Genomic DNA, 67215 nt, shown 5'->3' on the forward strand with positions numbered 1-67215 from the left:
ACCATGCTTACTTGACGAGGCGTTGCCAATTTCATTCTGGTCAAATCCTCTGCAATTTTACATGAATTACTCTCTCTCTCTCTCTCTCTATGAACGTAGACTTAATTTTATTTGAGAGACACCCTTTAGGGTCTCCTACAATTTTTTCTCAATGATCCAAATAATCTAATTTTTAAGTCTACATTCATAGATCATCCTTGCAAAAAATTAGACAAATCGGAAACTGTTACGACATCTAATTGTGTCCTACAAAATCAAGGAACACAATGAATGCTTCAAGAAATTACTAAAATTTCAATAATTTAATTGAGTAGTCAAATGATATCGGATTCAAGTGATTTTTTTGTAAATATGATCTTCGAATGAATATCTAAAAAATAGACGTGTGGATTAATGAAGTACAATGTATAGTGGGCCCTACAAAGGTGTCCCTCAAATAAACTTATTTGAGGGATCCCACAACCAAAGCTCACTTATATATATATATATATATATATATATATATTTGTATGTATTTGTTCCATTTGTTTTTGCCTTGTGGAGTTGGCTAGAAGCAAGAGGAAGCCTCTTTCCAAAGTGCCTTAATAAAAACAGCCCCAAAAGAAGCAAGAACACCCATAAATCTGATATCAAAGAAACACCAAGGAAGCTTACAAGTTAGCTCTTTCTCTGACTCAATTTTTTTATACATTCACATACATGATTAAGAAAATAGTGATATAAGCATACAATATATATATATATATATATATATATATATAATATGTATAAAAAATAGGTTCTCATATACCAGAGGCCCATATGATTAGTAGAAAGCACCCTAGCTATCCTCTGGAAAACGACGTTTGACCCACAGAAGCATAGGAGTAGTGAAGCATTTGCATTGCATAGATAACACTTTGCAAGAACTATATGACTTGGATGACAAAGAGAACCCTTGGGCGGTCCCAAATTCTTAAAGCTTTTACTTTGCCTTGAAGGTAAAGCTCAGCAGGGCTTATAGCTCTGCATTTGGGGTGGTTGGTGGTGCATATATAAAAAAAAATGTACCTTTCAAATATGAGGTTTCTGAAATCTTCTCCTTGGCCCATTTTAAAAATATGAGGTTTCTGAAATCCTGTCCTTGGTTTAGCAATCCCAGCCTTTAAGTCAGTCAAAGGCAATGCGAAGTCCTTATCAGTATTTTGCTTACAAGGTTTCATGTACAACCCCTTCACAATTCCTACCTAATTAATGAGCCACACAATCCTTGAACAAACTAAAAAGGAATGCGCATATTTGCCTCTACACATTCATATAAATATTTGGCATCTTTGTCTTCGTCCCTCATTGCCTCATTGCCTCATCACATAAGCACACCACAAGTGAAATTGTGATCACCAGGGAGAAAAAAATGGCTAGCAGTTGCCGGAACAGACTCTTCTCTGGGTTGCTGTTTCTTTGCTTTGGGTTTCTGGGCTTTATCACTTCTCCAGCAGAAGCTGCCATAAAGAAATACCAATTTGATGTGAGTTGTTTCAAATGCTCTAATATCATTTACATGTACACACAGCTTTGAAACAACAAATTGAAAATGAAAAAGGAAGAAGAAAAAAGAAAGAAAAAATTTGTACTTCGTGCATGGATTCCAGTTATAACATCCTCTGTGTTCTCACAGGTCCAAGTGAAGAATGTGAGTAGATTGTGCCATGCAAAACCCATTGTTACTATAAATGGAAGGTTTCCGGGGCCTACAATCTATGTCAGGGAAGGAGACAGAGTTCTCATCAATGTTACCAACCATGCTCAATACAACATGTCAATTCACTGGTAAGAGTTAAACTAAATTAACCAAACAAACAAGTGATCAAATCAAAATTAGGAAAATATAGCAAAATGTCATAACTTATAGCTGATTGAGTTATATATGTTCTTACAGGCATGGACTGAAGCAATATCGAAATGGTTGGGCAGACGGACCAGCTTATGTAACACAATGTCCAATTCAGACTGGAAGTAGCTACACTTATGACTTTAATGTAACAGGCCAAAGAGGAACTCTATGGTGGCATGCACACATTCTTTGGCTGAGGGCTACTGTCTATGGTGCAATTGTCATCCTGCCTAAACAAGGCACCCCGTTTCCCTTCCCACAACCATACAGGGAAGCTGAAATTATACTCGGAGAATGGTGGAATGGCAATGTGGAAGAGTTTGTCAACAAAGCAAACAACTTGGGATTGCCACCAAACTCCTCGGATGCACACACAATCAATGGGAAGCCAGGACCATTGTTTCCTTGCTATGAGAAACGTAAGCACAACATAATCACAGAAAATACAAGTATATCACATTTTGGGATTAAGTCCAAACCCGAAAGGTGGTTCATAAAGTTCTAATTTCAATTCTGTTCTGTTTTTCTTGTTTTAGATACTTTTGTTATGGAGGTTGAGCAAGGGAAGACCTATCTCCTGAGAATTATTAATGCTGCTCTCAACGATGAACTTTTCTTCGGCATTGCCGGTCACAACTTGACAGTGGTGGAGGTTGATGCAGTGTACACAAAACCATTCACTTCTGAAGCCATACTAATTGCACCTGGCCAGACCACAAATGTTTTGGTCCAAGCCAATCAAGCTTCAGGCAGATACTTCATGGCTGCTAGGCCTTTCATGGATGCTCCAATTGCCGTAGACAACAAGACAGCCACAGGAATATTCCAATACAGAGGCATCCCCAGCACAGTTCTACCAAGCCTTCCTCAACTGCCTGCCTCTAATGACACAGCCTTTGCTCTAAGCTACAACAAGAAACTCAAGAGCTTAAACACTCCAAATTTTCCAGCAAATGTTCCTCTCAAAGTTGACAGAAAGCTCTTTTACACCATTGGTTTTGGAAAAGAATCATGCCCAACTTGCCTTAATGGAACAAGATTTGTTGCTTCCTTGAACAATATCTCTTTTGAGATGCCTCAGGTTGGGCTTCTACAAGCCCATTACTTCAATCTCAAAGGGGTTTTTAAAACTGACTTCCCTGATAGGCCACACACTCCTTTCAATTACACTGGTGCACCACTTACTGCCAATCTTGGGACTTCCACAGGGACTAGGCTGAGCAAGATTGCCTTCAACTCTACAGTTGAGCTGGTGTTGCAGGACACTAATCTTCTAACGGTTGAGTCACATCCCTTCCATCTCCATGGATACAACTTCTTTGTTGTTGGAACCGGGATTGGGAATTTTGATCCTGCCAAGGACCCTGCTAAATACAACTTGGTTGATCCTGTTGAGAGAAACACAGTTGGAGTTCCCACCGGTGGTTGGACCGCCATTCGTTTTAGAGCTGATAATCCAGGTATGATAATAATTGCAACATTCATTTCGAGTAATGTTACATGTACCACATTTACTGACGATAGTGGGAAAAAAAAAACTATTATATCTATCATAGAGGTAGAAGTTAGAATTCACTCATATATAATAATGACAGGCTTGTGGGTTATTTACTTATTATAAGCTTTGCTTCCTTTGTTTGAATGTCTAGGCGTTTGGTTCATGCACTGTCATTTGGAGCTTCATACAGGGTGGGGATTGAAAACAGCATTCGTCGTAGAAGATGGACCAGGATCAGATCACTCTGTTCTGCCTCCGCCTAAGGATCTTCCGCCATGCTAATGATGCGTGGACTGTTCGTATCAATCTGCTTACTTACACTTCTTGCAAAAGTTGCAGAAGCTAGGTTTCTTGATGGTTACAAACAATTATCAAGGGGAAAAAGAATCAATTTGTATGAGACTGAAAACGTAATAAATTAAATACAAATTTATAAATTAAACCATACTATGTAACAATTGTTTTCTTTCATCATATTTCTTCTGATTAATACTGGAAATAATTTATATAACCACATCCTGTGCATTTCCACTTTTTTGAATTCTGATCATAACCTGAAAACAGTTGAAGCTTTACAAAAATCTGGAGATGGCAGACATAAGAACACTCCTAAGAGAGCAGCATCCATGTTTAAGGGAGGAGCTAACATATATATTAATATGGCTTTCCTTCACCCAGATCACATATGGAGGACAAGTTACACAGTTTAGCCAAATTAAAGGGCAACACTCGTTAAACCAAAAGATAAAAAGTCAATTACACCTTGAAAAGAAAAAAAATAATAATAATAATAAAATAATAATAATAAATAATAATAAAATAAAAGAAAGAGGGCAAGTCTATGTGTTTGTATATGGGGCTCTAAAATTGGTGGACAGAGAGCCCAACGGCAATCTTTGTTACAGAGGGATAATATGATGGCTCACGTCAATGGTAGAGGCAGAGGAATTTTGATGGAAATTGAAATGTGTCTTTAGGGAATTGCTCAAAACTGAAACTATAAGAATAAAATTGACAAAATTAAAACTACATGGATTAAAGTGGTAAAACTGACAAACTATAAGGACTAAAAGTAAACTTTTGCCAAATTAACACCAAATTTATAATCGTACAACTAAATGCTGAAAGAGGTACCAACTAACTCTTTGATCTCCTGGTATTTTCTCTTCAAAATGTTGAAAGAGGTATCAAATTCAAATTCCCAAGCCAACTGTAGTTTAACGGGAATGCAGCCGTACTAGTGTGATTTATTCAATATCATTATTTCGTAAGTATCAAGAGCTAGAATTTGTTTAAATGTTGAGTAGTCACTAACTAGCTATTGATGTAATATTATTTTCTCTCTCCTGTGTGGAAGAAGTTACCAACCTTTTTTTTTATATGAGGAAAGTTACCAACTTTGTATTCTCCATAAAACATGTATATTTAGTCACAAAACAAATAATAACGTTTAATAGGAAGAGACTAGAAAATTACTCGTCTTTAAATGAAGTTGTTAAACTATTTGTAGTTTACTCTAACAATAATGTTGTTCTTACCTCTACCAACATTTCAATTTTATCACTTCAATAATAACACGCAATTAAATACCTAAATAGCCTGCGTATTCTACTATTGGTAAATTTAATTGGTGGTTGTGTTTTTCTTTCGCCAATTTCGTCCATGTGTTTAAACTATGTTAGAAAAAGTCATAAAACATTTTTAGATTAGTAAAAAGACAATATATAATTTTCTTAAACTAAGAAATTGTATTCAAAAGAAAAAAATGGGATTGAAAATAGAAAAAACAAAAATTTTGCGGTTTCGATCTAAAACGACATGCTGACTGAAATTTGTTCTTGATTAGTAGTTTGCAGAAGCCTCGGTATTTCATGCGCTTGACTTGATGAGCTAATTAGGGTTAAGCTCCTTCCAATCTAAACACAACACTTGACGATCCAACTAATTTAAGCGCAGAGCCTGCAATTGCTCGTGAGTAAGCCCAAAAGCCATCACTATTTTAATAATGATATATCATTTGTCTCCTTACATAACCCGCAGTTCGAGATTATAAATGACAAAACAAATTCAAAGTTTTAAACGAACTCTAAAATTAACTGAGTACATCATATAATTTAGTACACTTCTAATATTTTAATCAAAATATAAAATTAATTAAGTACACTTTATTCAACTATTCAAAAATACTCATAGTACACCTTAATACACTCTATCACACAATACCAAATTCATATGATGATGACGATAGATATGTCAATTAAAGTAAGGGGAATGCTAGCAACTTTCTCTCTAACCTTCTCCTTTGGACCTTCTCCCTTCTTTACTTGGTGTTATTCTCTTTACACATAAAACAATGCCATTAATATATTATACAAGCTAAATTTTGCTTTACAAGCTTACCCTCATTAAATATATTCAATTTATCCCAAAAAAAATTCACAACTTTCTTATTATTTTATTACTATTATTTTTTTAAAGAAAATGTCTGTTTTTTTTTTTTATAAAAAGAAGTAATGTTCGGTTTTAACACAAAGGGTTTGATTGCATTTCTTATACTACTAAATAAACAAAAATATCCCCCAAATCTGAGTAGAAACAAAACAACACATTTTAATATAGCAAATTACAAAACACCAAATAGTGAAATCTTTATACAATATTAAAGTCTTCCTCAATTTCCTCTAGTAGTAGTAGAAACATATGATTATCTTCCCAGACTTCACTTCACTTCTCTTCTTCAAAGGTTCACTTCACTTCTCATCTTCCCAGACATTCATATGCAACCTAATGTATCAAATTAAATTCAATTGGTCAAACAAGCATAAACAAAGTTCTTATAAATAAATAAAAATTCTATAAATAAATAAATAAAAAGTTCTTATAACAATACCATCTAGCTTGAAGCATTCCACAATTACATATAGTAGATATCCTTAATACAAAAATATTAGTTATAAACACAAATAGGATCAAATGACAAAGTAACTACCATGTCCATATTTACTTTCATTCCATTATGCCCTTCAAAGTCTCATATTCATCCTATAACATATCAAAGAAAAACAAGAATTCATAAGTGACAAAATTCAATAAAAGGTTATGATTATTAAGTTGAAAAGGAAGAATTTGTGTAATGCACCAATGGTATACAAACTATTTGTTGCAAGTGGTGAGTGGATTGTGAAGAAGCATCATGTGTGTTGTTTGACACCTTCATATGTATATGTTATATATGCACCTACAGGTAATTCCAAAAGAAAACATTGCAGTCTTAGTACATTTTCCCATTATAAGATAGAAGATAAATAACATTAGATGAAAAGTATATTTAATTACAATGACAATATGTAGATCCAATATATGCCTTATGTGAATAAAATTCAATTATATGAAAACCTAAATATATTACAGTTTAGATTAACAAAAGAAAAGCTGAAGAAATACCCATCACCTAAGAAAATATTTTGAAGATATCAATTTTCAGCACAATAATACATCAGAAATGCATACCTTTGACCAAGACTTAAGCTGAACCTGAGTTGAAAATGCGCGTCTTCTTCTGAAAGATAAAGCAAAGAGAAGACATTTTTGCTTCAAGGGCAAATAGGAAAATATAATTTCGGTTGGTTTTTCTATAATAAATAGCATTGTTTTATGTGTAAAATGCGTGTCAACACAATAAGGTCCAAATTCATATGATGATTACGATAGATATGTCAATTAAAGTAAAGCCCCATTTTATGAAATGAACCCCACTGAAACTGAAAGATAGGTCATAAATATGACCAAGATGATGATGATTCTTCTTAAATCTTTTTCAGCACAAAAGTTTTAATGCTATCACGAGAAGACCGTGGTGGTATTGCTACTTTTTTTTTTTCTTTATGGTATGAATAGAAAAAGTCATTGAATTCAAGACGTATATGATTTGTTTCATCAAATTCCATTCAGGCTTTATATGTGTGTGTTTTTTTGTTCGAATGATGAAATTTCATTACAAAAAACTCAACTAAGAGGATGGTACAAATACAGCAATACAAGGAAGTAAAAATCTAGTTTGTAATATCATATGAACGGAAGCAATAGACTACCCTAGATAATGATATCAACAGATAAACAAAACTAAAAATTGATAAAAACTAACCAAAATTTAAAACAACATAGCAACAAAAACCACAGAAAAGCACAAGCACCACCAAACAGCCACCATAAACTATCAACACTCAAGGCAACCCCAAGGAAAAATTACATTTGTTTCCCAATTCAATATATCTTTTTTGGTCATTTTATATTATGGTAAATTAGGAATTCAATAAATACTTTGGTAGTAGGGTGTACTCACTTAATTTTAGGGTTCGTTTAGCAGCACTTTAAATTTAACATTAGTGACACCAACTTGTATATCAACTTTTTTGTACCAACTGATGTGGCATATGACATGAACTGTCTTATCATGTGGTATGTAAAAATTGGTATACAAGTTGGTGCCTGTAGTATTATTGTAAATTTAATATGTCAAATTTGACTAAAATACTTGTTTGACCTAGAACCTCATCTAATTTTCTCGGCTTGCATCGAGAGTATATAATCATTTGAAACTGTTGCTTAAATAGGAAGTGCTTATGTTTGTAAGCATTTTTTTTTATTAGAAGTATATTCTAAAAAAATAATAATAATTACGTCTCACTTTCTAAAAATAACAACTGAAAAAACTTGAAAGTAATTTACAAAAATGCGCTTCATAAAGCACTTTTATGACTCACAAACACTTTTAGCTATATTCCAATTTCTCCTTTTGGAGGCCTCCATGTCCAGGTTTATCAACTGGTAGGGGCACATAAATTGCCAACGCCAACTCCACTTTTGGATGACCCATGTTATATGCATAGAGACAAAATTCAGACACTTTATGTGAACATTGTAAGGCCATTTTTTAGGACAAAAATGGGTTGTTGGAACGAGATAGCCATGATTGCCAGTGCCACCCACTGAATATTTATCATCAGAACATGGAATTCCAAAAATAAGTCTGAAAGGTATGATTTATATTAAGATTCTAGAGCACTGAGTTTCCCCTTAATACACGATTAATAAAGATAGGTTTTTCTAAAACAATAATAAAATATTCTTCTTTTAGTGGAATAGAGATGAACACTCGAATTCGAGATATATTCTAATATTAAAAAAGTAAAATATAACTAGATTAAAAGAATTACTTATTATATGAATAAGGGAAGTAACGAACCGGGAAACTTAAGAATGTGAATTGGATCTACTCTCTCTAGTTGATTGAGTTATAATTTTGAGGGTTTTGAAATTGCAGATATTAGCATGTAAATTTTTTATTCTTTATGTACGTTAAATGCATGGGAAGTCATGAATTGAAATAATTTCAATATCCCTATATTAGAGTAGGAATAGAGAATAATTCCAATCTATTCTTTTTAAATAATAATAATAATAATAATAATAAACGATGATATATTATTGATGTGAGCAAACAAAAGTACAAAGCAAGTGAGAAACATGACCACCGCTCCACATCTTCTGGGCAACCCGAAGAAAATCATAGCACCATATCGACTAAACTCATAGTTCCGCATTGGCTAAACCCAAACTTAACGCAACCAGACATCTTCCCCTCTTTAAAGATCCAAACCATGTTGAAAGGAGTCAACTCCTTGTTTATGTGGGCCAAAAGACGGTGACTATATTATGGCGACTCTTCCACATCACAAAATAAACTAACAATTTTGAGGAAAAAAGAGATGAAATGAGAAAGGAAGAGGTAGGGAAGGAGGGCGCCAACCTCAAAAAGGGGCGGCGGCTAAGACTTTTTTAATTCCAAACATGCTACATTTGATCTTAGTAAGTATATTGCCCGATTAGTCTTATGGAAGCTAAGATAACTAGTATAATTCATTATATTTAATGTACAACTAGGTACCCTCCATTTCTTCCCTCAAATGAGTACACAGCTGATGTGGCACTAGTGGCTTTGCCACGAGAGAGTAATTATAATTAATGACATTTAAATTTAATTTTATAGATAAGATGCATCCACTTGACCTTGTGGTGGTTAGAATTACAAGAATGTGGCCTGCGCACCAGAATTCCCTGTTTCTTAACCATCTTCGGACAAATAAGATAATACCAGTTTAATTACTGGTTCTTAAATTAATACCAAAACCAGTCAGCTCTCTCTGTTTGAGGCACAAACATATTAGTGATGATGCCTTGCTCAACAGGCCACCACATATTCTCCTCCTCCTATAAATAGTCTCCTAATTTTGGAGCCTCTAAAACCACCAAACCAATCCAATCCAACCCACAATCATTTTTTGAAGTTATTGGTTTCTCGTTTTCCAACCATGTCTTCCATTGGAGCAACTTATGCAACAGTTTATGTGATGCAGAAGCGACAGAAGGAGGAAATGGAGAAGAAGCTAGAGAAAATGGGAGGGAGACCAGGACAGAGCAGTACTGTACAAGACACCAAAGTCTCTGCACATGGGAGGAACAAGAAGGTTTATCCGGGGACTTTTCAGTCCCCGAACGATAGTCCGGTGGAGGCCGGACATAATTAATGTGGCTAATTCTGTGGGTTGTGAGTTTCTCAACTTGTAAGTGATCATGGTGCTGGGTTTATTTACACTACTGTTGCTGGTTATTTCTGTGTACTATTGTAATTGTAATTAATTCTCTAAACATTTAGGTTTTATAAGCTTCCAAGTTTTAGGTTATGCTTGTTCTCAATTTGTATATCTATTACAAGTAAAAGTGGAAGAAGCTTTGCTCTGTGAGTTTCTGAAGTTGTTGCGACGTGTAAAGTTCCGTCGCAATGCTGTCACATATGGGTTTTAACGACGGTGTTGGTGCCTTATACAATGCTTTCTATCTGCCGTAAATGACCCATTTTGTAGTGCTGCTAAGAGCATCTTCCTTCATGCAAAATGTTAAATTTGAATTTAATAACTTACGTAGCAATTTGAAATTTAGTAAAACTTTGAACTTCAAGCGAAATCCCAGATTTCATATCATTTTATTATATTTTTTAATATGATCAATAAACCTATAAAAGAGAATAAATATAATAGTGGTGCTCACGATTGAAAAAATATTAAAATAATATTAGGCATCACACTTGATGAGATGTCATTTTTAACATATTTCTTCTAGCCTTCAAATTCCTATAAGATTATCTCTTCCAAATTGATGTTCCAATATCTTCTTATCATTTTTCCCCACACTTCTTTTCTTCTCTTTTTTTTTTCTTTGAAAAAAAAAAAAAGAGATGAAGTACCCTGAAAATAGAAATAAATGATTGTTCCCTATTCGGTTAAAGTTACTAAATAATTTTTTTAACTTTTGCCATTTCATATCTTCGTGGCAATTTAACATCTCCAAATTCCTTTTGGATATGCTCTAGGCGGGTGTATGACTTTCTTTTTCTATTTTGTCCCTTGTTATGAGTTCACTTTTGTAGTCTGTCACGACAATATCTATCAAGTAATGGCTTGTTGGAAAAAGATATATAGCCATGATTACAATCCTATCCCACTGAATACCATTAGAACATGGAATTACAAAAACACTGAGATATATGATTGCTACTAAGACTCTAACCACTGAGATTATAAAGTTCGTGTTGGAAAACTTGGCTTAGATGACTAGTACTATAAACTAGTCATGTAAAACAAACGATGTTGATACAGATGCTGTTTTTCTGGATGAGGCCAAATAAAAATGAATTCGCGCCATTGGTATTATGAGCAACCTCAATTTTGTATCGAGTGCTTATTTCCTTCCTCTTCTCTTCTCTAGAAGAATGCTGGCCGTATAATTAGGGATAACATGTGGTTTTTTTGTGGTGCGTGGTCATTCCTCTTAGTGTAAAAGAGAAAGTTCATTAAAGAAGAGTTTGTGCTCTTGAGTCATCCTCTAAAGATTTAGAGAGAGATTAGTACTTGTAATCTCATTTTCATTAGTAGAAGTATTTTTGGAAGTCCCATGGTTTTTCGCTTCATATTGGAGGGATTTTCGTGTTAAATTTAGTGTATATTTCCTTTCTATGTATAATTTTTTTAATACAAGTGATGGTTTAAATTACAAAGGAGAGGGGGTTTCTCACACACACTATCAAGGTGTTATGAGGGTTCGAACCTGAGACCATTGGTTTGCAAGTTAATGCCATTTTTCACTAGGCTAGATCTCGTTGGCTCTTCTCTATATTTCTTATAATATTTGTGTTTGAATTGCTATGATTTATAATATTTTTTAATACAAGCGATAGTCTAAACTATAAGAAGAGAGACACACTACAAAAGTATCATGGGGGTTCGAACCTAAGACCACTAATCTATAAGTTAAGATCCTTTTTCACTGGTCAAAACCCCGTTGACCTATGATTTACACTTAAGCATCTGCTTTTGGCTCAACATTAGTAATAGTGTAATTGAGAACGTAAATTCCATATTAAGTCGATTGGCCCGTTGGTCTTATGTATGATCTCATGGCTTTCAGGCAGCAACGATAACCCTTCATTAGATTTAATGTCCAACTATAGGCACCCTCCATTTCTTCCCCAATATGAGCACACAGCTGATATGGCATCTTTTGTGGAATTCTTATGGCACTAGTGGCTTTGCCAACTTGTCATCCTAATTATAATTTATAATTAATTAACCGACATTTAAATTTAATTAGAGGTATAACATGCATCCACTTAATGTAAGAGAGAGAAAGTTCATTAAAGAAGAGTTTGTGCTCTTGAGTCATCCTCTAAAGATTTAGAGAGAGATTAGTACTTGTAATCTCATTTTCATCAGTGGAAGTATTTTCGGAATTTGTCCCATGATTTTTCGCTTTATAACGGAGGGATTTTCATGTTAAATCTAGTGTCTATTTCCTTTTTATGTATATATTTTTTAATATAAGCAATAGTTTAAACTACAAAGAGGAGGAGATTTCTCACACACACTACCAATGTGCTATGTGTTGAAGAATACACACAGTCTCACATCTAAAAATTAACAAAATAGAAAGTCTCATATAATGAATATTAGTCCACTCTAATAAAATTGAGACATTTTGTATAAAAACCCACACCTGCTAAACAGGTGATTAAGTTGGAGACAATATCGATTTTGTTAGTGGTGGGCCAATGGTCTATCCCTTTGAAATCTTAACATGGTATCAGAGCGGGTAAGTTAACTGAGCCTGAATAAACCTAAATTAAACAAACCCCAAATTGAAAATAAATATATTTATTTATAAAATAAATAAAAAATTGAAAAAAAAGGTGACCAATGTGGAATTGGTTGCACGTGTGGCTCAATAAAAAGTGAGACCACGTGGGGAGGAGCGTTGAAGAATACACAATCCCACATCGGGAACTTAACAAAATAGTAAGTCTCATATAATGAATGAGTCCACTTCTAATTAAATCGAGGCCTTTTGTATAAAACCTCACATATACTAAACATGTGGTTAAGTTGATGACAATATCGATGTTGTTAGTAGTGGGCTAAGGGTCCGTCCTTCTGAAATCTTAACACTATGGGGTTTCGAACCTGAGATCATTGGTCTGCAAGTTAAGACATTTTTTCACTAAGCTAGACCCCATTAACTCCCATGTATATTTCTCATACTATTTGCGCTTGATTCATATTTGAATTCCTACAATTTATAATATTTTTTAATACAAACGATAATCTAAACTATAAGGGGAAGGACACATACTACAAAAGTATCATGAGGATTTGAACATGAGACCATTAATTTATAAATGAAGGCCTTTTTCATTGGACTAGAACTCATTGACCTATAATTAACACTTAAGCATCTGCTTTTGGCTCAACATGAGCAAGTCGATTGGCCCGTTAGTCTTGTGTATGATCTCATGGCTTTCAATTGACAGCTAAGATAGCCCTTCATATTAGATTTAATGTTCAACTAGGCACCCTCCATTTCTTTCCCCCAACATGAGCACACAACTGATGTGGCATCTTTCTGGCATTCTTATGGCACTAGTGGCTTTGCCAACGTGTCATCCTAATTATAATTTATAATTAATTAACCGACATTTAAATTTAATTATAGGTATGACATGCATCCACTTAAGCTTCTTGTGGTTAGAAAGAATGTGGTCTGCGCACCACTATTCCTTTTATTTCTGCTCTTAACCATCTTGGAACAAACAAGATAATACCAGTTTAATCACTGGTTCTTAAGATAATACCATAAACAGTCAGCTCTGAAATGCAAATGCTAGTGTTGGCTTGCTAAAAGAACCACATGTTCCCCTATAAATACTCCTCTAATTTGGAAATCTCATACCACCACAACAATTCACTTCTTTTGAGTTGGGTTTCTGTTTTTTAGCCATGTCTTCCATTGGGGCTAGCTATGCTGGGGTTTATGTGATGCAGAAGCGACAGAAGGAGAAAATGGAGAAGAAGGAAGAGGAAACTAGAGGGAAAGGAGAGAGCAGCACAGCAAAGGAGAGCAAAGTCTCTGCACCTGGGAGGACCAAAAAGGTCCATGCAGAGAATTTTCAGGCCTCGGACACTACCCGTCCCTAGAGGAAGGCCGGAGTTAGTGTGCATGGCTTAATGTGTGGAATGGTAGTTTCTAAAGTTTTTACAAATGCTTATGCTTGGTTGATTTTTCAAGTGATTTATTCTTGTTTAACTTGTGTTTTGTAAGTTTCCAAGTTTTAGGTTGTGCTTCCATTTTCACCTTGTATATATATCTACAAGTTGCTATATGTTGTGTGATCGTTCTAAGCTATCTCAATACCAAAAAAATTTAGTTCTGCCTCTCCGTAGTTTTCCCCAATGAAAATACTTTAGATGCAATATTTACGTATCTTTGTGTGATTAACGAATCTTCATTTTACATATATTATAATTAGAACCGTTGATTTACGAAATCACCATTTAAAGATCACCTTTATTATAAATAAATAAAAATTAAAAGTAAGAAAAATCAATCAAATTGGAGTTGTATGGTCATCCAAATGTATGGAGGAAATGTATTGTTCACTACGAACTAACACAATTGAGTTGCACTACTTAAATTCCAAATCATCACCAACCTCTGACTTAAAACAAAAAGAAGGTTTTTTTGTTCTCTAGTTAATACCATGTGAAATATGTAATGTCTAGCTTCCTTAAGCTTTCTAGATAAGCAATCTAGCAAATGTTAGGCCAATGACTTTAAAACCTCGCGTGCTTGAAGACATTATGTGTAAAGACACCCATACAGCACTTCCACTTCCGGAGCCCAACCCAGGCAAAAGGTCCCTTAAAGCATTTCCACCAGTTAGCCCCTTGTCATGGCAAGAGGAGCCCTAGGGCAGCTATTATTCACGTGAATAGTGGCTGCCCTACCCTCCCTTAGCAAAATGTATTTCCAGCAATTTAGGCTTACCATGGCAAATACTATTCATTTTTTTTTGGTTTTTTTCACAACTTTGTTTACTTAAACAATTAATTTGGATAATATTTTCGGATAAGATTTTTGGGTTCCTACGTATGAAAATCATTTTCTCAAGATTTTTAGCGGAGGTGCAATATTGACTAAGTATGAAAAATGATTTTTCAAAATAATCATTTTCTCAAGAAAATTTTTGGCGGCTTTTATTCCTTACACATCAAATAAGAAAACTTGATTTTATGGGATTTTAATATGAAGTATATATTGACTTAATGAGCCATTATTTTTAGCCTAAATCGTATTTTGCACTAAAACCGATTTTTCATATTTTGATTTGGTGGGAATTTGATTTTCTAGTATTTTTATTTGAATCCAAATGAGGGGTACTTCCTTATTTACATTGTAAACTTAAGTAAATGGAGTAATATAAAAATAAATAAAAGTAAAAGGACAAAGACATTTACTTTTATTTATTTTTATATTACTCCATTTACTTAAAATGTTGAAAATGGAAATAAAGTATAGAGAGAAAAAAAAGAGTAATTTTTTGGTATTTTTTTCAATTTTTTATTACAAAAATATTGGTTGTTGGTGTTAAAAGTGAAGAATATTGGTTGGTATTTATAGAAAACAATTTCAGTATTTTTTGGGTATTTTTTTTACATTTTTTTCAATTTTTTTCTTTTTTTTATTGGGAAAAAATTGCCGTTGGATTGCTGGAAAAAGGAGATCAAAGAGCCCAGAGCCAGCCACGTCATCTCAGCCCGCAGGCAAGCACTCGGGCCAAACCCCACCTCAGGCCAGCCCAGGTTGCTGGCCCCCACCTCTTGCCCGAGCTCCATTTTGTTGCTGGAAACGCCTACAAGACCCAAAACCCCCTAGCCCGGGCCCAGCCTGCATTGTTGGAAATGCTCTTAGGCCTCCAATAATGATTCCAAAGCTCAATTTTTGCTCTGGCAAGATACGGAGTCCACCAACCCAAGCAAGATGAGCTCCAGCTCCAGCTCGCGAACAATGATGTCAGCGAAGAATTTTTTTTTAAATATTCTAAAAAATTACCAAAAACTTCTGAATATTTTTTTATTATTAAACTCATACATATAAATAAAAAATTAATCCCATGTGAAAAGTAATTGCCCTTGAGTTGCCATGACAATAAGTGGAAAAGCAACAAAAATATTGCTAGGACAGATACTATTCACATGAACAGTAAATTCTTAAACAAAATAGTCCCCTAAAATATAAGTAGTCTCGACTATGCTGGAATTGACATTCACGAGGGGCATAAACAAACTGAATGGACCGCAACTGTTGTATAGCAATATGAATGTCATACAACCCTCCCTCAAGATTTGCTGACCCTCACAATTCTATAGTGTCCTGCTTTGAAATGCACTGTGAGGATTAATATTTTTTATACAAAAAATTGGGAATTCGGGGCGAGGATGGGGGATAGCCCCCTTATGGGCGTGGAGACGGGGACGAGGATTCTCCAAAACCTCTTGAACTGGGATGAAGCGGGGATGGTATTGCCCGAACAACTTTGAATAAAAGAAAGCTTAATGTAAAGGTAGGCTGGATTTGCATTTGACCAAAATTCTAAAATATAATTACTGCAAGCACCGACCACGCAGGGACATGTTTCACTAATTATGATATAATCCGTCTGATATTTTTCTACTAACAAAAGGTATGCTGCTAGTAAGCTGCACGTCTAACTTGTACATGGAGCAACTTCACACTCTCATCATCACTGAAATAAGCTCCTCCCCTGTGATATGCTAACTGGAACAAAATAGCAAAAAGAGAATCCCTGCCATGCCACGATCCCCATAGATGAGCTACATTTACTAGTTACTCTATCGGTTAACAGCCAATTTCCTACAGCACCACCATTGGGGGCAAGTTAACCAAATTGGTCCCCATCTGTCTCGATTGCCACGAAAGCAAAAATCCTCATGAGTTCCATTGCCAAGGCTGAACACGCCCCAATCCTTTCTTCCAGCATTGTTCAGATTATGCCTAGCTGAAATTCCATAAAGATGATCAGAATCCCATTCGTTCCACCATGGAGCAGCATGATCATTAGAGAAATAGATACGATTCCTCATCACAACACCAAGTTCCGTTGAAGAAACAGACCGCGAACAACATTTGCCTAGAAATAAGATTTTATCCCCCAAATCATGTACCCTCTTCCAGGACATCAGGCTAAAATCCAATGAATATACTTTGAAATCATGTGTTTCAAGAATAGCCTCCGCTTTGGTGTTATAAAGCCTACAAACAAGAAGAAGCTCCCCACAAGATTCCACAAGATACTTCAACACACCACTATTTTCCTGCTCCTCTGACATTATTACTTCATGACAATCTATTTTTACCCCATAAGCATCATATGTTCTAATGCTAGCAAAGATATTAGCAGACTTAATCTGCCAAATGTTATAATCATTGCTTATAAGATAGAAACTTCCATCACAGAAGACAGCATCCTCAAATGGCTCACCATCCAGTTTATGTTTAAGCCATGATTCAGCTCCTGGGACCCAAAAAGAAAGCTCCCGACATTGACTATGAACAAGCATGCAAACATAGTTTTCAAGGATGGGAAGCCCTGAGAGAACAATCTTATGATAAAAGTTCCATGTTTTGGGAAGATCAGTTTTGTTCCTAGAGAATGGATTCAACAAGCTAATCTCAAGATAGAAACAATCAATATGTTTTACCAGAATCAACCAATCTTGATATGATCCCCAACAATATCTTCCATAAGCCTCGGGAAGCACAATGTCCCAATGTTGTTTTTGTAGTATGCTAATACAAGTTCTTACCTCTCTATCTTTGCCAGGCATCATGAGCCATGGCACACCACGGCTTTGCCAACCAGCAAGTTCTTGTGCAACAACATGTCTCCAGGCTTTGCAAACATCACTAACAGATATACAATCAGTCACAGTCAGTCGCTCAAAGATGATCTCAAGGATACCACGAGGCAGCTCTGTCCAATCCAGATTAACAAGCTTCTGCTGCTTCCGTCTTCTATTTCTGCTTCGACCCATCATGCAGCTATATGACTCTACTCACCTACCAAAACAAATATAATTAATGAAATCCTTAAACTATCTTTGGGAGAAAAAGAGAGGGGGGAACGAAATCATAATAACACCAACAAACTCTTAATGAAAGATTGTAAATAAAATTGTAAATGCAACATCAAGAAGTAAGTAGTGTGTGAAAACAGGGTTTTTAGTGCAATAGTATAAGCTTCAATCCAGGTGTGATGTAAGGTTCTCTGTTAAGTAATCCATCGAATCTGCACGTCTTTGGGTTTTACTACACTAGCAACCTCAAAAAATTTACATCAATTAAGAGGCGAGCATGACCCCTAATCAGTGCAAGAAAGGATAATTATCTGCACGCCATTTGTTGTTGTTCTCAGCAGACTAGCAACCGTAGGAGCTTACTGAGCTTCCTGGCTTGATCAAAGGTATTGAGTACAATAAAAGGGTTTGGCTCAAACTTGAAAGAATCTTTGGCTCTTTGAAAATAGCTAAAGTATCCTTGTAGCATTTACACAGTAGAAAGTCGAAATTAAACCCAGAACTGAAATCCACTGCACACTTGCTAGATAACTCTTAACTGCTAGATAAAAAAAGCAGTACTTGTTCCTACGAGTCTAGACCCAGACCTTGTAAGAAGCTCAAAGCAAATAAAAGCACAGACACAAAATAAAACCAGAATTACTTTCAAGAAAGAAAGTTCCGAACTTTCTTCCATTGAACCATGCAAAATTGAAAATAGCAACCCTTTCAATGAATTTTGGAAGATTTTAAAGCCATCAGTGCATTTCACTTGACACCCATTTATCCAATGCGTGCATGCAACAATCAAAAGCTACCGTAGACCCCCTTAACCCATTTATCCAGTAAGATTTTGTTAAAAATAGCACCCATCATTGTGTATTCATTTGGCCACCAAATGCTTACACAAGCATATAATGTCGTCATTCAAAATGTAGACAGCGTCAAAAGCTAAATAACAAGGAAAGAAACACTACAAAGGGATCAATGGTTGAGTTCAGTGAATATATTTACTTCTAGTGATTGTAAAAAGAAAAAAAAGAAAAAAAAAAGGAAAGAAAATAGCATGAGACTCAGAATCAGTAAGTGCAAATAAAAGTAAATAAAGCATAATCCACTTACCAAATGATGTCCAGACGTTGCAGACTAACAGCTAGAAGAACAAAGAGGAAAGTTGCATGTCTAGGTTTTACAGGAATGAAACTACAGTCGTTGCTGGAATGGAACGCCAGCAAACAACATAGCTGCTTCAGAAGAAAGAAGAAGTCTCTCGAAGGAAAAGGAATCGCTGCTTACGAAAACGGTATGCGTCAAATTTTGATTCCTCGTTTCTGCCCAAAAGAGAAAAGATAACGGGCTGAGAATTGCGCTTGGAGTCTGGGCTTGGCCCAAGCTGTATCTACGAGACGGGTCACATAGTGGGCCATCTTAGCCCAGTTCACTATGCAAATTTATTTTTTCACTTTTGAGATCATTTTCCAAGTTTTCTTTTCTTAGAAAACGATACTCTAATGTACGGAGAGGAGATCAAACTCGAATACAAAAGAATAAACACATTGTTTTAGCCAACTTCGAACCCACATCCGCTCCAATTTACTAGGATTGAAAATAAAATTGAATTGATAAGTTTAAAAAGGAATTAATATCCCTCAACTAGTTGGTGTTATTTTTCAGCAGAATTCCTACTCGGATGTGTTTTTGTTTTTCAGCCATGTCTTTGGCAGCGCCGGCCCTGGACAAGAGTTGGAAGTATGATCGCCCAAGGCCCATTGTCCAAAGGGGCCTAGTTTTCTGTTTTCCTTTTAATATATGTATTATATATTATTACGAACAAAAAAAAAAGAACAGAAGAGGAGTCCATGTCCATGTGGGTCTCTGTCTGCATGCAAACGAGAAATTATAGAATAGTACGGTTATCATCACGTTAGCTGATGATACTTCCACTCAAAATATGTCATGTGTCATACTTTTAAACAAGTCACTTTATTATACAGCTGGAATTGAAACCTAAAATAAAATTAAAAAAAAATCGAAAAAGACAAGAGACGAGCAATTGCCCACACCAACCTAGTTGCCTACTCCCGCATTGCGTACCTTGCTCGCCTCTTTCTATCTCTCATACAGGTCCCCAGTCTCTCTTGGAGTAAGCTCCTTTCTGTCAATAAAGAAGTGAGGAATCTCTTAGAATCTCCTTTAGATTCTTCGCTAGAGTAGAAATTTCATAGTCAGTCGGGGGGCTTGCTCCACTTCCACGTCTTCCATAAATAGAATAACGCCCTCGGAAACGAGTTTTCGTTTTGATTTGCACCAGGGGTTGCTTCAATCTCTCTCTCCTTTCAACTGTTAAATCATCGCAAGATTTGTTTCTCAACCTTTTAGTGGCTACCCCAAGATCCATCTATATTGTCTCGTTGATGAAGTTTCACTGGTTTGTTGACTTTTAAATTACAGATTGGCATCAGATGTGAAGAAGGTTGTAATGGGAGGTGGGTGTATCACAAACAAGCTACAAATTAACCAGCAAGAAATTGATATTGAAAAGGTTGATTGTGTTGGGTTTTCAACACCAATATGCATAGTAAGGGTAAAATCCTTAGACCAAATTTTTCAAGTTAAATTTTTTTCATTGATTTTTCACTAAAAGAGAATTTAAAATAAATAAATAAATACACCCTTTTGCGACCAATATCGCTCTAACTCCATCGTTCTTGTGTTTACAACTAATATGCATGATAAAGTTAATTATTTATGTTTTTACATTTTGTATTTGGGAAGTTTATTCGGTTGATGCCAATAAATTTTAACAAACTCAAATGGTAAGGGTCATATTTTCATTTTGACAATATATGTTATTTGGTTGCATTTAATATGTTGAAGCTTATGGAAATTAGTCAATGGAGCTATATGAACTAGTTTGGTTTATATGATTTAATGTTACTTTTAGAGTTTTTCTTTTTAAACCCCGCACACCCCAATAAATTATTAAGTTGTTAAGTTTTATTACTGTGTAAAAAGACAAAAAAAGGTCATCCAATTTAATATTTAACCCTAGTACATCTATACACATACCCCACCACTCCTTCATATTAAGTTTTCAAAAAATACAAATTCCTCTACATCCTATTGCCAGATTACTCTTCTCTTTTAAAGACGTAGAACATTGAGGAGCCTACCTCTTTAAAAGTTGCATGGGAGCTAATGGAAAGGCTTGTTGATTGCTTGGCTGTAATGATCTTATTCTCTTCCATTTGTTTCATATATCTAACTTTTCAATTGTTGCTTTATGACGGTCACGACTCATGATGCATGAGTACTATCCTTGTGTTTCCTGGCAGGATTATGATAGTCTACTTTCGAGTACACAGCCAACTATCCACTTAAAGCTTGTGGATTTTCAAAATGAACTTGTGGGCGGGGATGGAACATAGCTTTGGCTAACCTGGGCTACAGCCCAGGTGGCTTTTAAAATCCTAGCCCACAAAATAATTATAGCCCAGCCAGCCATCCAATTGAATATTCTGCCCTTCTTAGGAATCCTTTGCTTGCACTACCTTGCACATGGGGAATAAAAGGGAGAACAGGAAAGCTGCAGCCTACAGCACATAGGAGGAAAAAAAAAGAGAAAAAAAAAGAATGCTCATAGCCGGTGGAAAAAAGAAAGTAAAGTAGAAGAAATTGTTTAACTGTTTCTTAGAGTTATTGAATTTGTCAACAAACTCATATTGCACCCTTGCACACATAAAGGAACACTCTTGTTGTTGTTGCACTCACCTTCAAGGCTTAATTCAAGAAGTGAACCAAGCTTCTATATTTGTCAGGTACAGCAAGCTTTTCTTAATTTGTTGATGTTGAAATTTGAGAATTTTTTTGGATTTTATTTAATATCAATTATAGATTTGCAATTGAGACTTATGATTTATTTATCGATTAGGGATTTACAATTGGAGCTTATCAGTTTCAATTTATGAGTTATGAATTATCAAATAGGATTTATAATTGATTTTGGTGTTCTTGCTTATTCAATAGGTTATACTTTAACTTTATGATGTCGGATCATCATCCAAATCCTAAGAAGACTATTCGGGATTTTTAAAAAATAAATAATGAAGAATCAACTAGCATGTCTTCCAACCCTTCTCTGCCTCCTCCAATTTGTGAGGAGCAACCTCATTATGAATCTCAATGAGTTGAATTTGATAGTTTAAGAGCTGAGTCTCAAAGAGCCAATTTTGATCAAGAAGTTGATACCAATTCTCTTAAGCGTGATCCGGGATTACATCCTCAAATGGGTACATTTCCGCCTAATCAACGTGATAATGTTCGAAGAGCATATATTCTTTTAGGACCATGTCAACCAAAACTAAAGGAATATCCATCCCACTTAGAAGGGAAACAAATGCATCGATTTAATGGTAGTTGGTATAACCAATATCCTTGGCTTGAGTATTCTGTTCATGAAGATAAAGTGTTTTGTATTCCATGCTTTCTTTTTGACGTTGATCACTCACATAAGGCATCACTGTAGATGGATTTAAAAATTGGAGAAGAGTTGGTGGCAAAGAGTGTGCTTTCCTTACTCATGTAGGCATTATAAATTCACCACATCATTTTGCTATCCAAAAATGGATGGATTTAAAGAACCAAACTCACCATATTGACTGAGTTGTGCAACCCCCATAAGAAGTTGTGAAAAATAGGTTGAGGCTTACAACCACAATAGAGGCCATTAGGTATCTAGCAAATCAAGGAATGGCTTTTAGAGGTGATGATGAATCTCATGATTCCTCTAATCGGGGTAATTTTATTGAGTTGGTAAAGGCTTTTGCAAGAATGAACGAAGAAGTTGGAAAAGTTGTGTTATAAAATGCTCCTTTAAATGCCCAATATATTTCATCTAAGATACAAAAGGAGATCCTAAATATCTATGCTAACAAAGTGAGGAAGATGATACGCGATGAAATTAGGGAAGATGGGAAATTTTGTATTCTAGTTGATGAAGCACTTGACGATTCTAAGAAGGAACAAATGACTATTACCATAAGGTTTGTTAGTTGTAATGGGCATATTCGAGAAAGGTTTTTTGATATTGTGAGTGTTCATGACACTAATTCCTCAACTCTTAAAGTGATATTTGTAAAGTGTTTAGTAAGCATAGTCTTTTAGTAAGCAATATGCGTGGTGAATGGAGTGGCTTACAAGCATTATTTCTCAATGATTGTGTATATGCATATTATATTCATTACTTTGCTCATCGCCTTCAATTAGCTTTAAACGTTGTCGCTAAAGAGTAGGACTTGTTTGGAGTTTTTTTCAATGTTGAATAACATAGTGAATTTTGTTGGTGCTTCTGTCAAATGCCATTCTGAGTTAAAATTAACCCGACAAGCTGAAATTGAAGACTTATTAGCAGCTGGAAGACTTGGAACAGGTAAATGGGCTATCAAATTTGATGTCTACCACGATCTGTAACTACTTATTGGGGCTCACATTTTAGTTCTATTAGGGGTTTGATTAATTTATTTGATGCAACCAAGACACTTCTAAAGGATATCAGTCATAATGGACCTACCTCACAATTTCGTGGGGAAACAGAAGGTATTAAAATTTCTATATTGTCTTTTGACTTTGTCTTTGCCTTGAATTTGTTGGACAAAACTATGAGATTCACTGATTTTCTTTGTCAAGAACTTCAAAGAAAATGTCAAGACATTGTAAGTGCTTTGAATTTGGTTGCAAGTACAAAAATGGAGCTTGATGAGTTGATAAACAATGGTTGGAATGATTTTATACAGAGTGTACGATCATTTTGTGAAAAACATGAAATTAGTATGCCTAATATGGGTGCTCGTCATACAATGGGCACTGAGCGTTCTTGTCAACAAAAAGATTGTATCACAATGGAGCATTATTATCATATGGATGTATTATTTGAGGTAATAGATTATCAGTTGGGGGAGTTAAATACTAGATTTCCAGATGAAACTATGGAACTCCTTCGTCTTAGCTCATCATTGGATCCCCATGACGCTTTCAAGCGATTTAACATTGATGATTTATACGCTCTTGCTGATAAATTTTATCCTCAAGATTTCACTACAATTGAGTTGCAGGCTTTAAATCAACAACTGAGATTTTATAGGATTGATATGGATCATAATATGATAATAGTTGTGAAGTGCATCATTTATGTCCCTAAAATATACCCTAAGAGCTTATTTATTTACTAATTTATTTATTTTGGTATACTATATTTTTAATTTGTCAAATAAAGTTTAATATTATTTTGCGTTGACTTTGGACAATTTTATGTAGGCAAATAATATTGGAATTATGTGGGCAGATTACTGGAGTGCAAAAGAGATGAAGTAAGAGGGAAAACTAAGTTAATTGATTAGAGACTCATCACTTGCTAAGTAAGAGACCATGTGTTATCCAAAGAGGAAGTTGACGTGCATGCATAGGACTGTGGAGAAGTTAAATTCAAGGAGGAAAATAAATCCTAAGCGGTTAGGGTTTCACTGATATAAAAGAGAGCTACTTGTTGTGTCTCGGGGATTCTGCTTTTTGGCCCAAAACACTTTGTTTTTCTAGAGTTATTGTTCTTTGTTATGGAGAACTAACTCCCTAGCTAAGGCTAGGGGGAAAGCCTTCAAGATACTATGTGGTTTTGTTAGTTTGATTCCAATGGAGCTTTGATGCTAAATTCTTATTTATGGATTTGTTCAATTTAATTTTAGTTTTTCTCTTTGATCAATTGATGGGTGCTTGATAATCTTATTCATAGGTTTAGTCAAGCTTTTCCTATAGTTTAGTAAAAACATCCATGCTTTTGAGATTTGAGAAAAATTAGTAGATTGCTTTGATTTCTTGATAGGTTGTTGTTGTAGGTACAGGTTATACTTGAAATTCTCTCTAAATGAAATTAAATTGGATTTTAATTGTGAACAATCATAGTGAGAATCAAACTAATGGGATTACATATGTATTTTGAAGGTGGAACCCCGACGTCTTAGTGTTTTATTATCATTGAACTTTCTTATAATCTTTTAATCACATTCTTCTTGTTGCAGTTATCTTACATATCTTGTGCACTTTAACACCGCTCTCTGTGGATACGATACTCGACTTACGAGATTTACTATTGCGCGACACTTGCACTTGGGTTTAGCAAGCACAATCCAACCTTCAAGAATCTTGATTCCATTCCTATATTACTTGAGCACTTAGTGGAAACACGATTAGTGTTAAAGTATAAGTGTGTTAGATGAGTATTTGTGTTACTTGATTTAATTGTATTGAATTAATTGTGAACCATTGGATCACAGTCCAATGGACAGCTAAGATGTATTCTTAGTCGTAGTAACGAATTCTGCCATGTGTTACTATCTCATAGGATAGTGAAATTGATGGCTAGATTTGGATGATGTAAAAAAGGAATATTCTATTTTCAATGGTTAAATTTTGCTGCACAGCTTGTGTGTGAGTAAGTGAGAGAACATACTCAATTTTCCTATCTTCTTCTCCAAGTTCTTTGTGTTTTCTTTTTCTTAAAAAGATTCAGAGCTCCATCTTCCAATAATCCAAATTAATTAGATTATAGTCTGAGTATTCTAACATAGCCTCAGAGCTAGGTTCGATTGTTTAGCTGGACGATTAAATTTGTGAAGAAAGTGAGTTGCAATTTGAAGAACTTGTTTTCTTGAAGATCTGTGTCTAACATGGCAGGGTCTGGAGGTGGTGAGCTAAGAGCACCAATCTTCAATGGTGAGAACTATGAGTTCTGAAGCATAAGAATGAAAACCATTTTCAAATCTCATGGGTTATGGGAACTTCTTGAGAAAGGGATAGAAAGCTCAGATTCGAAGGGAGCTGATGAATCTGATCGAAGAAGAAAGAAAAAGAGGAATCGAGTGGTGCTAGGAAGATGATTCTCACATAGATCCTGATGAAAGATGCTAAGGCTTTGGGCCTGATTCAGGGAGCAGTTTCTGATGAGATCTTCCCTAGGATTTCCCATGAAGAATCGTCTAAAGGAGCTTGGAATATCTTGAAGCAGGAATTTCATGGTGATAAGCAAGTAAGAAGTGTCAAGTTACAAAGTCTCTATAGAGAATTTGAATATACTAGAATGAGAGAGGATGAATCATTATCTGCTTATCTTACAAAGTTGTTTGATCTGATAAATCAAATGAGAGGCTATGGAGAAGAGTTGTCTAGAGAAAGAATTGTGCAGAAAATGTTAATTAGTCTGTTGCCTGTGTATGATCCTATATGTTTTGTAATTGGGCATTCGAGGGATCTAGATGCGATTGAGGTTCAAGAGGTGGTTGGCTCATTGAAGAGCTTTGCACAAAGATTGGAAAGACATCATGAGAACAAGACTGAGAAAGCTTTTGCTAGTCTGAGTGTAGATTCCAAATCAGCTAAGGTCACTGGAAATTAGAATAGCAAGCATCAGAAGAATTGGAAGGATAAGGGCAAAAAGTGGGATAACAAACCCACTGATGGAACTAAAAATTCTTGCAAACATTGTGGAAAATTGCATTTTGGAGAGTGTCGATTCAAGGGCAAACCAAAATGCTATAATTGTGACCAATTTGGTCACATTGCAAAAGACTGTTATAATAAGAAACCTGTGCAGCAACTCCATTATGCTACTCAGGTAACCTCTACACCAACTTTGTTCTATGTCAATAATGCAGCTGACAAAAGGTCCATGGAAGATGTATGGTATTTGGACAATTGTTGTAGTAACCATATGACTGGCAAAGAAGATGTCTTGATTGATATTGATAGAAGCATAACTGCAAAAGTTGCAATGGGGACAGGACAGTTGGTCGATGTTATTGGAAAAGGAAGCTTGATGGTTGAAACTAAGATGGGAAAAAAATATATTAAGGAGGTGCTGCTAGTATCTGGTCTCAAGGAAAACTTACTCAGTGTTGGACAGATGATGAAGCATGGATATTTCCTGATTTTTGGAGATAACAAGGTAGAAATTTATGATGATTGGTCCCTCTCTAATCTGGTGGCTAGGGTGCAAATGATAAGAGATAGAAATTTTCCTTTGAAACTTCAAACAGATTTACATTTGGCATTAAACGCAAGTATAAGTCAATCAACATTGATTTGGCATAGAAGAATGAGACACTTAAATGTCAAAAGCCTGAAACTACTGCAAAATGAGGATATGGTACTTAGTCTGCCAGAAATTAAGAACACAAGTGAAGTGTGTGAGGGGTGTACTTTTGGAAAACATTGTAGGAAGTCTTTTCCAAAAGTGGCAACAAGCAGGGCCACAACTCCATTGGAATTGGTACACACTGATGTGTGTGGACCAATGCAAACTATTACAAAAGCAGAAAGCAGGTATTTTCTTACCTTCATAGATGACTGTACTCGAATGTGCTGGATCTATTTCCTGAGATACAAATCTGAGGTATTCAATGTGTTTAAGACGTTTAAGGCTACTGTTGAATTGCGAAGTGGATATAAGCTTAAGAAATTGAGAAGTGATAGAGGAGGAGATATACCTCTAATGAATTTAACCAATTCTGTGATGAAATGGGGATGGAAGGGCAACTTATAGTGGCATATTCATCACAACAGAATGGTGTGGTAGAGAAAAAAAACAAGACCATAGTGGAGATGGCTAAGTGCATGATATTTGAGAAGAGTATGCCACTTGAGTTTTAGGCAGAATCTGTCAATACTACAGTGTACATTCTAAACAGATGTCCAACTAAAGACTTGGACAAGAAAACGCCATTTGAAGCCTATAGTGGAAGAAAGCCAGGAATTAAACACTTAAGAGTGTTTGGTTCTCGGTGCTATGCACATGTCCCAAACCAACAAAGGCAGAAACTGAACTTGGCAAGCAAAAGGTGTGTGTTTCTAGGATATGGAAGTTGTGAGAAGGGGTATAGAATGTACAATCTTATCACTGGAAAGGTGATTATCTCAAGAGATGTGGTATTTAATGAAAATGCTAGTTGGGATTGGAATGCACAACAAGAATGCAGTGTTTCAGTTCCACTCATTGAAATGGTGCCTGAAAAGGAGAAAGAGATGCAAGCAGAAAGCTCAGTTGCAAATGATGTATTATTAGAAGACAGTGAAGTAAAATCTGCAGGAATTGACATAGGTTCACATGATATTGATCACACTCCATTGAAATACAAAAGTCTTACAGAGGTATGTGAGAGATGTAATATATGTATCATTGAACCAGAAACTTTTGAAGAAGCTATCAAAGATGCATCATGGCAAAAGGCCATGGAAACTAAACTTGAGATGATTGAGAAGAATGATACTTGGGAGTTGGTAAAAAGGTCGTCTGATAAGCCTGTAGTTGGAGTCAAATGGATCTATAAAGTCAAGCTAAATCTAGATGGGTTAGTTTAGAAAGACAAAGCAAGGCTAGTAGCTAAAGGATACACTCAAAAGCCTGGAATAGACTTCAATGAGACATTTGCACCAGTTGCTCAACTTGATACAGTAAGAACATTAATTGCTTTAGCTGCACAGAAAAGGTAGAAGCTGTTCCAATTAGATGTGAAGTCGGCATTCTTAAATGAAGTGCTACATGAGGAAGTGTATGTAGATCAACCTCCAGGATTTGTGATTAAAAACAAGGAAGATAGAGTTCATAGACTCAAGAAGGCCTTGTATGGTCTTAGACAAGCTCCAAGATTTTGGTATGAAGAAATCAACTCATATTTCACAACTGCAAAATTTCAAAGAAGTCCTAGTGAGGCTACATTATATGTGAAAATTGCAGAAAGTGGAATTCTCATAGTTTCTCTATATGTAGATGATATTATCTACACATGAAGTTCAGAAGAGTTGGTGATGAGTTTTAAAACTGAAATGATGAAGAAATATGAAATGAGTGATCTTGGGTTACTGCACCAATTTTTGAGTTTAGGTGTGATACAAACTGAGTCCTACATCTTCTTGCATCATAAAAAATATGCAAGAACATTATTGGACAAGTTTGGTTTCAAAGATTGTAAAGCGGTTGCGACTCCACTTGCCATGAATGAGAAATTATCAAAGGAGGATGGAAGTGAACAGAGTGATGAAAGGGTGTACAGACAGATAGTTGGAAGCTTATTATACCTTACAGCAACAAGGCTGGATATCATGTTTGATGCAAGTCTCTTAGCTAGATATATGCATGGACCTACAAGAAAGCATATGGGGACTGCCAAGAGAGTGCTTAGATACATTCAAGGCACTCTTGACTATGGCATAGCATATAAGAAGGGAAACGAAACAATGCTTGTTGGATATTGTGATAGTGATTGGTTAGGATGTGAAGATGATATGAGGAGTACTTCTGGCTATGCTTTTCATCTTGCATCAGGTGTTTTCTCCTAGGCATCAGTCAAGCAAAGCAGTGTAGCCCTATCCACTTGTAGAAGCGAGAATATGTTAGCGCGATGAAGCTCTGCACAAGCGATCTGGCTGAGGTTTGTTCTATCTGATTTTGGTGAGGAACAAGTTGAAGCTACTCCAATTTTCTGTGATAACACTTCAACAATAGAAATAACAAAGAATCCAGTACATCATCACAAGACAAGGCATATTAATAGAATATTTCATTTCATCCGAGATGCTTTGCAAAATGGTGAGATTGATTTGTTATACTGCAGAACTGGAGAGCAAAATGCTGATATCTTTACTAAGGCTTTGGCAAGGGATCGGTTTGAATATCTAAGGAGCAAGCTTGGAGTCATTTAAGCTAAACACTTAGAAGGGGGTGATAAAGTATAAGTGTGTTAGCTGAGTATTTGTGTTACATGATTTAATTGTATTGAATTAATTGTGAACCATTGGATCACAGTCCAATGGACAGCTAAGATGTATTCTTAGTTGTAGTAACAAATTCTGCCATGTGTTGCAATCTCATAGGATAGTGAAATTGATGGCTAGATTTGGATGATGTAAAAAGGAAATATTCTATTTTCAACGGTTATATTTTGTTGCACAGCTTGTGTGTGAGTAAGTGAGAGAACATACTCAATTTTCCTATCTGCTTCTCCAAGTTCTCTGTGTTTTCTTTTCTTAAAAAGATCCGAAGCTCCATCTACCAATAATCCAAATTAATCAGATCATAGTCTGAGTATTCTAACAATTAGCACAAATGTACTACTTGATTGACAAATTGATTCATTTGGTGCTAACTCTTCCTGTTTCTACAGCAACAACAGAACGAGCATTTTCTTGAATCAGAATAATCAAAATTCGGCTTCAAAACAAGATAGGTGATGAATTTCTTGCTGATTGTATGTTACTTCACATTGAAAGAGAATTTGTTGATAATATAGATAATGAATCGATAATTAATGATTTTAATTCTACGAAGACTCGAAAGGTGCAACTTATATAGTGTTATTTGAGAGGTAAGGCTCATTATGTCCCCCCCTTGAGTAGGCGTATTATTAATTTTTTGTTATCAATGAAATTACATCTTACTATCGAGTTTTCTATCCACTTAGTGTGTTTATATGTAAGGTAAATTTAGCCCAGTCAAGTTTGAAATCCTAGGTCTATCCCTACTTGCAAGTTTGACTTGTCTTGTCCCAGTTTCTATCTTATTTTTCTATTTTCATTGGGATTTCATTAAGATTCATGTTTCATTTGTTGGGTTTGAGAAAATCTCTTGGAATTCTAATGTGGTCTATAGCAGGAATGCAGCATAACTCAACTTAAATGAATTTGTTAACTAATGCCCATTTGTAATTTTTTTTTTGAATCTGTTTATTTTGTTACCTTGCATGTGCTCACCATTCGTAGGACCAGAAGTCGCTAATAGTTCATTTATAAATTCTTTCTATCATTACAATGGCTTGTATTGTGAGGCTGTTAACTAAAATTACTGTGTGTGATTGGAATTTCTGGTTGATATAACTAAGCATAGTAATCCTTATGGGACTAATATTATATTATTTGATCATAATATGTTTTTATGAATATATATATATATATATATTGAATTGTTGAGATGTGTTTTTTTTTGGGAGCCAACTCCAAGCCATGGTCCCAGGACAAAAAGTGTTTCGGACACAACTAAACAATTCACAACTGATGAGGTAAATAAACTATTATTATGACGTTGTAACTTATGAGTGATTGATAATCCTTTATAACTACCATTTATGCTTTTATATAGATATTTAATAGTCGAAAAGCATTGCTTAATTGGAGTCGTGCGCAAGGATGAAAATGACATAGTAGTTGTCATTAAAAGGTCTGATGGAGCTAGGAAAAATATAATGAAGAGAGCTAGACTTACTTTAGGTTGTGAGAGAAGTGGGCAATATATTCAGAAGCCTAATGTAGATTCAGTTAACGAACAACCAATGAATTTTGATGCAGATGTAAGTATTGATCACTGGAAAAAAAAAAAAAAGGTCATAAAAGCATTGGTACAAAGAAGTGTTGTTGCTCGTTTCAGCTGAAGGGGTTAAATATTGGTCCTAGGGATGAGTGGAAAGTTGAGGTTGTATGGGAGTTCATAAGCATCATTCTGCTAAGTATCTTGAAGGGCATTCATATGCAGGACGATTAAGCAAGGAAGAAAACAACTTGTTGGTAGATATGTCTAAAAGCTTGGTAAGGCCAAAAGATATATTATATATTATTATAAATTTTTTCTATTTATAGCTGGAAGTTTTGCCTCAAGAGTTTAATTATAAATTTGACAATTTTATTTTATTTTGACACCTACATTTGCAACCACACCATCCTATGCCACCTGTTATCAATCGTTGGCTTGATATTTCCAACCTCAAAGCATTTGATTGGTATAGTCCATATCGTGATCACATTGACAATTGGAAAGAGCTTACCGGTTCATTTGATGTGCATCTTGATATCTATTGATCCCTTACTATTAGATGTTTTGTCACAGTAGTTTTATTTTCATCCGACCTATTGGGTTTTGTAAACTTTTATGAAGTTTTAATCATGAAGTATACTTTGCTAAGGGAGTCCAGTCCTGTAAAAAAAACAGTCTTAACTTGTAGGTCCAAAACGATTAGTTGCCATTGAGTTTAGTCCACGCGTTTTTGGTTTTAGATGTAGGTCCTTTGACATTTATTACTTTTTTTGTTGTGTCAATTTTACCCTTTGCTGTAAACAAGGATTGAAATATCGGCCGATACACCGATATATCGGTATTTTCAATTATCGACACCGATCTTGGGGGGTAACGCCATATCTTCCCCTGTATCGACGATATATCCTCGATAAATGCAATATTCCCGATATTTTGTCGATATCCCCGATATTTCCCAATATTTTGTCGATATCCCCGATATTTCCCGATACCCATAACTGAACCCAAAAAAATTTCAGAAGTTTTGAAGGCAATTAAAGCAAATTGAAACCCAAAAATAGCTCATCCTTGCTCAAAACCCTATAATTTATTAATATGAAGAATCTATACACAGTCCACTACCCACATATCTCCAATCCATCTGAAGAGGACATGGCGTTCAGTTTTGGATCTATGAGCATAGGAACTAGACCTAGTACTAACTCAAATGAATCTTATGATGTCTATGTCTATGTTCATGTCATGTCTAATTATAGTGGAACTAGTTATGAAGCTCAAGATAATAAAAAAAATTACGGACCTACTAGTTGGTTAATCCTAACTATCCCATATATGGGAGGACAATAGGGAGCTCAAGAGATCTATATGCACTATGTTTAAACATGACTTACAAACTGCTCGGGTTACATGACTTGGTATGACTATTGTATGAATCTAGATGGTTGTTTCTCATTGTTTGAACCTCATTGAAGCTCTTCATTTATGTATATGGACACTTATCTAAATTGTAATACAATGTTTAAACAAACTATGGATTTATGCATGATTTATTCATTCTAATTAACATTTTATTTTCAAACTTTTCATTAATGCGCATTACATACCACTTATGTTTCATCATATGTATATCTTATTATTAGTAAATTTTGAATTTTATTTGTTCAATACATTCATTGATAATGTGCATAACATCTATGAAAGTTTTACACAAAAATTATGTGTTTCAATGCCTATATCTGTCATTTTTGTTGATTTTTTCCCGAAACCTAAAACGATAACGATATATCCCCCGAAATATCCGTAAATTGGAGGCCCGATATTATCTGCATGGCCGATATTTTAATCCTTGGCTGTAAATACAGAGAACACATTGAAAATATAAAATTAATGCATTATTTCCTTGTAATTGCATTTCAGAATTTAAATTTTGAATTATTTCCTTGATAAATCTTGTTACCTATAAGTTAGAAACATAATTACAAGACTACCTATAAGTTAGGAACATAAATTAGAAGACTACCTATAAGTCAGATACAAAAATAGACAAATAAAATTTAATGTTACCTATAAAAATTAGAACATAAATTACACATTGTCGAAAATATGAAGAGAAAAAAAACACATATATACCTATGCAATAGGCAATAGGCAATAAGACAATAAGACAATATACCTACATCGTAAACAAATGCTTTTTTTCCTTTGTCAAAACATTTAGAGTTCGAAAGAGCATGAATGTAGGTAAAAACGTGATTTTTGGGATATGTTTGCTATATTTTCGTTTTCCATTCAATTCCAAACGTTGTAAATAGCTAATTATTATGACATAAATGACTATGATCCCATTCAAGTCGTAAAGGACAATTGGAACAAAAAATGATTTTCAAAATAAATAAATAAAAATATTACATCATAAAATATTAAAAAGAAATGTAATCCTATATGGCACAAAAATGAAAGGACTTAGATTAAAGTCACCAAATCCGAGGATTAAACCTAACTCCTCAATGAGAATTTGGATCTATATCAACTTTTCTATAATTTGTATGTCAGTAGTCTAAGGTTCAAACCCTACGACACACCTCTTTGTCTTAACTTTAGCTACGTAAATTTAGATCAAATATGTTTGAATATTCATGGGTGAAGCTAGATAGGTACACCCTCATAGTAATAAGCATTTAACTATGCACTATTTATTAATTTAATACTAGGGTTGGTTTAACAATGTCTGATAATTGACCTTTTTTGGTTGGGTAAAAAATAAAATAAGATGTTGTAGTCATTGGTTTTCATTGTCATCAAAAAACGAAACCAAACAAACTACAATTTCCCATATGATCTAATCACATGATAAAAATAGCCTTGTGAAAACGACAAAATCCTATGTATACTACAAATATTGTTTAATGATTTAAGTATTGGAGTGAACAAAGAAAAGTGTTTTATTTTTTATTTTTTATGCTGGGTGTGTATTTAAGGGTAGTTTGGGAAGATAGTGAGGTTTTCTTAGAAATTGTGAAAATTTGAATTGGAAGTTGGGATGAACTTAGAACATTGGGTGAACAAAGAGAAGTGATGGTTTAAATAGAAAAACTCTACTTTTATTTCCCAAATAAATAAATAAAAACTATAGAAATTGTAAGTGCAACAAAAAGAAAAAAGAAAAAAAGAGAGAGATCATTAGATTTTAAACTAAAAATTTAAGATAGTGCACCTGTTGAAAATTTATAATTCCGCCTTTGATGAGCGGCATATTTTCCAAAATCATACGTCATGAGTCTTCATACTATTCATGATAACAATCCTCAAGTTGAATTCCACAATGATGTGTTTCAGTTCTTGAGTAATATAATAGCCTCTATCATACGAATTATAATAATAATAGAAAGGGTGCTTCTTTCAAGTTCAAGTCTCTATCTTGTCATCGATTTTGTTGGCTAATTTCTTCAAGTGCTAAACCGAAAGCTAGTTCTTCCATGAAAAACACAATCCCCTTCCTACTCAACCTCCAAACCTTAAACCCCGGCCCCAACTGACCCGAAACCAGATGGCTCTCCGTCAACAAATGGCAACTTCCAGATGCAACGATCCATGATATCTCAACAACATCAACAAGATTAGTAAACACATATATGGAAGCATAAGCCGAGCCATCATCTTGACTTTTGTTTCTATGGCGTTCTGCTGCTGTTGTTTGTGCAAATAATCTCACGAGAGAATATTCACTTCTAGATTCTTCAACCTTCGATCTTCCTTCATTCTCTTCCTCGATCCCTATACAAAAGACTAGAGTAAATAGACCACATCCGGGGGGTGTTGGCCAAAAGCCCTCAAATGCCTAAGTTAGTTTGAGTGTTTGTAAAAAAACAATAGCTAACAAAAGGGTATGGAGTTGTATGTATGGTGTGAACTTGCCGGCTGAAGTAGTGTGGAGAAAATATAGAGAGTGGAAAGGGAGAGAGCTTCGGGTATTTTTCTCGGGTATTAGGAGTAAGTTTTTCGAAGTACCTTGAATGATGAATGAAGTTATCTATTTATAGGAGCCTCGGGGGTAGGGTTTCGTAGAGAATAAACTCTAGGATAATATATGAATTAATGATATTATCTCATTAAATGAAGATAATATCCTATAATTAAGATATTATCAGTATTAATTAATTGGACAAATAAATTGGTTCAATTAATTAATTTAAGGGATAATCTTCTTTTCCACTTGGTGTGTTGTGATTGGAGGGGAAAATATTTGCTCCCACAAATGCCCCCCACTTCTGCATGGCGCTTGTGTGGCATGTAGGAGATGAAATTATTTTTCGGGCTCTCCAACTGTGTTTGGACTTTCTTCTGTGAGTTCAACTCCTTTTTCATATTGGATTCCCAATTAGAGTAGGCTTTTGACTGTTCTTGGAGTTGGATCCCAATAAGAATGAGCTTGCGATTCCTTCTTGACCCGGGTTCTCTTCACTCTTTCTTACATTGCAAACTTAACGTCTCTACTTTCTAGCTTGAGAAAGATCTTAGAGAATTTGTACTGCTTGTCGAAGAGAGGAGTTACTATGCATCCCAAGGTAAGTCGAGCATGTATTTTTTTTCTTTGTCTTCTCTTTTTAATGGCGAGTACTAGCTGGGTGGGACCAAGCTAGTTGTCGGCATCACTAGCGGTCGAAGACGGTTGGAATGGCAGTGGCTGCTGAGCGAGGATTGGGAGGAAGTTGATAGTCTGCCCCTACCCAAGATGTTAAGAGATGGAAGCAGAATGGTCTAGATCCTGATAATCTGCCTGAGGAATAGGAGGAGTGTTCTGTTGAACTCCCCTCAAAGAGGAAGGCTAATGTCAAGTCTTCGAGAACTCAAGCTACTTCTTCACAGGAGAGGAATGTGTCTCTATTGAGGAAGAAGCCAAAGTTCCCTTTTGTTGAGAAGACCCAAGTAGCAGCTGTTCCTTCGTCATCTGCTAGGGTCAAACATCTCGTTGGTGTAGATAGCAAGAAGATTGGCAATATGCGCAACATTAGGGATGTTCCTCTTAAGCCTCTTGCTGATGAGTTTGGAGATCGTGATCTGCTCTATGAAGAAGTCCGTGCGCGATCTAGTTCACCTGATGAGAGACAAAGAGATGTAGATATTCCTCTCCGAAGTTCAAGTCGTTTGCACCAGTCAAAGAGTGGAGGTCAATCTAGGAGGTCTGCTCATCCATCCAACCATCGCGATCCAGATGTTGAGTAACGAGCAGTCAAGCGTGGAGTTGATTCATCATCGCCAATTTGTTTGGAAGTGAGGTTGGCAGAAGCTAGGAAAGCAAGAGAGTCATCTGCCCCGAGTGAAAGATTCATCTGCAACGTCAGTAGCTAATCCAAAGGTGGACAAGTCCAGCCCTACAAGGGATGCAGGCGTGTCTGATCTACTCAAGACACACTTTCTATAAAGTTCATCCGCTTGTGCTGAGTTGGTTGATCAAATTCGTTAGGCTGGCGATCTTGGTACTTTTACAAGTCTTTCATTGTAAAAACAAAGGGAAGCAACATTGCATATGCTTCAAAAAGGACTAGTTTTTGCTGTTGAGACTATTCATAAGTCGTCTGCTGCTACCCCATCTTCTGCTCAGCTTAACGATTTGGAGAAGAAGGATGCCGAACTGATTAGCAAGCTTTACGCGAGCGGACCGTGATGAGAATAAGACTTCTGATTTGAGGACAATGATATATGAGCTGAAGAGTTCCTTTGCTGAGAAGGATTATGAGCTTAGCTCTTCTGCTGCTGACTTGGCTTGTAAAAAATATGCTTACTTTCGTCTTAAGAGCAAGAATGCTGACATCTCTCTTAGTTATGACAAGCTCTTCCCTAGATTTTGCGCCTATCACAAGCTGGGCTAATTGGACTATACAAATGGAAATTATCCCTTCTATGCCGTTGGAGATGCTCTGTCTTGACTTGCTCATTGTGCAAAGTGAACAGGTTAATGCTATGTACATGGAAGGAGCTGAAGAGCAGGTGGCTGAAGAGGCGGTGGTGAAGAGGATGGAGTAGAGGAGGATGAAGGCTGATGAGGTGGTGATAGACGTCATAAATCGAGGCATGCGGAGCTGCTGAGAGCATGGTGATCAGGTGGGCCGAAGAGGCTGCATATCAGGGATATCCTGTTGGCGTTTCAGAGTAGATGAAGACTCCTTTATTTCTTTTCAGCTTTTGTAGTCAGCTTTTTGTTTATAATAATTGGTCTTGTTTGACTATCTTCTTGAACTTGGCCAGTCAGTCACTTTGCTCTGGAAATTTCAGTTATTATTTTTTCAACTTCAGTTTGCATATTGTCTTGTGAACAACTTGAATAACAGCTAGTGTCTTGGATGTACATTTCCCTTAGGATATAGGCAAAAGCCAAGGTCCCCATTTTGGGACTCCAAGCGTATTATGCATTTTTTGGAGAACGCTTAGGTCGCTTCTTTGCAGTGGGTCTCGGCAGCTTCTAGTCGTTGTCTTGCATCTCCCTTAGGACGCTGCTTGTGGAAAACTGTATGACTATCTTGCTCCCTTTAGGAAACGGATAGGAACATAGATACCTCCCTTAAGAAATTCCTGGCACACCCTGCGTCTTTGAAGGATGCTTCTTTGCGAACTGCGTCTCTGAAAACGCCGCTTATAGGCAATGTCTTTTTATGTGGCAGATTTTGGAATTTGCAATAGTTGCTTCTTTTCTTGAAATGTGCGAGGACTCAGTCATCTGCTGAGGACTGAGCAGGTAGGAGGAAGAGTCATTGATAATATCTTTGTAGGTGGTAGACATTCCATTATAGTGGAATCTTCTTCCCTTCCATGGTGTCAAGTGTATAACTTTCTCAGCCCCCAAACCAGCTGATCAAGTAAGGGCATTCCTAATTGGATTTCAACTTTTTGGACACTTGGTCTTTGTGCAGTGATGAAGGTCTTTCTTAGCACAAGGTTGCCTGGTTTAAACTGTCTAATCTTGGCTTTTTTGTTGTAGTAAGACTTCAACCATTGTTGATAGGATGCAATTCAGACAATGGCCTTCTCTCACTCGCTTTCAAGTAAGTCAAGGCTGAGCCTCTTCTACTCAGTACTCATCACTTCATTACCTATGGAGGGGACAGTGACGCGAGGAGGAATGATTGCTTCAGTTCCATATGTGAGGGAAAGCAGGATTTCGCCAGTTGATCTCCTCTTGGTGGTGCGATAAGCCCATAGCAATCCAGGGAGCTCATCTACCCATTTCCCTTCGGTGCCTTCTAATCTCTTCTTTAGATAATCCAATATTCTTTTGTTGGATGCCTCGGCCTGGCCTTTGCCCTAAGGATATCTTGGGGTAGATAGATGTTGTTTGATGCCATATTTTTTGAAGAATGCGGTGATCTGTTTGTTGATGAATTGTGAGCCATTGTTGGTACTTAGTGCAGCTAAACTGATAGATAATGTTTCTCTAGATAAATCGTTCCACATCGACTTCTTTAGTAGATGATAGAAATTCGGCCTCAATCCATTTAGTAAAGTAATCAGTGGTGACGATCATCATGTCTTTCTTGGTAGGGGCTGATGACATAGGACCTACTAAGTCAATGACCCATTACATGAATGGCCACGGACTATTTTGTGGATGGTAGATTTCGGCAAGTAGGTTAGGAACTGGTTTGTACAGTTGGCAGTGATCACATCTTTTAACATATTTAGTGGAGTCATAACGCATGGTAGGCCAGAAATAGCCTATGTTTAGAGCCTTCTAGGCCAGTGACCTGCCCCTAGAGTGGTTGCCACACTTGCCATCGTGAATTTTGTAGAAGAGTTCAAGTGTTTGAGGGTATTTTATGCAGGTGAGATAAGGGTCGGAGTATGATCTGCAAATGAGCTTGTCGTCTTGCATATAGTATCTCGCGGCTTTCTACTTGACCTTCCTAACTTTGGACTTATCTGTTGGTAGATTTTCATTCACCAAATAGTCGATGATGGGGTCTTGCCAGCTGGGTCTTCATCGATCTGCATTGAGTCGATTGGCTCTATTTCTTCGATTCTTGGTCGGTCAAGGTGTTCGACTGAGATGGAGCATCTGAATTGGGTGTCTAGTGCTGATCCTAGGCTCGCCAATCCATGTTGTATTCCTTCCAAGTGCTAATATATGGTTAGTATAGTGGTACAAGTAAGGGTGTCGAACCACGGGGAGTTATTGGACCTCTATAAGTCACTAGTTTTGAAAGAACCCAACTAAAAAAGATGAAAGTGACAAATTGAAAGTAGTTTTTGTGTTGTAAATGAAAAATAACTTAAATTCCAAGAAGAATGTAGCAATGAATGATATATTGATGTGGAAAGAATAGAGGTGGGACCAGGGATTTTGAATTCACCATTGCAAAACCAATTCCATGTTTATAAAGTTAAACCATATTCAACTACCAACCTGTTTCCAGAGTTCGTTTTACATAAATATGATCAACCATATGATGTGTGGTTTTGATCAAATTCTCCTAATCTGCAACCTAATTGGGATGTTCAACTTTGGTTCCAAAGTCGTTAGCGTGCAAGAAAACGTTAAAGAACCAAAGAAAATACATGGCATGATGTTTGCATAGCAATCTCTTCATTCATTCACATGCCTAACAAGATTAGGCATGATGTTTAACCTTGTCCAGATAATCTGTAGGCAACCCTAATGGTGATCAAACATTAAAATTGACAAACAAATTTAACAATAGATTTAGTGAATGAAACAAGAAGCAGATTGATGAACTGAATACTTTAACTTAGAAACATGGATCAATGTTGCAAGGCTACATTGAAATCCCTAGCTATGAATTTAGTTACACATCATGTTCACAGAGATTAAAATGAAAATAAACTCAAGAGAGGAAACCCATGAACCAATTCTGATGTTGAACTTTTCCAAGAACTGGTTTAAGTGTGCATGAAAGGAGAGACAAACAAAAAAGGTCCAGGGTTGTGAAATTCGTCCAAAATAAATAGGGTCTGTAAAAGTGGCTAAAAGGCAAGTTTTTATGGGGGTAAAAGAAGCTGCACGATATTCCAAAGAGATCCTAACAAATTAGCCTTTATTTTGCACGTTTTTGTCTTATTTGGCACCTCCAAATTGGGCTAGTAATCCTCATTGCTTTCCCATTCTGCTCTTAGTCTTTAAACAAGCCAGGTTCGCTTTGGATTCTTTATTTGGACTTCAAAACAGGTCACGAAACTTGTTTCCATGTTTGAATAAGGGTTAGCTCCAAAAATGGCATGTTTTCATTTCTTTTGCCTTCAACTTGATCTTAAAGTAGATGCAACTGCATACTAATACAAAATAGGGTAAAACGCAACAAGTTTAACTGAAAAACATCACAAATAGACTAAAAATGGACGGTATAAATGTATAAATATATGAGTTATCAAATACCCCCAAACCTGATTTTGGCTAGTCCTCGAGCAAAACTGAAACTAAAAACACACAGAACAATAAAATCTAACTAGACCACTTTTGATGGCTAAACGATTGCACTGAGCATGTGCAACAAGCCTTTAAACCCCTAGGTGTCCCTAGTAGGAGGAGTTGTGTCTCTTGAGGGTTTACAGTGATGATGCCCACAAAAATTCTGCATACTTGCAAGCAAATTGGTTAAAGCATACTTATAGCAAACTAATAAGAACCAATGAAAGCTTAGTCATACATTCGAACCAATAGTCTCCCACTTCAAAGAATCATATCATAAGTATAGTGTAAAAAAATAATAATAATAATTACTCCATGTCCCATGACTTCAAAGACACCATACTCAAATGCCAAAGATAGAAATCGCCTCAACTCTAGTCGTCACAGATATCACTCAAATTTTCACTTAGATCCTAAGGTGTGGTCTTTCCTCAAACATATGTGAGTGAAGTTATGTAAAAGGGAATCAAAATCCTCACATATGAAATATGAAAGGAATCATGAAAGGAATCAAACACTAATAATATGGATAGCACACATACTTAGCAGCACCCATGAATACATCCTCAAAGATCAGCTAGGTCTTTCAAAGGTTTGTAATGTAAGGCTTAGGTCAGGGGCTATAAAAGAAAGGTTAGGAAATACTAAAGCTTAGGACATACCAAAGTGTCTTCCTTGTGAAAGCAGCAAGCTCTCCTCTTGAATTGATCTTTGTTGTTTGTTCGTGGCATCCAAGACGCGTGCGATAATGGAAGGATTTAGATATTACATCTTCTTTTATTCTTTTTCTTTTCTTTTATTTTTCTAAAACTTTGTTTCTTTTTTTTTCTTTTTTTTACAATTCCAGCACACATACCTCGATACACGCCACTTTCTTGATGTAGAGCTCTAATTATCTTTGTGTTCATCACTTTGATATTCCCCAAACTATAGGGTATAGCTGTAGTGGGCTAAATATCTCATATTGAGATAAAAGGATATGGGGAAAAAAATGTGAGAAAAGAAAATGGCTAAAAGTGATTGGCTTGAAAACGGGGTAATGGCACACATATAAAGGTAAGAAATTAGGACTTTTGGTGGTTAAGACATGCATAGCCTAACATCGTCTCAATGAGTTCATTCATGAGTGTTACCAAACACATGGTATCTACGAAAGAGAACAATTCTTAGCGTTCAATCAAGCAAAAATAATGAGATCATTTGAAATGAAATTGAAGCAAAAATATAGGAGTACAAACACTTTAAACCCTCTTAAAGAAGTAAATAGGCTCAAAATCACTCATTAGGGTAGTCTCCACAATTCTTCTTCCATAATTTGAGCACGATACTTTAACCACCACGATTCCAAGAGTAACAGCTTAAATATATATATATATATATATATATATGATACGAACTTTTTCATGACAACACAGTAGTCCTCATTGTAAACCATAGCCCTCATATACATTCACATTAGTAAGCAAAAACAAACTTTAACAGAACTAAAAACAAACAAAAATCTCACACTCCCAAACCTAAACTAAGCATTGTCCTTGATGCTTAAAAAAAATGAATGGAATGGATGCAATACGAATTGGCACAGTGTGCATGGAATGAAATAAAATAAAAACTAAAAACTAACACAAATAAAAGGGAAGAACACAAACCCAGCTAGGTTGCCTCCTAGCAAGCGCTTTATTTAATGTCTAGGCAAGACATGGCAGTGCGTCTAAGTTATCATAAACTCGAGAGAATCCATAACTACATAAACCTGCTCCTGTGAAATATTCTTCAACTAAGGCTTCAAACGTTGTCCATTGACCTTAAAACGGGTGACATTCTTGATGTTTTCTATCTCCATAGCTCCATGGGGAAATACTTGAAGCACTTTGAATAGTCCAACCCATCTAGACTTCAATTTACCTAGAAAAAGTCGCAAACGTGAGTCATACAAAAGTACTTTCATACCTAGTTGAAACTCATTCCTAAGAATTGCTTTGTCATGGTAGAGCTTGGTTCGTTCTTTGTAGATCCTAGCATTCTCATATGATTCATTTATGAGCTCTTCCAACTCATTGAGTTAGAGCTTCCTCACTGTGCCAGCTTTTTTGAGATCAAAATTGAACTTCTTTATGGCCCAATATGGATGGTGCTCTACCTCCATTGGCAAATGACATGCCTTTCCAAACACCAGTCGATAAGGGCTCATTCCAATTGGGGTCTTGTACACTGTTCGATAGGCCCAAAGTGCATCATTCAACCTTAGGGACCAATCCTTGTAGGGCTGACAGTTTTCAGCAAGATGTTCTTTATCTCTCTATTGATGATTTCCACTTGTCCACAGGTTTGAGGATGGTATGGAGTTGCAACTTTATGTGTGATGTTGTACTTCTTCATCAATGCCTCGAAAGGTTTGTTGCAGAAGTGGCTACCACCATCGCTAATGATAGCTCTTGGAGTTCCAAACCGAGGGAAAATCATATCTTTGAGAAAATTTAAAACAACTTTGTGATCATTAGTTCGTGTAGCTGTTGCCTCAACCCATTTTGATACATAATCTAATGCCACTAGTATGTATATGTATCCAAAAGAAGATAGGAATGCTCTCATGAAGTCAATTCGCCACACATCAAATAGCTTTACCACTAAAATGTTGTTTAATGGCATTTCATTCCTGCAACTGATGCTCCCCATTTTTTGACACCTATCACACTTTAAGCAAAAATCAAAAGCATCTTTAAACAATGTAGGCCAAAAGAAACTAGATTGTAAAACCTTTAAAGCTATCTTTTTGGCACTGAAATAACCTCTGCATGACTGAATGTTAGTATGCTTTGCTGCTCACTCTCCGAAACACATCTTCAAATGATTTGGTCAGGGCAATACTTGAACAAATATGGCTCATCCCACATGTAGTGTTTCACCATTGAAAAGAACGTCTTTCTCTCTTGAAAAGTCAAATCGTCTCTAATTACACAAGAAGCAAGATAGTTGACAAAATCAGCATACCATTGCTCTTTATCTTGAATGACAAAGAGTCGTTCATCCGGGAATGATTCACTGAAAGGCAAAATTTGTCCATCTCCATGGTTATCATCAACAAGGCGTGACAAGTGATCAGCAACAACATTTTCTTGTCTTGAATTTCTAGGTCAAACCCTTGTAACAAGAGTATCTATCTGATCAAACGTGGTTTAGCATCTTTCTTGGTCAACAAAAACCTAAGAGCTGCATGATCAGAGTAAACAATAACTTTAGAGCCAACAAGATATGAACGAAATTTCTCTAAAGCAAAAACAATAGCAAGCAACTCCTTCTAAGTTGTAGAGTAATTGAGTTGAGCATTGTTTAATATACAACTTGCATAGTAGATTATATGCCCCAGCATAACACCTTGTTTCACCATAAATTGACACTTTTCCCAATTGAGAATCAAATTTGTTTCCTAACATCTTTGAAGCACTAGAGAGAGATGGCTAAGACAATTATCAAAAGAAGAACAAAAAACTGAAAAATCGTCCATGAATACCTCAATAAATCTTTCAATCATATCTGAAATGGATATTTATTGAAATGTCACCTGAACTTATACCTTAGTTTCAATTTGTCACCTGAAAAAATAATTTAAGTGAAATGTCACATGAATTTTTCAAAATCCATGATTTATCACCTGAGTTTAACATCATCTGATTTTCCATATATTTTCAAGGGTATTTTAGTCTTTTCATTTTCAAGGATATTTTAAAAATGGAAAAAATTATTATTAAAAAAATAAAGCTTAAATGTAAATATGGTTGGGGATTAAATGTTGAAAAGATATATAATTTTTATAATTTTCAAGGGTCTTTTCATAATTTTTTTATAATGATTTTTCCATTTTTAAAATACTCTTGAAAATAAAAAGAATAAAAATACCCTTGAAAATAGTTGGAAAATTGGATGATGTTAAAGTGAGGTGACAAATCATGGATTTTGAAACATTCAGGTGACATTTCACTAATTTTTTTTTTTTCATGTGACAAATTGAAACAAAATATCGATTCAAGTGACATTTCAATGATATCCCTATCTGAAAAGATTGCCAGCATACATCTTTGGAATGTTGCTGGGGCATTGCAAAGGCCAAAAGGCATCCTCCTATATGCAAAAGTGCCAAAAGGACAAGTGAATGTAGTCTTCTCTTGATCTTTCGGATCAATCGCAATTTGATTATAACCTGAATATCCATCAAGAAAACAATAATATGCGTGACGAGCTAATCCCTCAAGCATTTGATCAATAAAAGGCATAGGAAAATAATCTTTTCTAGTGTCCGAATTCAACTTCCTGTAATCGGTGCCAACATGCCAACTAGCTGCAGGTCTCGTTTGAGCAAGCTCTTTATGCTCATTTTTTACCACTGTGATTCCAATCCTCTTAGGAACTACTTGAACAGCACTGACCCATTTGCTATCAGAAATCGGGTATATGATACCCACATCTAGCAACTTCAACACTTCAGCTCTCACTACTTCCTTCATGTGTGGATTGAGCCTTCTTTGTGGTTCACGGGTTGGTTTCGCTCCCTCGTCAAATAAAATTTGATGCATGCACATGGTAGGGCTTATTCTCTTAATATCTGCAATAGATCAACCAATGGCTGATTTGAACTCTTTTAGCACCCTAATTAGCTTATCTTCTTCCAAAAGGGTGAGGTCAGATGCTATGATAATTGGGAGAGTTTCAAACTTAGCTAGGTAAGCATATTTTAGATGTGATGGGAGTGGTTTAAGCTCAAGTTTTGGAGGTTTAACAACATAAGGGATTAGATGTGTGGCAAATGGTTCTAATGGCTCTATAAGAGGTGAAAGAGTGGAGGGATATGGTTTTAATGCTTCCAAGGCAGCCACCATCTCCATGAGTGCAGATTCTTCATCAAAGTCATTTCAAGATTGACTCAAAATATATTGTAATGGATCATTGGATTGTGCCACCAAAAACTTGGAGAAAACAAGTGAATAAAACACATCAATCGAACAATAATCAATTGAACTAGAAGGGTGAGAAAGAGATTCAAACACATTGAATTGTATAGTTTCTCCTAGCATGGTCATGGTGAGGAGACCATTTTGCACATCTATGATAGTCTTTGCCGTGGCCATAAAGGGTCTCCCAAGCAAAATAGGTAACTCACGATCATGTATAAAAGCCTCTTCCATGTCCAACACTAAAAAATCAACAGGCAAAATTAGTTTTTCAACCTGAACTAAGATATCTTCCACTATACCTCTTAGATATTTTACTGATCGATCAGCAAGTTGCAATGAAATAGTTCTTGCCTTCAAATCCCACAATCTAATTGAAGGTACACTAAATAAGGCATTAAATTAATGCTAGCCCCCAAGTCAAGCATAGCCTTTTCAACTAGGTTGTCTCCAATGGTGAAATTGATAGAAAAACTACTCGAATCCTTGAGTTTTTGTGGGAACTTTCTTTGAAGCACATCACTCACATTTTCAGACACCATCACCTTCTTATTAGGTTTATACTTCCTCTTATAAGTGTTTAGCTTCTTGAAAAATTTCTCATGTGCTGGCATATTCCTAATGACATCAAGTAAAGGTAAATTAACATTCATTTCACTTAAAATATCAAAATTTCTTTAAATGACTTATCCTGCTTGCTTTTGGCAAGTCTTCCAAGAAATGGGATGGGAAGAGTGTAAGGTTTTTCAGCCTTGTGAAAATTTGGAGGACAAAGAAGTGGCATTGCTTGGATCATCATTCGGTTTCTCATTCTCTGCCTGAGTGGGATCTGCATTCACATGATCAGATTCATTAGTAACTTCATTACCAACTCCATTATTAATAACCTTACCACTTCTAAGTGATATGACCGCTTTGGCTTGCTCTTGGTTCCTTCGAAGTTTCACTGGTTGGCTTGGAAATTTCCCAGGTTCTCTTTGACTCAAAGCATCAGCAACCTGATCTAATTGTGTCTCCATTTTGGTTAGAGTAGCTGAATGCCATTGGAGAGTACTATTGGTAGTTTGCTGGAATTGAATGGTGTTTTGAGCTAGCATTTTGACCCTATCTTTAAGCGTAGTGGCAGGCTTTGGTTGGAAATGTTGAAATTGATTGTTATTCGTCCATGAGAGATTGGGATGATCTCTCCAACTAGGGTTATATGTATTAGAGAATGGGTCATTCCTCGACCTCTAATTGTAAGAATTCATGAGATTCACTTGCCCTTGAATGAATTCGGGATAAGCCTTACTAGCTGAGCATTGATAAGTAGGATGACCTGGTATGTTGCAAATGGCACACACCTCAGCTATCTTAGGCACCATATTGAGCACAAAATTGAGCTTCTTTTCCAAACTAGCCACCTGCAAGGCAAGGTCATTGTTAGAACTCATTTCACACACTCCAACTCGTTTACCTCTTGTATCTTGTGTGTTGAGCATTAGATCCCAACATCTCATAAATGTTATATGACTCTTGAGCTTTTTTTTCTTTTTTCTTCAAAGCTCCACCTGCTGTATTATCAATAGTCGATTGACATGTTTGGGTTAGTCCATCATAAAAAATTTGCATTTGTAAGTAAAGAGGTAACCCATGATGTGGACATTGCAGCAACAACCCTTTGAAACTCTCCCAACATTCATTGAAAGGTTCTCCATCATCTTGTTTAAAGTTAAATATTTGCCCTATCAAAGTAGCTGTCTTTTTAGTAGAGAAAAACTTCTCCAAAAATTTCTTAGCTACAACATCACAAGTGGTGAGCGAACCAGGTGCTAAAGTCATTAGCCAACCCTTTGCTCTATGTTTCAATGTATAAGGAAAAAGCTCTTATCCTCATATTTGCTTTGCTCACTCCCTGCAAAGGTAAACCACTCATAACATTGTAGAATTCCTTAATATGGGCTACTAGATCTTCGTTAGTAAACCATAAAAAGAAGGAAGGATGTGAAACTTTGAAGATTTGAGATCATAATTTCTAGCTTCAGTAGGCAGCAAGATGCACGAAGGTGAATTTGGTATAACCGGTTGAGCACGAAAGTGAAGTCTTGTCGATTTGCTCGTTGAAAATTTTATTTGCTAGCCTTTGGTAGGTTGCTCCAGCGTTCTTCAGCCTAAAGGGCATGAATTTATAGTAGTAAGTACCTCTTTCGATGATGAATGAGGTTTTTGCCTTGTTGTCTTCATGCATCATGATTTGATTGTAGCCGGAGTAGGCGTCCATGAAGCTTAGCAATTGATTGCCGGAAGTTGAATCGACGAGTGATCAATTCTTAGCGATGGAAAGTTGTTTTTAAGGCATGCCTTGTTGAGGTCAGTGTAGTCGACGCACACTCTCCGCAGGCCTTTATCTTTCTTTGCTACTAGAACAACGTTCGCCAGCCATTCTACATTGGAGACTTCTTTAATGAAACTGGCAGCTAGGAGCTTGTCGATCTCGGCTTCAATGATGGCAACCCGCTCGGGGGAGAAGTTGCGTCCCTTCTGTGCTATTGGCTTGATAGCTAGGTTGACGTGTAGGCGATGACAAATGATCTAGGGTTCGATGCCTCGCATGTCAGGTGACGACCATGCAAATACGTCTTTGTTGTTTTGGAGGAAGGCTGCAAGCTCTGCCTTTTCCTCCTGGCTTAGGCGCGAGCCAATTTCCTCTTTTCTCTCTAGCTTGTCAGGATCAAGGGGTACTAGCTCGACGTCCTCTTTGGGCTATCATCCTTCTTTCGGAGAGACCTCCGGACGAATTCCCTCGACTTGGTCATGATTCTTTGATTACTATTGGAGAGTAGTTATTCTCTTTCCTTTCAGTCTGCTCGGTTGTCGGAACGGGATCATTTTCTCCTCTACTTGTTCTACTCCCTTTAGATCTGCCTGATTCACAGGGAGAAACTATGTTTGCTTGCTTCTTTTAAGCCCTTGAGCTGAGCATTTCCTCACCATTGCCTGATCATTGTTGATCGGCCGACACCGCCCTAAGGATTGGGTAGTGAATTTTTTGATGTGTGGTTGAGGTGATGACCTTGATCTTGCCTATGCATGTTTTGCTCAGACTTCCATTATAGGGTGAGACTTCATCAATGACTATGAACGTTTGCAAGCGAATTATAGGTGGGGAGTAGACATCGAGATCTACCGTGCCAACGATGCATTATTGTGCCATTGAAGCCGATCGTGACTTGGCTGATTTATTGATCTTTGTCTCCAAGCCCATCATTGGATGACTGCCAATTGTAGGATATTGGCTGTCTGCCTGCCCTGCCCTCGTTTGCATGGATTTAGTCGATCATGGCCTGAGCGATTTGAATGCTGATGACAAGGACATCGTTGTGTGGTAGATCAAGGCCAATTAGATCTTTCATTTGGAAGCCGATCATGGGATCGTCTTCTGCCAGAAGAGACTAGTGGAGACCTGGGAGATCACAATAGCCTGTTTGATCTTCCTCTTCTTGTCTTTGCTAGTCAACCTAGACTCCTCAGAGTCGGCTAGGATTGTGTTAATCCTTACGACCTTCTTGGGTGGCTCCTTGGCAGTATCGTTGTCCTCAATTTGTTGGATGGCTTGCTTCGCAATGAACTTCATGCAGTGATCTTCTCTCACTAGTTCTTTGAGGTGCATTTTCCAAGCAAAGTAATTATTCGTATTGTGCACATGGGTTGTATGGAAAGCACAATATTTTCTAGTATCTCTCTTATTCGAATCTCCTTTCAAGGGTGGTGGTCTTTTTACCCAAGGTTTGTCCTTCACTTAGGTTAAAATTTGATTTATAGTGATGGAGAACTTGGTGTAGTTCTCCTTTGTCGTAGCTTCTCCTTGTGGGCACGACCTACATTTGTCTTTGTCCCTGTTGCCAAGCTTGTTGCTTTCTTCCTGCTCGGTGGACTTATTTGCCGAGATTCAATCGTCATCGCAAAGCGCGTAGTGTTCAACGGTCACGAAGAGCTCTACTAGAGTTTGGCTGGGAGTGATAGTCTGCTTGTGGTATAAGTCGTGTTCAGCTGGAAGACCTTTCTTGAATGCAGAGGATGCGATTCGGTCATCGGACCCTATGATGTTGGTCTTTTCTGCTTTGAATCTCTTGATGTAATCTCGAAGTGATTCATTGGGCTTATTGCGCAGGTTGTACAGGTGGCCAGGGTTCTTCTTGATCGTCTGATAAGAAGTGTACTCTTTGGTGAAGACATAAGCAAGCTCTTTAAAGCTGCTGATCGATCCGGATGGCAGGGTATGGAACTAGTCCTAAGCTGCTCCCCTGCAAAGTCATTACAAACACCTTGCACATTAGCACGTTTTTAGCTTTGTAGTGGATCATAAGGCTCTTGAAATGCTTCTAATGACTTTCGAGATTGGAATCCCCTTTAAAGCATGTGAAAGAGGGCATTGAGAATCTTTTTGAGGGAGCAACCTGCTTGATTTCTACGGTGAAAGGTGGGGATTTTGCTCAGTCTACCTCCACACGTAGTGCACCTTTGAAATTTCTACTAATCATGAAGTCTCGAAGTCGGTTATTTACAAGCTTCTCAACGTCTTCCGCACACATGGCTAGTCGGTCACGTTGATAACCTTCACGATTTGGGTTATGATGATTGACTTCTTCGTTAGTTCACAAGGGTCGACCTTCTCGGTTATACTACCTAGGTGGAGTGTTGGTGGACTGCGCGTGCGAGGGATTTTCTGTAACTTGGTGACGAGGTGGTTCTTGAGAACGAGCAGCAGAGCGTCTTTCTTCACGGTCCTCATTATGAGGGTTGTCAGGTTGACCTCCCTGCGGGCCTAGCCTTTCGTGAATATTTCTCTGTGAGTAGGCAGCGGAGCACCTTTCTTTACGATCCTCATTGCAATGGTTGTCAGGTCACCCTCCCTAGGAGCTTAGCCCTTCATAAACATTTCCCTACTGGCCCGGGCACGAATGTCAAGTTGCGGGCCCAGTCTTTCTCGCATCTGATCCTTAAACTCAATCTGGATGGGTGACTTCGTCTACTCTGAGTGTGGCTCGCAGATGCTTGCGACATGTAGGCAAGCTGATCACGTTGTTGTCCATCTTCTTGTCTGCTTACTCTTGCTCGACCTGCTTGGTACCTATCGAACAGCCTATCGGATCGTTTTTCCATCCTTCTCTCATTGCCCTATTGTCCAAGGCCAAGGTTTTGAGCCAAGTTTATTTGATTGAGGAGCTGTCTTATCAAAGTTTTTTGGTCGTCCATTCTCTGAGTTAGCTAGTCAACTCTCAGATTAAGGTCTACTTGACTTCATGGATCAGGAGGAGAGAAGTGTGTGTAGCCCAATTGCACACAGGCTAGGGTTTCATTACAGCTATATGAGGGAGCATGCATCGAGCGTGGAGGCAATGGAGGGAATGACTGAAGTTGCTTCAAGATTGGATCAAAGTCAATGGTGGTAGTGAGCCCATCCTGATAAGAGGTTCCACCATGCTCGGTGATGGTGCCATGATGGTGGCTAGATCCAGCCACGAGGCCTTGAGATGGTGCAACAATAGTAAAGGCCTGTGTGGTGGTACGAGCTACTAGTCCGGCAGGTGGCACGGTGGTTCGGTCGAGGGCCTTGGCGTTGTAATGTGGCAACGCAGCGTCAAGATGGTGTTCGGTCGCGAGACCGAGAGGAGGAGGAGTAATGGTGGCGCGATTGCCGTGAGGGCGTGCCACAGTCTCGGCTGTGGTGTTGGATTATCTCGAGCCACGACATCGTGGTGGTCCTAGCCTGTCATGGATTGGGCCATCTCAGCAGTCTTGCCCCTTTTTTTTCTTGCTTCCAACCATGGTTGTTTGGAAGGCTTCGGTGGATTGAAAAGTAGGAGGAACGGATTCCTTGAGCACGCGTTGAGTATAACTCGTGCTCTCAATGAAAACACCAAATGTTTGTGCAAATAATCTCGCAGGAGAATATTAGCTTCTCGATCCTTCAACCTTGATCTTCCTTCTCTCTTTTCCTCGATCCTTGTAAAAAGACTGGAGTAAATAGACCACACCTTGGGGTGTTGGTCAAAAGCCCTCCGATGCCTAAGTTAGTTCGAGTGTTTGTAGGAAAACAATAGCTAACAAAAGGGTACGAAGTTGTATGTATGCTATAAACCGGGTGGCCGGAGCCGTATGGAGAAAATATGGAGAGTGGACAGTAGTGGAGAGGGAGAGAGCTTCGACTATTTTTCTCGGGTATTAGGAGTAGGTTTTTCGAAGTACCTTAAATGATGAATGAAGTCATCTATTTATAGGAGCCTCGGGGGTAGGGTTTCATAGAGAATAAACTCTTAGTATGAGGAGTTTATTGTTTACCCAAATTCGTAGAGATTGAGTCGGGCTTGATTATATCTCCTTATTATGATAATATATGAATTAATGATATTATCTCATTAAATGAAGATAATATCCTATAATTAAGATATTATCCCTATTAATTAATTTTTCAAATAAATTGATTCAATTAATTAGTTTAAGGGATAATCTTCTTTTTTACGTGCCGTGTTATGATTGGAGGTGAAAATATTTGCTCCCACAACCAGGGGCAGAGCCACAGTGGGACTAGTGTGGTCTCGAGCCCCCACTCAAGTTTTTTAATATTTTAAAAGTAATATACTGTTATGTATTTTTATATGTATATTATTTCAAATATTTTACGTTTAGATATGTACTCACATGTGTTGTGGCGGATCTATTAACGCACAATGATGTGTTTCAAATTGCCCCTTTATTCAGTTGGTGGTGGTGTTAGTTTTTCCCCAATTCCATCCAAATGCCCGTCAAAAACACCACGTGAAAGGCACGTGAGGCGTCTCATGAGGGTAATATCGCCATTTCCTTCCCTCAGCCCTCAGCCCCTTTTGACTAAATCGTTCGAAGGTTAATTCCCAAATCCATTCCCAAATCAGAGTTAGGATTTCGAAAAAAGGTGAGAGTGAAAGAGAGAGAGCGTGAAGATTCGAAAAAGGGACAGAGAAAGCGACTGAAAGATTCGAAAAAGAGTGAGAAAGACACTGGGACTGAGAGATTCCATTTTGGGAGATAGTTTGTGACTTGAAGATTCCAAAAGAAGGTGCGACGGTAAAGGCAGAATGAAAATCAGAGATGGTGGGGAAGCTCCCATATACAGTAAGTAGCGTACTTTAGTTTATTTGTTTGATGCAATTGTTTGGGTTTTACTGTCGGATTTCATTGGTGGACTTGATGAAAAAGCATAATAAAAGGAAGAAAGTGGTCCCTATGGTTGTTGTTTGTTGACTGAGACTTAGGTTGGGTTATGAATGTGGTCCCTATGCATGTTGTTTGTTTATTGTTTGTCGGGTTCTTTATCTGAGTTGTATTGTATTGTATTGTATAGAGTAAATAGTAATGTACTGTATAGGGTAGATAGTAAATGTATATTGTATTGTATAGGATAGATAGTAATGTATATTGTACTATATAAGGTAGATAGTAAATGAATGAGAAAATTGATTGTTGTGCAGCTAATCCTGACATGTTCACACTTGAAGTACACCATGGGGGCTACTTTGTTGATGGTTTATATATGAGAGGTATTGTACAATGGGTTGATGGGCAAGATGCAGATGAGGTTTCAATGTTTGAGTTATTTGAACTGGTTAAGCACCTTGGTTATGATGAGCAGAACATTCAATACTATTACAAGCGCAGGACAAATGGGTGGGTTGAATTTAGGACAGATAAGGATTATTTTGGAGCATTGAAGTTGGTGAAACCGAGGCAGCTGTTTGTGTTATACATAACTGACAATCCAACACCTAGGCCTTTAAATGTTCAATCCCCAGTATTCTCTGTACAAGGTGAAAATGCTGAACATTATGAAGACGAACACACTGCTCCTGGATATGATGGTTGTGAAGAAAATGGGCAATATGAGTTCGTGGATGTTGAGATAGATGAAGAATTTGGTGAGGCAGAGGAACAAGTTGAGGTAGAAAGTGATGAAGCTGAGCAAGGTGGGGAGGATGAGGAAGAAGATGGTGATTTCATAGATAGTGAGTTTGAGCAAAGTGATGAAGAGGACAACATGAATTTTCATAGGTATGTTTTGACTGAAGAGCAAGATGATGGGCCTACTGAAGCAGGTGAGGGTGACACTGATGGTTATAATACATCAGACTTAGAGAGTTTGCATGAAGATAGTGGAGATGATGGGAAGAAGAGAGGTTTGAGGCAGCCAAAGTTGAAGCAGTACAATAAATAGCATGACCTTTTAGATCCAAAATTCCAGTTGGGTTTGGAATTTCCTAATATGCAGGAATGTAGAGAGGCCATAAAGTACTATGCATGCAGGTGTGCTAGAAGAATAAGGTATGTCAAGAATGACCCTAATAGGGTGAGGCTGGTATGTGATGGTAATAAGGAGGGTGATAAGGCAAAGAGGCCTACTAAGGGTGAAAAAGCAAAGAGGCCTGCTAAGGGTGATAAGGCAAAGCCTGATAATAAGAGGGATAAGCTTAAGAGGCATGGTAAGGGTGTAGAAGGTCAAGAGGGTGAAGATGAATATGAAGATAAACTTGAAGACTGTCCTTGGTTATTATATGCTGCACATGTTGGGAAAGGGCCCACTGTTAGAGTGAAGACATACCATCCAATTCATACAAGTGGCAGATCTCACAGAACTAGGTTTGCCACTTCACAATGGTTGGCTAAAAGGTTTGATGAGGATCTCAGAACCAATCCTAACATGTCAGTTGTTGAGTTCATGACATTGGTGAGGAAACATTACAGTATAGATGTTACTAGGGACCAATGCTACAAGGTAAAGAATTTGGCAAAGGAGAGGATTCAAGGAAGTATTGAAGAACAATATTCAAAGTTGTGGGATTATTGTGAGGAGCTTAAGAGGCAAAACCCAGGAAGCACAGTTTTAGTGAAGACATCATTGAGGGGAGATGATCCAGTTTTTGAGAGGCTTTATATATGTCATGATCAATTGAGGAAGGGGTTTATTGAAGGATGCAGAACCAGGGTTGGTTTTGATGTGGCTTTCATTAAAGGGCAATATCCAGGACAACTTTTAAGTGCTGTTGGGATTGATGCCAACAATGGCATGTTCCCAATAGGTTTTGCTGTTGTGGAGACAAAGAGCAGAGACACTTGGACATGGTTTTTAGAGATTTTTTTCAATGATGTTGGGGTAAGAGACACTGGACATGGGTGGGTTTTTATCACTGACAAACAAAAGGGACTGGGGCAAGCAATTGAGGCTTTAAAGCCAGATGCTGAACATATGCATTGTGTAAGGCATCTGCACAATAATTTCAAACTTGCTGGCCATGGTAGTTTGGCACTTAAACAAAGGCTATGGGCTGCTGCTAGAAGTACAACAGTCCCTTGGTCGGAAGCTGAGATGGACAATATTATGGAAATATCTGCCCCAGCTCATGCATGGCTTCAAGAGAGGCCTGCAATTCATTGGAGCAGGTCACATTTTACTACTGGGCCCAAGTGTGATATACAGCTAAACAATTTATGTGAATGCTTCAATTCAGCAATTTTGGAGGCAAGAGATAAACCAATAATCACGATGGTGGAAAGGATCAGAACCTATTTGATGTTGAGAGTTGCAAGACAAGAGGAGGTGAAATGGACTCAAAGAGTTGGGCCAAGGATATTTCAGATTATTGAGAAGAATTTGAAAAAGAGTGGCTCATGTATTGCACAAAATGCAGGTGGAAACTGGTTTGAAGTCACTCATATGCTTGGTGGGCAATATGCAGTTGATCTAAATACTCACTCATGCTCTTGTAGAAAATGGGATCTCTGTGGCATCCCATGTTTCCATGGCTTGGCTGCTATATCAAGGCAACAGAGGAGCCCAATGACTTATGTGAATGAGGTGTATAAGAGAGAAGCTTATGATAAGGCTTATAGCAATTACATTTCACCAATGCCAAGCCAACAATAATGGAGGAAATCAGGGCATAGGCCAATTAAACCCCCTTTGTATCACAAACAGAGTGGTAGGCCAAATAAGGCAAGGACTAGACCTGTTGATGAGATCCCAAAGGGTGCCACTAAGCTTAGGAGATATGGAATTGTAATCCATTGCTCAATCTGTAGAGGAGAAGGCCATAATGCTATTAATTGTGGAAGGGCAGATGACAATATGGGAAGAGGCAGAGGGAGAGGAAGAGGCAGAGGAACCAGCTTAGTCCATCCATCTGAAGAGGAACAGGTAAATGATGTGAAATTGTGATTAATTGTGATTCATTTCAATTGTTTTCATTGTGATTGGTAGGCAATTAGAGAAGGGTTGATAAGGGCTACAGCCACTGCAAGCAAAATAGCTCCAACCAATGTTGCTACCCAATCATGTGGAACTAATCCTGCTATACAATCAGCTCCTTGCAATTTAGCTTCACAAGCAGGTCCAAGCAATGTCACTCAAAACACTTCCAGGCCACAAGGGAACAGGTTCAAATCCCCTGCAAAAAGGGCAAGGCCATGGAGGTAAAATACATTGATGGATGGATGGATTTTGGAATGTATATTTTTAATACATGGGCGGGTATATGTGTGTATTTTGAACAAATGGTTCTTTTTGGATGGATTTTGGATGATTAAACAAGGTTGGAATGTATATTTTATAGTAGAAGTTCCCCCACTATATTTTGAACTGATGGCTATTTTGGATGGAATTTGGACGTATTTAAGTTGGGTTGGAATGTATACAGATGGCTCTTTTGAATGAATTCTGTTTCTGTTATAATTTTGGATTAGTGTATTTCCCTTGCTTTTGTAGAACTATGTTTGCAATTTATGAGTCTTTTGCCTTGGCTTGTGTTATGCATGCAAGTATCCAATTTAAACAAGCTTAAAAGACATTTCTATGAAGTTGTGCTAAATTCAGATTTGGTCCAAACTTCAAACTTCATCCAAAAATTGTGCAATCTACATTTAACCTCAAAATGTACACAAAACCAAATCCAAATGCCATTACATTGGTTAAGCCAAAACAAGGCACAAAAAGGCCACTACATTGAACCAAATGCCACTGCATTGGTTAAGACAAAACAAGGCACAAAAAGGCCACTACATTCAACCAAATCAACTAACCTACATTGAACCAAATCAAAACCCAACCTACTTTAACCAAATGAAAAGCTCAGTACTAAAACAAACAACAACAGAATCACAACCAAACAACTCAGCAGCAGCCTTCGAAATTTTTTCTCTATGCCTCTTAGCTCTTGCACAATCTTCTTGTCTTTAGCTCTTTTCTCTTCTAACGAGTTAATTCGTCTCAACAATCGACATATGACATGTTTGGTCTGACATTTTTGGGTCCTTCCAAGCCTTCCAACCACAGCCACCACCATACTTCTCTCTACAACACACATATAACCTCCTCCCTGCATTTCATCAGACCAGCAAACAATCGTTTCAACCTCATATCCACACCGGCAGATACGCACCATATCATCCTCCGTAATAAAATTGGTCGAACTTGATTCAGTAGAAGCTGCACGTCTGTTCCTATGCATCCTATCTTTAATTGCAATTTCTTCCTTCTTCGTGACATTAATGAACATCAGCGACGTGAGAAGGTTGGAACGCTTGCAAATAAGGTTGGGTTCTGTCATCAAGGGTGAGTTATGTGAAGAAGGGATGGTTTCTGTCGAATCTCCATGTCTGAATTCAAATAAAAGGGGGCTGAGGGCTGAGGGAAGGAAATGGCGATATTACCCTCATGTAACGCCTCACGTGCCTTTCACGTGGTGTTTTTTACGGGCATTTGGATGGAATTGGGGAAAAACTAACGGCAGCGGTGAAATTGGCGATTTCTTTTAATTCGAATGCGAAATTGGCTGAAAAAATAATCCAGGGGGGACATTTCAATTGGCCCTATAGTCCAAGGGGGTTTTTGGCTGTTTACCCTTGTTAATTTTGACTTCTCCTTGCTGCACTGCATCATTAAGGATGCTCAGTCACTGCTTCCTCGTTTCTACGATATTGAAGTTTTCATCTATTCGTAGGCTGGCTAGAAATGTTTTATCTTGTTTTGAAGTTCTTCATAAGAACTCTACTCTCATCCCTTCTTGTGAGGTTTGAAGATTAAAAAATTAAAATAACCAAACTACATATATATAAGCGAAAAAACTTACCAAGACAATTGAAAATACAGTATTTATTTGTCCAATGTTGCCTTGCCTACCACTTCTTGAGCAAACTTAAATCTGTCTTTTTCTGAATTTAAAATTCATAGAGTCGTTATAAATGAATAGAACAAAGTGATGAGCTGCGTTTAACTTGTGTTTACCAATTACCATTGTTGATGCTCAAAATGGTTGGGCCAAGATTGAGTCCAACTTAGTGATGAGGTGTGATGGATGATGAATGAAGGTGAGGACCTTAAGCATGTGTATAAAGACTTGGGCAAGCGATAAATGTAAAGAAGACAAGATATACGTGGTTCACCCTTAATGAATGGGCTACGTCCACGGAGAAGTATATTCTCATTATAATAGTGTATGATTACATTTGTACATGGGGTTGGACCCGAATATAAAGATAACAAGTGAGATGCCCAGTCAGGGATCTAGAAGAGAGTCCCCGGCCCTAGGGTCTAGCTCTAAGACCCGGATCCTCTTCTAAGTGGAGAGAGGAGTCCCCTTTTCACATGGATACTATTCCCTATTTATAGGGAGGTGAAAGTGGGAGGTTTGTGTAGATTTCCGATGTGGGACTTTGCACAAGTCACTGTGGTGGTGACACGTGTCATGGTGTTGATGCTCTTGGTGCTAGTTGCTTTGATGCTGGATATGCTCGGTTGATTATGGTGTAAACAGTAGTCCCCCAAGTTCGCGGTCAAGAAGTAACTTCTGGGTTGGGAACTTGTTAGGTTTTTGTGTAATCGTGACTGAGCATTCCAAGTTCAGTGGGAGCCGTAGGGCAGTCCCTAGTCCCCCAAGTTGGCAACCTAGAAGTTGCGTTAACACTTGAAAGATATAATAAAAGCTGTGTGAGCCTTGGACCTGTTGGTAGCTGGGTACCTAGACTTTTGGCAAGGAGGCCGGGACTGAACCCTATGGGGCTGAGCTTCGGTAGAGGTCATGGCCTTGAAGTTTTGGCAAGGGGGGGCCTTGGGGAGCAAAATTTTGAAGAGCAAGGAGCTGGGCCATTGGAGTATACTTTGGTTCCTAGAAAAGACCTGGGATAAAAAAGGCTGGGCCTTAATAGAGATTTTGGCAAAATTCCCCTTGGAGCTAGGCTTTGGCAAGGGACCCAAGTGGTTTGGGCTTAAACGATTTGCAAGGGCGAGGCCCTAGGTGGGTTTCGGCAAGGAGGCCAAGACATTCTCAACCCCACCCCTTTTTTTATTATTATTATTTTTATTTTTTTGGAGGGAGAAGAAATGCCTGGGGTGAGCTAAGATTTTTGAAAGCTAGTCCTCAAGCATGCCTTGAGTTTGGAGGAGTGTCGGGAGGCAAGGGGGCTAGGCCCTTTTTGTTTCGGCAGAATAGCTGGTCCAGATTTTGGACCTAGGCAAGGCCCTCTTTGTTTCGGCAGATCCTAGGGGTTTCGGCAAGGTGCTGCGACTTTGGAAGTACTAGCGCAAGGCTGAGCTGCGTTTGAAGGGAGGCTAGGCCAAATCTTCCAAGGGAGGCTGCTAGGCCTCGTGAGCATCCTTACGGTGTTAGCACCGCCGGCAAGGAGTTTGGCCTTGAAACCGTAAGCTGGGCCTTTGGAGCTTGGCCTTGAGTCAAGCCTTGGGGCCGGGCCATTGTGGCTGGGACTTTGGCAAGTCTTTCTTGACCAAGTAAGTTGCTAGGGTACTGAGGGGAGTAAAAAAACAATCCCACAATGCTTGCCGTTCAGCAAGGTGAAATCAAAAGGGACCAGTACTTGGCATGAGCTGGGTCTTCGGCAGGGTTTAATTGAGCCATAGCTGAGCCTGAGGTTTGGCTAGGAAGCTGCATAAGTGGCTGAGTCACAAAGCTAGGCCATTGGGGCTGAGTCCTTGTGTTGTTGTAGCTAGGACTTTTACTCCTTCGGTAAGAGCATCGCCAGCGCCATACCCAAACTGGGAAAGGCTGCCTGGCGAGCCCAAGACACCTCAGTAGCAGATGCAGCCTGGTTTCATGGTGGGTTCCACCAGCCGGGCAGGCCCAAGGGCAAATTCAGCCCGTGCTGCCGGAACAGGCGATGCAATCGACGTCATAATGACGTCAGCAACCCCAAAAAAAATAATAAATAAATAAATAAATAACCAAAAATTTCAGAATTTTTTTAAATAAATACCTAGGCATATTCTTTACTTCCCACACAAAAAACTATATACAAATTCATCTCCTCATATCTCATATGAATAGTATTTGCCTTAGACTTGCCCTAGACTTAGCTCTCATGGGTGGAACCACAAATGCAAAGGCTGACACTATTTACGTGAATAGTGACAACCTTTGCTTGCCCTTGCCTTAGACTTAGACCTTGTGGGTGGAGGTGCTCTAAGGAGTCCAAGGATTGGATATAAAGGCTAGGGTTTTGAGAAAGAGGGGGTGTGTCAATTTTTGTTTTTACGGAACCTGCCGTTCGACAAGTCCCATTTGAACTTTTGCACAAACTAGATTCGGCAAGGCTGGGTCAATAGAAGCTGGGTATCTGAGCTTTGGAGAAAGGTAACCTTGAGTTGGTCCTTCGGCAAGCAGGCATATATATATATATATATATATATAGTTTTGTTTTGGGCATCGTGAGCTGGGTCTTCGGCAGGGTTTTTGGTTTTGAGAAGCTAGGAACATTTGGCAAGATTTTTGGTTTTGCCCCTAATTAGCTGAAGCTCGACCCTTGCCGTTCGGCAAGGGTTCATTGGGATTTTTGAGGGAGGTTCCCTTGAGACTAGGCCTTTTGAAAGGAGAGTCATGAGCTCCCTTCGGCAAGGGAGAGATCTTCTGCACCTGGTCCCTCGGCAAGACAGATTCCTGGTCCTCCTTAGGATTTGAGCACGGTGAGTACAAGGGCTCGGTGAGGGGAGACCTTCTGTGTGGTGAGTGGAGTCGTGACCTGGGAGAGAGATTGGAGCTGGGCCTTCCGTACTTTGGTGACCTTGGCTCCATAGATCGGTTCCGCAAGGGTGTGTTCAAGCTTTTGGAAGTGGAGCTGGGTTCAGAGTTGATTCTTGGAAGGAAGAGATCGGAGCTGGGCCTTTGGCAAGTTGAGGCTACACGAGTGGATCTCTTCGAGTCTCTGGTCTTCGGCATTTTTGCGGCAAGGGGTTGAAGTGAGAAGGGCTGCTGTGGTCCTGGCATCGCTAGTAATTGAAGCTTCTCCCAAAGTTCTTCCACGGAGGTTGCCGTTCGGCAATTGAACTGGGCTGGTTCCAACTTCGGCAAGGGTGCTAGTTTCGGCCCCTACTTGGGTCCGGGCCCTTGAGAGCTTGATTCGCTGAACTTTGCCGTTATGGGTGTCTTGAGCAATTAGTGACTCCTCTGTTTTGAGCTCGTTGGAAGTTTAAGCTAATTTTATCTGCATTTTGTTTGAACCTTCGGCAGGTCAGCTCGGGGTTGTGCCTTCGGATGAGGGGCTAGGTCGTCGGAGCTAAGCTTTTGGTGAAGTGGTGAGCTTAGTGAGTAAAAAGAGCTTGGCCTCTTGTATCTTGTGAAGCCAGTTTGTGTTTGCTCACCCTTGCCGCAAGGGTGGGTTGAGAAACTATATATATGTTGTGCTCATTTTTGTTAGTGGGTTCTTCTTGGCAAGTCCGAGGTAGGTCCGGATCATTTGAGTGGGTTGGTTGCAAGCTTGGGGTGGGCGATGTAGTGGGCTTGGTAAAGTTGGCTAAGCTACACGAGCCGGGCCCTTCCCTTTAAAGCGTGGCTGGGCCTTTTGTTTCGGGGAGGAGTTGTTTCTATCCAAAGCTCAACCCCTGCCGTTCGGCAAGGGTGGCTTGAGAAATTTTAAGACCTCGCTGAAAGTGTTGGGGTCTTTGGCAAGCCGATTTGGAGCGTTGATATCTGATTTTCTGTTGTGCTCTGAACCTTCGGCAGGTGTTCGGACCTTGCTGAATAGTTTGTCGAGTGGAGCTAGGCCTTTGGAAGGTGATCTTGGGCCCTTAGTTAGTGTTTAGAGAAAGGAGAAGGCTGCAACAACAGCTGGGATTTGGAGCTGGATTTGCCTTGGAGTGGGCGAGCCTGGACCTAAGGAGATTTTTCGTGAGCCTCCTTCTGCCTTCTGCACCATGCTTGCCGTTCGGCAAGTGGCCTAGGATTCGTTTTGATGATCTTTGTTTGTTGGTAGTCCTTCGGTGTGGGCTGTTTTGGAAGAGGCCTAGGCCACATCTCAAAGGGGAGCTGCTGGGCCTTCGGTGCGATCAGTTTGGGGAGCACTTTTGTGGGCTTGTGCAGCTGGTGCGAAATACTTGATCACTTGAAATTGGAGCTGGGCCATTTGAAATTTGGTGAAAATTTTCCGGAGAAGGTGGGGCGTGGTTGCCATTCGGTGTCCTTGGGTGCCCTGAGAAATTTTCCAAGTGTCCTTGGGTGCGCCCTTGAATGTCGTTGAATTTGAAGCTGCTTCCCATTAGGTGTTTTGATAAGTTTAGTGGCTGGGTGCCGTATGGCTCGGCCATCTAAATTGCTCCAGACTTTCAGCTAGTTGTCATGTGGGCTTCTCATTGGATTGAAATGGTGGTTGGCCTCCTTAGCCCTGCAAAGTGATGCTGTCGGTGACTTGGAATATTTGGCACTTGCCAAATTGGAGCCTCTTCAAAGTGGCCCGGACAGCTTTTACTCATATGCAATATTCATGAACCATATTGTTGAATAGGATTGTGCAATAAATTATTTAAATATTACATGCTCGTATGCAATATTTATATGTAAGAAGAGAAATCTTATCTTGTGGTGAGGATGTGCGTGGGCATTGCTCATATCAGAGAGGTTTGTCGAAGGTGTCGAAGGTGACACAATATGTGGCTAGGCACAGGGGTGCCGGAGGCAACACAAGACTTGCATGTCGCAGGGCAATGTGGCTAGGCACGATGGTGCCGAAGGCGATACAAAACTTGCGTGTCGCAAGGCAATGTGACTAGGCACGATGGTGCCGAAGGCAACACAAGATGTGGCTAGGCATGATGGTCCCAGAGGCCACACAAAGCTTGCGTGTCGCAAGGCAATGTGGTTAGGCACTATGGTGCCGAAGGTGACACAAGATGTGGCTAGGCATGGGGGTGCCGAAGGCAACACAAAGCCTGCGTATCGCAGAGCGATGTGGCTAGGCACGATGGTGCAGGAGGCGACACAAAACTTGCGTGTCGCAAAGCAATGTGGCCAGGCACGATGGTGTCGAAGGCGACATAAGATGTGGCTAGGCACGGGGGTGCCGAAGGCAACACAAAGCTTGCGTATCGCAGAGCGATGTGGCTAGGCACGATGGTGCAGGAGGCGACACAAAGCTTGCGTGTCGTAAGGCAATATGGCTAGGCACGATGGTGCCGAAGGCGACATAAGATGTGGCTAGGCACGGGGGTGCCGAAGGCAACACAAAGCTTGCGTATCGCAGAGCGATGTGGCTAGGCACGATGGTGCAGGAGGCGACACAAAGCTTGCGTGTCGCAAGGCAATGTGGCTAGGCACGATGGTGCCAGAGGCGACACTAAGCTTGCGTGTCACAAGACAATGTGTCTAGGCACGATGGTGCCGAAGGCGACACAAAATGTGGCCAGGCACGGGGGTGCCGAAGGCAACACAAAGCTCGCATGTTGCAAGGCATTGTGGCTAGGCACAGGGGTGCCGAAGGCATGTTTCACACCGGTTGATGGCTGGGTGCCGAATAATAGCGGGGTGCTGAAGGCATCGCTTGCGCCGATTGATGGCTAGGTGCCGAAGGCATAGCTCATGCCAAATGATGGCTGGGTGCCGAAGGCATCACTCAAGCTATATGATGAAGATTGTATGGGTGCCGAAGGGCACTGAGGAAGGGGAGAACGTCATAAGCCTTTTGTATCGATTCCCACATACGGCGCCAAACTGTTGATGCTCAAAATGGTTGGGCCAAGATTGAGTCCAACTTAGTGATGAGGTGTGATGGATGATGAATGAAGGTGAGGACCTTAAGCATGTGTATAAAGACTTGGGCAAGCGATAAATGTAAAGAAGACAAGATATACGTGGTTCACCCTTAATGAATGGGCTACGTCCACGGAGAAGTATATTCTCATTATAATAGTGTATGATTACATTTGTACATGAGGTTGGACCCGAATATAAAGATAACAAGTGAGATGCCCAGGTCAGGGATCTAGAAGAGAGTCCCCGGCCCTAGGGTCTAGCTCTAAGACCCGGATCCTCTTCTAAGTGGAGAGAGGAGTCCCCTTTTCACATGGATACTATTCCCTATTTATAGGGAGGTGAAAGTGGGAGGTTTGTGTAGATTTCCGATGTGGGACTTTGCACAAGTCACTGTGGTGGTGACACGTGTCATGGTGTTGATGCTCTTGGTGCTAGTTGCTTTGATGCTGGATATGCTCGGTTGATTATGGTGTAAACAACCATATTAACTTAAGCAACTTTTTCAAAGTACAAGACACTAATTAACTAAACCCAAAAGCAACTTTTTCAAAGTACAAGACACTAATTAACTAAACCCAAAAATACAATAAAAGGAGAGAGAGAGAGAGAAAGAGAGAGAGGAAAGTGATGGAGTTACCAGTTCCTTTGTGATTAAGATCATTGTAGTGGCCAAACTTGATGAAAACCTCTTCAAGAGTATCAATGACGTGAGGCTCGCAGCAAGAAACGAACTGAAGGCAGTACAAGAGCTAGAAAGCCCAACACAAAGGACCTTTGCCCAACGCAGATGACAGGAGAGTCCTTTGCTATCGGCCATTGAAGCTGATTCACCATGCAAATGCACGTCACCAAAGCTCGGTCCATTGATGCCATGACGAGATTAATCACAAATTCCCCAAGCCTGATGAATCTGGCCATCCGTTCTTCGTCGTTGTCCATCAAGATCAGCACACAACTTTTGCACTTGAAAACTTTTGTGAGGTTTCCATGGGAGCTCCTTTGCGTTGAACTGCTGCTCGTTGACATTGAGCTCCCTAGCTAAATGAAATTGATAAAAAGAAAAAGAAAGGGTGAGGCTGAAAAGGAAAAATCATATTAATTTGAGAAGAAAAAGAGGAAAACCTTAAATGGCAGAGTGATGAGAAAGTTGGTTGGCTTAATTTGGACGTCTTCTGTGTTACCATATGAGGATTTCGAATTTGGCTGAGGAGAAGCAATGCATGGTTGCAAAATCTGACACATATTGCCACGTTGCATGGACACCATAGAACTTGTGCTAGGTGAATATAACCCTGTGGTATTAATTAATTCAATTCCCAAAATTTCTAGGAAAAACCACAACGGTATGGTGTCGTTACCTATATTAATATGTATATATATCATACCAAAAAAATAATATGTATATATATAGGTGTTGAGGCCCAAAAATCCAGGGTTGGGCCCAAATAAATTCTCGGCTCAACGCAATGCCTTATTAAGAAAAGACCCGATTTGGAGCATGCGAAAGTTCGTCATTCACGCTCGCACGAGTCATGACCCGCGTGTCATGCCAAATAAATATGCGATCTGTCATGCAAAGAGTTGAAATAAGCACTGGCTTTACGAGCCCAAGCTAATTATCAAGTCACGCGTCATATCCTTCTTCAAAGCAACAAAATTCAAGCACGCCAAGCGACATGCAATGCCAAGTGGAAAATCATTATTATTACACATAGCCACGCTACAAGCTTAAGTAGGCCCAAGCCAGGCAAATTGCCGGGCTTACTTGAGTGAGTTGTGGTATGGATGGTACTGAGCTTTCATGAGGCCCATTGATGAGCCGAGAAATGGAAGTTTTGGGCTGCTTGGGAGCCCCAAAACTCAAGCCCATTTCTTGGGTCCAAATATGTGGGTAAACATAAAAGGAAGAAGAATTAGCCCAAATACCCTAGAAAATTAGCCCATCACTTAAGGAAATTAGCCCATGTCCTTAATGGGCTAACTCATCACTTTAGCAAGGCCCAAGTAAGCCAAGAAAAATATATATAGTCTTTAGCGCTTAGCTGGAAACATGAACCACGATGAAAAGCCAAAATGTCTATGTCTGTAAGCTACTGGGAGGCTCCAACACATAGGCAAAAACAAACCTCAAGGCAAATCCTTCAAGAAACCAGAGGATATTGATGCGCGCAGGAGAAATGGCAGCCTTTAGACCAGCCAAAGTTATCTATTTCCTTCCTTTACCAGACATTGCCATGAAATAGGAGAGGAAAGGAGGAGAGATGATAGCCAAAAATAAGAAATCACGACTGAAATAGCTAAAGTCTAGAGCTCCCAAAACCCTGCTTTTGTGCGATTAAGCAGAGAGAATTTCACCAAATAGGATAAGTCAAAGGAAGAGAAGAGAAATGAGAGGAAATACTTGGCCAAATTGGATAGAAACCATTAGGGTTTCTTAGGAAGAATGAGCTTCTAAATGCCTATAAAATGGAGCTTCCTCTACCCAACAAAAATCATCATTCAGAGTGCGACCAAACTTCGTCAAGCAACTGGAAATTCACTCGATCCACATCCAGACAGCAAGCTTTCTCTCTTGCTTCCAAAACCCAACAATTTCGTGCTCTGTTCATCCTTCTCCCCCTATTTTTCCCTCATAGCAGACTATTCTGTTACATTTGATAGAGTTTTCGTTAAGCTGCCAGAAACTACTCAACACACCCATTATTTCTCTCATCTCTCTCCCACTTCAACAAACCCTCTTAAAATCCCTTCCTCATTTCTTTAGGACCCTTGTTTTTCATAAAAACTCACAGTTCTCTCTCTGTTTATGCTAAACTCATAATGGTTGCTCTCATGCCACAAGCTTCTCATGTCAAGCTAACAATTCATCTGTAAGCACTAAGAATCTATCTGTAAGCAGCCATTATTTTTGTCGGTGAAGTAACCAAGGTGTTTCCTAAGGCCCTACTGTCCTTTCGAAGCATCCTTGGGGCTTAATTTCTGAACTCAGACTCAATGGGTAATTTCACCTGTTTCTCTTTTCAGCAGAGTCAAGCCCATTCGTCAGGCTGCAGGAATAAAAAAACCCCCCACAATAGGTATGTAAGAGCATTCACAATAAGCTCCCTAAATCATCTCCTTAGACAAATTTTAAGGAGGAATTGTAAAAATGCAACTCCAACCATGCTCCCTATCCATCTCTTAAAATATGGAGTCCTCTAGGAGCTCCAAAATCTGAGGAGAGAGAAAAGACTCCTAGTGGCTCCCTATAATTTAATGTTGTTTTATTTAATGAGTATTTCAAACCTTTATTTAATGCTAACTATTTTTTATTTTATTTTTTTAATAAAGATGGACCAATCAAAAAAGAGTTATAGCATTTATGACTCTCCAAATTATGGAGTATGGTTGGAGTTCAAATTTTTTAGACAGCTCATAAAATAGCTTTTTATATTTTTAGCTAAATTTTAACTAAGAAATAGAGAGCATTATTGTGGATGCTCTAAACATGTGTATGTGCAAGCGAGCACGTCGGTTGCGATACTTCTCTCTCTATAAATATGTTCATATCAGATATGTTGGTTCCCAACACCGCC

The 67215-nt window shown here is 38.3% G+C and overlaps 2 protein-coding genes and 1 non-coding gene across 3 annotated transcripts; 2 read left to right on the forward strand and 1 right to left on the reverse strand.

Moving 5' to 3' along the window:
- The first annotated feature begins 1316 nt into the window (after positions 1-1316).
- LOC103344328 (laccase-11-like) lies at positions 1317-3871 on the forward strand. Its single transcript, XM_089044133.1, has 5 exons — positions 1317-1507; positions 1658-1809; positions 1919-2292; positions 2410-3333; positions 3523-3871. The coding sequence occupies exons 1-5, from the start codon at positions 1394-1396 to the stop codon at positions 3651-3653; spliced, it is 1695 nt and encodes a 564-aa protein (XP_088900259.1). The 5' UTR covers positions 1317-1393; the 3' UTR covers positions 3654-3871.
- Positions 3872-16097: 12226 nt separating this feature from the next.
- Positions 16098-19191, reverse strand: LOC103343243 (putative F-box protein At3g25750). Its single transcript, XM_008246909.3, has 2 exons — positions 19016-19191; positions 16098-17897 (listed from the first exon to the last, which is right to left on the reverse strand). The coding sequence occupies exon 2, from the start codon at positions 17873-17875 to the stop codon at positions 16670-16672; it is 1206 nt and encodes a 401-aa protein (XP_008245131.2). The 5' UTR covers positions 17876-17897; positions 19016-19191; the 3' UTR covers positions 16098-16669.
- Positions 19192-47229: 28038 nt separating this feature from the next.
- On the forward strand, positions 47230-47336 carry LOC148920891 (small nucleolar RNA R71). The gene has a single exon (XR_016123417.1). It is a non-coding gene; the product is annotated as a small nucleolar RNA R71 (small nucleolar RNA).
- Positions 47337-67215: the final 19879 nt, after the last annotated feature.

The sequence above is a fragment of the Prunus mume genome, linkage group LG1, assembly GCF_029339155.1.
Source record: "Prunus mume cultivar Tortuosa linkage group LG1, ASM2933915v1, whole genome shotgun sequence".
NCBI lineage: Eukaryota > Viridiplantae > Streptophyta > Magnoliopsida > Rosales > Rosaceae > Prunus > Prunus mume.

What these genes read in the sequence shown, in the direction of transcription:
- LOC103343243 (XM_008246909.3), bottom strand. Translation starts at nt 17,875, where the DNA reads ATGATGGGTCGAAGCAGAAATAGAAGACGGAAGCAGCAGAAGCTTGTT.
- LOC103344328 (XM_089044133.1), top strand. Translation starts at nt 1,394, where the DNA reads ATGGCTAGCAGTTGCCGGAACAGACTCTTCTCTGGGTTGCTGTTTCTT. An exon ending in GTTTCCTTGCTATGAGAAAC is followed by an intron (nt 2,293 to 2,409) that starts GTAAGCACAACA and finishes TTCTTGTTTTAG; the next exon opens with ATACTTTTGTTATGGAGGTT. An exon ending in TTTTAGAGCTGATAATCCAG is followed by an intron (nt 3,334 to 3,522) that starts GTATGATAATAA and finishes TTGAATGTCTAG; the next exon opens with GCGTTTGGTTCATGCACTGT.